At 42.2% G+C, this 70,487-nt stretch overlaps 1 protein-coding gene across 1 annotated transcript; it reads left to right on the top strand.

Moving 5' to 3' along the window:
* Positions 1-13,947: 13,947 nt before the first annotated feature.
* Positions 13,948-51,765, top strand: fam189a2 (family with sequence similarity 189 member A2). The gene is made up of 11 exons (XM_069683106.1): positions 13,948-14,375; positions 16,240-16,296; positions 29,308-29,418; positions 32,495-32,614; positions 35,228-35,335; positions 37,364-37,497; positions 44,574-44,709; positions 47,710-47,779; positions 48,557-48,736; positions 49,290-49,624; positions 50,572-51,765. The coding sequence occupies exons 1-11, from the start codon at positions 14,097-14,099 to the stop codon at positions 50,872-50,874; spliced, it is 1,833 nt and encodes a 610-aa protein (XP_069539207.1). The 5' UTR covers positions 13,948-14,096; the 3' UTR covers positions 50,875-51,765.
* Positions 51,766-70,487: the final 18,722 nt, after the last annotated feature.

Raw genomic sequence — 70,487 nt, 5'->3', positions numbered from 1 at the left:
TGACATAAGCCCCGCCCCCAAACAAGCCCCGCCGATGCGACAGGCACAGGCCACGTCCCCGTTAAGGCATAGGCCAGGCCCTGGTTAGGGGCATAGGCCACGCCCCCGTCACAGGCATAAGCCCCGCCCCAAAATGCCCCAAAACAAGCCCCACCCCCGGGGCGGCTGTGGCTCAGTGGTAGAGTCGGTCGTCTTTCAATCGAAAGGTCGGAGGCTCGATCCCCAGCTCCCTCAGGCTACATGTCGAAGTGTCCTTGGGCAAGACACTGAACCCCAAATTGCTCCCGGTGGCATAGCCAACGAGTATGAATGTGATATCTGATTGACAGTTGGACACTTTACGTAGCAGCCTCTGCCATCAGTGTATGAATGTGTGTGTGTAACATGTAGTGTAAAAGCAGCTTTGAGTGGTCGCAAAGACTAGAAAAGCACTACATAAGTACAGTCTATTTACCCATGTGACACATACAGGTAACGCCCCCGTCACATGCATAGGCCAAGCCCCCAAAACAAGCCCCACCCCCGTGACAGGTAAATGCCATGCCCCTAAAGCATGCCCCGCCCCCGTGACAGGTATAAGGCCAATATATTAATGATAAATATGCAAGTTATAGAATTAAGAACATTTGAATATGCATTGTGTAGTTATGGCCTTGGCCGCAATCTCAGCTTTCCCTGTGTTTTCCTGTGTTTCCTCATCCCCTTTGTGTCTGTCTGTTCCTCCCTGTCTGTCTGTGTTTGTCAGTGTGGCAGGCGTGGCTCATCACTCCAGTCCTGCCTCCTTGTTACCTGGTCAAGCCTCTCAACCTCCTCCTCCTTGCTGCACGCCTGCTTCCCATGCACAATCAAGCCTGCAGTGTTTCAAAACTCTGGCCTTTCTTCCACTCTTTGCCAGATCCTCTGCTCACCCACAGTGGTAGTTAGTGTCGGCCGCTTTGATTGTGAATTCAAGTTTTTGCTTGTTGTATTTTTTAGAGTTTCTTTAGTCTAATACTTTGTCTCGTTTTGCCCTAGTATTTTTGCCTGCCAGCCTGCAGTTGAGGGATTTCTTGTAGGGTTTTTCCCAAAACTGAAAATTATGAGAGGATGTTAAAGACAAAATACATCAGTTTGGAGTCAACATATTCATCAATGAGCAAGCTATTGATATCATGGAAATATGCATATTTAATACAACAAGTCACTAATAATGGAGTGAAGGGATTTTCTATGGGATTTTACCAGAAATGTATGACTGTGAATGTTGTGAGAGGATACCATTGACACAATACAAGCAGTTTTGAGTCAACATATTCATTAATGAGCAAGCTATTGAAATCACCACATGGAAATGCATACGACAGGTCACTAATATGTATCATATACACTGATACTGTAGTGAAGGGATTTTCTATGAGTGATATTCTGATATTTTCTGAGTGACCCACTGGGGTGTTGTACTATCACTCTGAAGTGAAATGTGTCTGTGTTAACAGGAACTTTCATTTTAATCCTAATCTGAAATCAGAGGAAAATTATGTTATGTAAGCCATTTTAGAGGGCTTTCATTTTGAAATTCCACATCAGAATGCCCCGATATTTTCTGAGTGACACCCTGGGGTCTTGTACTATCACTCTGAAGTGAAATTAGTGTGTGATAACAGGTAGTTTCCTTTTAATCCTTATCTGAAATCAGGGGAAAAGGTGTTCATTTTTGCCATTTTAGAGGGCTTAAATCCTCATCTGAAATCAGGGGAAAATTTGTTCATGTAAGCCATTTTAGAGGGCTTTAATTTTGAAATTCCACATCAGAATGACCTGATATCTTCTGAGTGACACCCTGGGGTGTTGTACTATCACTCTGGAGTGAAATTAGTGTGTGATAACAGAAGGTTTTCTTTTAATCCTTATCTGAACTCAGCGGCAAGTTATCTCATGTATGATATTTTAGAGGGCTTTAATTTTGAAATTCCACATCAGAATCAAGTCAGATTCATTCCAATATATATTTAATTCAATGTAATAATCTCGAAGATTTTCATGTAAATAAATGTCTGTTAAGTCACTATCTATCACTGACTGAGGTAACAGTCTATGGCCCACTGATGAAAGCCTTTGCATTTGCAGTATATAGTGTTATTATGGACTGAATGTCTGTGGCGATATTTGCATAAAAAAAAAATAATAACAAGCTGCGCCCAGTTAGTGACGCGTTTTCCATCAGCCATCAGTGGTTGGTCTGCCAGAGAGGGTAGGCGATCTTTTCTCGCTGCCTTCATAGACAGTGTATTGTTCCGTGCAGTTTTGAAAGATCATCGACAACCCTCAGTGTCTTTTGACAAGTATAGAATAGTACACGCTATATGACATGAATCCACTATTAAGCACATCCAAATAACATTTAAACTTCATTATTATGAAAGTTGGCGTGGTTTCATTTGGTACTTTGCTACATCTTAACCAAAGAGTGACAAATGCTTTTTTCAACTCCTCTAGACGAGAGAACTGCATTTTTACCACTTGTTGTAGGTTAAGGTGCCATGTCCTCCTCCATGCTATAAAAATGTTTTGCTTCTTCAGAATTACTAAAAGAGATGATTAAGAAGAGAAAACTGTCTCATTTGTCTTAAAGGCACTCATTGAAGGTTAAAGGTTCCTGGGGATCGTTGCTGCAGACCACCTGCTGCTGTGGACCTGCTCGACTGCAACAACTACTAACATCAGCCTTCCCCATAGTATCATTATTGTTGCTGCTAATGCTAATAGTAGACCTGTTGACTTCAACTGTTACAATTACGATTACCTCAGCCTTTATCATTACTCTGCTTCTCTCGCTAATTTATTTATTTATTTATTTTGCTAATCTTCACCCTAGTCTACCACTATTATTGGCATTGTAACCATAAGTATGTGTCTGTTGTTGTTCATGTAACAAGGACATATGTTGTTGTTGTAACAAGAACATATGTTGTCAGAACAGCTGATCAGAGTTAGTTCAATCAACTCTGAGTAGGTTCAGCCAGAGTTAAGTGCGTGCACGCTGACTATAAAAAGCCAGCATTAATGGAGCCCCGATACCACGATTCACCATGGCAACGGTACACAAAAAGAGGTCCTCCTACGTCACACCAGTGGAGCTCGAAATCCTCATGCGGACGTTCAGCGAATACGAGCATGTTCTAAGAAAAATAAAGTAACTCGGCTGCAGCTGCAAAAGAGAGAGAAGCGGCGTGGGAAGAAACTGCTGCTCGAAATAAATTTGCAAGTTTAAACTGGTCTATTTATTTAATACTTAATCACGACCGGAAGCTAAAATTTATATTAATTTAGGAGCAATCCAGTGGGAGAAAAACGTACATGGAAGCACTTCTAATCATATTTTAAATATTAAACTAATGAAACATCATTCAGTGGCTGTTTTAATTACCATTAGCTTTATCCCTAACATGATGCTGACTTCACATACATGTGTGTTATCAAATCAAATCAAATCTACAAATAAAACCTATTGCGAGCCTAATACTTGCCTTTATACTTGCATGTTCATGACCCTTCATGCTTTAGAGTAGAGAAAAGAGAAAAATCTAACAAATAATTTGTTATTTGCTGTCAGACAGTGAAAACCAGTTTAAGAAGACAACATTTAATTAGAGTACTACCTTGATATCTTACACAAACGAAACATAGACAACTGAATAAATACCAAACTAACTCTCCATACTGACCAAATATAATAAGACCAATCAATGTATACTTACATGCAGTACTAATTTATATATACTATTTGTCAAAAGTCAATCTTAACTGTATGAAGAATATATAAATATATCAATCAATCAATCAATCAATCAATCAAATTTTATTTGTATAGCGCCAAATCATAACCAGGGTTATCTCGAGACACTTTACAGAAAGAGCAGGTCTAGACCGACTCTTTGTTAAGTTATTTAAAGAGAGGCCCAACATCAATCCACCATGAGTAGCACTTAGCAATTCGGCACATTGGCAAGGAAAAACTTCCTTTTAACAGGCAGAAACCTCGAGCAGAACCAGACTCATGTTGAACAGCCATCTGCCTCGACTGGATGGGCCGAAAATGGGATAGAAGGAGATGCAGGATAGAGACAGGCAAAGAGAGCAACAACAACATATGTTCTTGTTACAACAACAACATATGTCCTTGTTACATGAACAACAACAGACACATACTTATGGTTACAATGCCAATAATAGTGGTAGACTAGGGTGAAGATTGGCTAAATAAATAAATAAATTAGCGAGAGAAGCAGAGTAATGATAAAGGCTGAGGTAATCGTAATTGTAACAGTTGAAGTCAACAGGTCTACTATTAGCATTAGCAGCAACAATAATGATACTATGGGGAAGGCTGATGTTAGTAGTTGTTGCAGTCGAGCAGGTCCACAGCAGCAGGTGGTCTGCAGCAACGATCCTCAGGAACCTTCAAGACAAGGGAGCAAAAGAACTCCCGGGAAGATATGTGGTTAGTAATGTTAATGGGACCAGAAGATACAGAGTTAATGAGCTGCATTAATATGAGAGAGAGAGAGAGAGAGAGAGAGAGAGAGAGAAAGAGAGAGGGAGAGAGAGAGTCAGAGAGTCAGAGAGAGAGAGAGAGAGAGAAGCTTGGCGTGTCAGATCCCCCCAGCAGTCTAAACCTATAGCAGCATAACTATGGGCTGTCCAAGCCTGAGCCAGCCCTGTAGCACAGCAACATTCTTACACATGACAGGACAGATCTTGACACTGCTTCTTTTAAATGTGTTAATACAAATCACTCTTCCATCACCTTCAGGGTTTCAGTACTAAGTGGGAATCGAACCTACAATCTTTGCATCCAAATCAATGTTCCCTAATCCAGCTGAAACTGTAAAATTGTGGAAATTGGATTAAAATTTTACTAGGTAGCGTCTTTGTAACAGTAAAACAAGCATCGTTTTTCTACCTCTCTGTTATTTTTCTCCTTTTCTTTCCTTTTTCCTCTTTTTATCCTCCCTTTCTCTCTTTCTTCTTCTTCCCCCCTTCTCCCTTTTTCCTGTGGTGTGGACGCTTGACTGCAGTGTAAGCAAGGGCGTCGACGTCTGGTACCGGTGGAGACCAAGCATCCCTCACTTGCTGCTGAACCAGTTAATTTTTCCGGCCAAAAGGAGCAAGAGTTACAAGGCCAAAAAGCCCTTAAGAAACAACCAATCATAATGAGATGGCATATTTAAGTGCAGAGGAAAAAAAGCTACACAGTCAAGGAAATAGTAATCAAACCTGCTGCGAGCAATAAGTCGGGCTATGCATCGGGATAAACTGGCCCGTGAATGAGAATCAGTGCAGAAGAAAGGGAAATATGCTTTACAGCAGATAGACCTCCACTCCCGCTGTATCAGACTCTGTCCAGCTGCTTGTATTCGTCAGACACAGTTTTGACGGAATTCTTAATGCTGTTTTCTGAATCCTGAAACACAAGTATTTTCCAGAGGAAAACCGCTCCAAAACAATACAACTGAATAATATCACCATTCACTGTTACGAGGGAAAATCATCTGACATCAGACCCGGAGGACACATTAGTTGAACTGTCAAGTGGCCGAACGTTACATACAGCTTCGGCAAACATCCTTAATGTTATTTAAAGCAAAAAATAATGAAGGTATAAAAAATTACATTTGTACTCAGTAGTTCAATATCAAACTGTAACTTTCTTCAACCATGTCAAAACATGTTATCACCCAAATATGCAGATTTATTACAAATCACTAAATGGTATAAGTGAACATGAAAGTAATAACCAATAATAATACTTATATGGACATATAGGCATGTGAGTCAAGTGCTCTGAAGTGCAAATAGTGAACTCTAGCAAACCCAAGCATTAAGAAATTTACCTTACTCAGAGGCACAATCTATCTTTACCAACAAAATTACTAAAACAACTGATGCAAGAGCTGATGGCCCCAAAGTATTGCGTCAGGTGAGCGTATTGCGCCATTTCCTGTTTTCTCGCTGCTACTGTGTTGTTCTGTGCTGTTTGTAGCTGCTGCTAGAGCTCGAGCTAAATCGATTAATCTGCTGTAATTATCATCACTGTGGTTATTCAGCTGCTGTGTACTTAAACAGACACTAGTTTTCATCAAGCACTCTCGTTGTTGCATTAGTGTCATATCTGCTAAACCCTTAACTTTATACTCACTTTATAAGCTGTTAGCTTAGCAGCTAGCTTAATCAATTGAAATGTCTTCTCCTTCTCCCTCCTGCTCTCCTGATCTGCCCTGTTCGGTGTGTCAGATGTTTAGCTCTACCTCGACCTCCTTTACGGATAAGGGTACTTGTATGAAATATAGTATTTTTGGAGCTATGGAGGCGAGGATCACGGAATTAGAGACGCGGCTCTGCACCTTGGAAAACCAAGCATCGCTAGCTGCTGTAGTCAGCAGCAAGCCCCCAGGGCCAGTAGCCGGTGCGGGCTGACCTAGCGTAGCTTCTCCCCCGGCAACTCCCGAGCAGCCGGGATGCAGTGGCTGGGTTACTCTCAGAGGGAAGCATAGCCGCAAGACGAAGCACACGGTTCACCACCAACCACTTCACGTTTCGAACAAGTTTTCCCCACTCAGCGACACACCCGCTGAGAAACCAACTCTGGTTATTGGCAGCTCCATAGTCAGAAACGTGAAGTTAGCGAAGCCAGCGGCCATAGTGAAATGTATTCCTGGGGCCAGAGCGGGCGACATCGAGTCCAATTTAAAACTGCTGACAAAGGATAATCGTAAATTTGATAAGATTGTAATTCATGTCGGCGTTAATGACTCCCGGTTACGTCAATCGGAAGTCACTAAAATTAATGTTGAGTCGGTGTGTGCATTTGCAAAGACGACGTCGGACTCTGTAGTTTTCTCTGGACCCCTGCCCAATCTGACGAGTGATAACATGTATAGCCGCATGTCATCATTCAACCGCTGGCTGTCGAGGTGGTGCCCAGCAAACGATGTGGGCTTCATAGATAACTGGCAGACATTCTGGGGAAAGCCTGGTCTTATCGGAAGAGACGGCATTCATCCCACTTTGGATGGTGCAGCTCTTTTGTCTCGTAATATGGCTAAGTTTGTTAGTCGTAAAACCTGACAAACCAGAGTTGAGACCAGGAGGCAGAGCTGTAGTCCTACACACTCCTCTGAGCTTCCCCGTGAGCAGTTTCCCAGCCACAATGTTAATGTTATAGAGACTGTGTCTGCCCCCCAACCCAGGCCTTTTATTACAGTTAATTCAAACTCAAATAAAAAAGGAGTAAATCAAAAAAAAATTATAAAAATTAAAACAACAACCGAAGTTATGCCAAAAAATATGAGAATTAAATGTGGTCTGTTAAATATCAGATCCCTGTCATCTAAAGCTCTATTAGTGAACGATCTGATATCAGATTATCATATTGATTTACTCTCTTTAACTGAGACTTGGCTGTGTCAGGAAGAATTAGCTTAAATGAATCCACTCCTCCCAGTCATCTGAATACTCACATTCCTCGAGACACTGGTCGAGGTGGTGGAGTGGCAGCTATCTTCAGTTCTGGTCTTCTAATCAACCCTAGACCAAAACTTAGTTTCTCCTCTTTTGAAAGCCTTGTTCTGAGTTTTTCACACCCAGCTTGGAAAACTTTTCAGCCTGTTTTATTTTTGATAGTATGCCGCCCTCCTGGCGCATACTCTGATTTTCTAACTGAATTCTCAGAGTTTTTAGCAGATTTAGTCTTGAGTTCAGATAAAATAATGATTGTACATGACTTCAATATTCATGTAGATGTTGATAATGATAGTCTTAGCATGGCATTTATGTCCCTTTTGGACTCTATTGGTTTCACTCAAAGTGTAAACCAGCCTACTCACCGCTTTAACCACACCCTCCACCTTGTTCTAGCTGAAACTGAAAACTGAATTGTCTTTCCACAAAATCCTCTTTTATCAGATCACTATTTAGTAACATTCGGTGTCCTATCACTACTTACCAGTTAACAAAAATGTACTCACAAGATGTTTGTCTGATAGGGCTGTAGGTAAATTTAAGGAAGTAATTCTAGCTGCATTTAATTCTTTACCACATCTGTTTACTACAGAAAGCTCTTATGCTAATGTTAGTCCCTCTCAGCTTGATCAGTTTGTTGATAGTACTGCAGGTTTGCTGAGAAGTACTCTAGATTTGATTGCCCCCATAAAAAAGAAGATTATTAAATGACAGAGCTCCATGTCGCGTAAATTTGAAAGAATGTGGCACTCCACCAAAACAGAAGAGTCTCGTTTACTCTGGCAAAATAGTCTTAATAAATACAGGAAGGCCCTATGGCAAGCTCGAGGTGTCTACTACTGTGACAATCTACCAGTCAGACCAGGCAGACATCCTCTCTTCTTTTAAGAGTAGACTTAAAACCTTCCTCTTTGATAAAGCTTGTAGTTAGGGCTGACTCAGGCTGGGACCAGCCCATAGTTATGCTGCTATAGGTTTAGACTGTCGGGGGGATCTGACACACCAAGCTCCTCTCTCTCTCTGTGTGTGTGTCTCTCTCTCTCCCTCTGTCTGTCTGTCCCCCCCCTCTCGCTCTCTCTTATATTAATGCAGCTCATTAACTCTGTATCTTCTGGTCCCATTAACATTACTAACCATATATCTTCCCGGAAGTTCTTGTGCTCCCTTGTCTTGTAGGTTCCTGGGGATCGTTGCTGCAGACCACCTGCTGCTGTGGACCTGCTCGACTATTCTTCCCCATAGTATCATTATTGTTGCTGCTAATGCTAATAGTAGACCTGTTGACTTCAACTGTTACAATTACGATTACTACAGCCTTTATCATTACTCTGCTTCTCTCGCTAATTTATTTTTTGCTAATTTTCACACTAGTATACCACTATTATTGGACCATAAGTATGTATTACTGATTGCTGATCAAGACATGTGCTCAGTCCTTGTACTCCTGGACTTGAGTGCAGCCTTTGACACCATTGATCTTGGCATCTTACTGGACAGACTGAGGCACTGGGTAGGGGTCTCTGGTATAGCCCTAGAGTGGTTCAAATCATATTTGACGAATAGAAGGTTCTATGTGTCTGTAAATGATTATGTCTCTGCTCTTTCTTATGTAAAGTGTAAAGTATGGTGTGCCTCAGGGGTCAGTTTTGGGCCTAGTGTTATTTTCTTTATACATGCTCCCCCTGGGACACATCATCAACAAACATGGTGTGTCTTTCCATTTTTATGCAGATGATACGCAGTTGTACCTGCCTGTTAAATCCACATACCCGGGCATGCTGAGTTCTGTAAACACATGCCTGTCGGAGATTAAGAGCTGGATGGCAAGAAACTTTTTGCAGCTGAACTCAAACAAAACTGAAATACTTTTAATTGGACACAGCAAATACTGCCATCTGCTGGTCCCCTACTGGATCACATCAAACCAGTCGCCAACAATCTCGGCGTCTGGTTTGACAGTAATTTTAGCTTTGAGCAGCACACAACAAAGCTTGTACAATCATGTTTTTATCAGCTAAGAAATATTTCCAAAATTTGTTCTATTTTAACTTTTAAAGACACAGAGACGATTTTACATGCTTTTATATCATCACGCCTCGATTACTGTAACAGCCTTTTTACCTGCCTGAGTCAAAGATCCATTGATCGACTTCAAACTGTACAGAACTCCAGTACCAGAACCAAAAAAGACGACCACATCACTCTTGTTTTAGCACTTTTACACAGGCTCCCAGTATGTTTTAGAATTGATTTAAAGATTTTACTGATTACTTTTAAGTCTCTCTATGGCCTTTCTCCCAGCTATATCTCAGACCTTTTAGTACTGTACGAGCCGACACGTACGCTGAGATCCTCGGGCAGAGGTCTTCTGTGTGTACCAAATGCCAGACTGAAAGCTAAGGGGGACAGAGCGTTTGCTGCTCTGAAGCTTTGGAACGACCTGCCTGAGGAGGTCAAGTCAGCTGAATCAGTGATCTCTTTTAAGTCCCTTCTTAAGACGTACTTTTATCAGTGAGCCTTTCCGGATTTTACTTGAATTTTAATTAAATTTTAATACTTTTTAAAAAAAAATTTTAATTGAAAATTTTTTTTGCATTTATTTAAAGGAATTTGATGTCATTAGAGTTCTTTTAAATGAATGTTATATATTTGTTAAATGAATTGTTATTCTAATATCTGCCTTTGATTTTATGACCTGTCTGTTTTACTTCATGACCTGTTTGTTTTGCTTTGCTGCCGCTGTAAAGCACTTTGTTACTTCGATTTTGAAAAGTGCTCTATAAATAAAGGTTATTATTATTATTTTATTATTACCTGTTGTTGTTGATGTAACAAGGACATATGTAGTTGTTGCTCTCTTTGCCTGTCTCTATCCTGCATCTCCTTCTATCCAATTTTTCGGCCCATCCAGTCTCTTCAGATCTTCAACACGAGTCTGGTTCTGCTCGAGGTTTCTGCCTGTTAAAAGGAAGCTTTTCTGCCAATGTCCGGAATGTTGCTAAGTGCTACTCATGGTGATTCATGTTGGGCCTCTCTTTAAATAACATAACACAGAGTTGGTCTAGACCTGGGGTCCATTTCAGAAAGCGGGTTAAGTGAAAACCCCGGGTTTGTTAACCCTGAAATGAGGGGAAACTCGGGTTTGCCGTTTCAGAAAGAGAGGTAACTTTAACTCTGAGTTGGTTACTATGGTAACTGTGTCTGTGAACCTAACCTGATCGGGAGCAGGTTTTCTTCAGCAAACTCAGAGTTTCGCTCTGTCTCCTCTCTCTAGAATATAAAACCCTCATTCGACTTCCTCATTCATTCAGCCCGTCTCACGCGTGTGTTTGAGCAGTTACCGAATTAAAAAATAAACGTTGCGTCCATAATAGAATAGAATAGAATAGAATATCTTTATTGTCATTGTACAAGTACAACGAAATTGAGTGCAAACCTTATTTGTGCAGACAAGAACACATAAAACAGTGAAAATAAGACAGTATATATAAAAATAAAAATATATATATATCACATAAAAACACACACACACACACACAGGGCATGTTCCAGTTCTAATAAAGTGGTAATAAATAAATAATAAAGTGCATTAATGCAGTTAAGTGCCGTTATTTATTGCAGTTAAGTGCCGTTATTGCTTTTGGATAAAAACTGTTTTTTAACCTGTTTGTCCTTTTTTTAATTGTCCTGTATCTTCTGCCCGAAGGCAGCAGTTCAAACAGGTGGTGACCCGGGTGTGAGGGGTCTCTGAGGATGTTGTGGGCTTTGTGGTGGTTGCGAGAGCTGTACAGCTCATCCAGGGAGGGAAGAGGGCAGCCGATGATATTCTGGGCCATGTTGACGACCCTCTGGAGCGCTTTCCTGTCAGCTGCTGTGCAGCTGGAGAACCACACACACGCAGTATGTCATTACCGTCTCTATGGAGCAGCGGTAGAAGGACACCAGCAGTTTCTGTTTGATGTGGCTCTTCTTGAGGAGTCTCAAGAAGTAGAGTCTCTGCTGGGCCTTCTTTATCATCGCTGCGGTGTTTGTGCTCCAGGTCAGGTCCTCCTCAATCTGGACGCCCAGAAACCTGAAGACTGCGACCCTCTCCACCTCCTCCCCGCTGACGTTCAATGGCTGAATATCTGTTTTATTAAGTAAGTAGACCAGTTCAAACTTGTGAATTTACTCGAGCAGCAGTTTCTTCCTGCGCCGCTTCTCTCTCTTTTGCAGCTACAGCCGTATTACTTTATTTTTCTAAAAACATGCTTGTCTTCACTGAACATCCGCATGAGGATTTCGAGCTCCACTGGTGTGACGTAGGAGGACCTCTTTTTGTGTACCGTTGCTATTGTGAATCGTGGTATCAGGGCTCCATTAATGCTGGCTTTTTATAGTCAGCGTGCACGCACTTAACTCTGGCTGAACCTACTCAGAGTTGATTGAACTAACTCTGATCAGCTGTTCTGAAACCCAAAAGCCAGCGAATTTTAACTCAGAGTAGGTCAAACCACAGTCCAGAGTTAGACTGAGGGTTTGTTGAACCTCCTTTCTGAAACGGACCCCTGCTCTTTTTGTAAAGTGTCTCGAGATAACTCTGGTTATGATTTGGCACTATTCAAATAAATTTGATTAATCGATTGATTGGCTAGCCACAATTCTTTTTCCTTCACCTTGTCACAGCCTGTACGTCCTACAGTCAGCGCAGCTACATTATTCTCTTTGTTGGATCATTATCAGCCAATCTCGACCCGAACATTTGGTCTTTTCTTTTTCTTTGTCTCTTTGTCATTTTCTGTTTCATCAAGTTTTCTCTTCTGTGTTGTCTCCTCCCCGGACTTTCTTACACTGATGTGCAGCCACATTATGATTCTTCACAGGGGCTTCATGTGTTGTCACTGGCGAGCAACCACAAGGCAATACTGTGTGCAGGTAGTGCTCATGTCCCGTTCCGTATGCAATTGAACACGGAGCCTCATTCACCTTAATAAGACTTGAAAAAACATAATATAATACAAAAACCTGTGATGCAGACTCACAGCACAGAGAGGGGGAGAGCTGCTGCGCAGGCGCACAGAGGGAGGGAGTGGGTGAGTACGGACTGAAGTGATGACGTGAAACTTTGTTTGATGATGAAGCCTGACACCTGTGTTCATCAGTGAAAAATATGAAGTAAACAGCGTATGGACACATGACAGCATGTGGAGAGTTTATACTTTATAGTAGCCTACCTGTGCACGGAAATACGGACAGATCGCGACATTATTGAGCCAGGTAGAAAAACAGATCTGTGTCATATGTCCTCCTCCCTGCGCCGCATGATAACTAATAAACTATGTGTGGATCACCTCCGGTTCATTTCATTCACAGCCTGCGGACGTAGCTGCTTTATAAAGATGATTGTTCATGGAAATACGGGGACAGGTCGCGACCCTGTTTAGACAGGGGCTGAGCATGAGAACCACACTCAGATTGGTGTCATCACTGCACTGCATGATGATAAACTGCTCACTGCTGGATCACATGATTAGAAACTCTGATAAACTGATAATAGATCACACTCTTGATCATCTCTCTCTCTCTGTGTCTCTCCCTCTCGTCAGGTCTGGATTGTCCCGTATTAAAAACTTTAAAGCAGTTTCCTTACTGAAGAAAAATAAAATGCCACCCGCCAGAGTGGCTTATGAGAGTGAGTGAGTCACCCGCCGCTGTCCAATTCTACCTGCATTGGCGGGTTGGCGGGTGTTAATGTCAAGCCCTGGTAACATCCTCTTGTTTTGCGGAAAAACCGTCCCGAGTGCTTTACATAAAAATCAGCCCACAGGTTGTTAGGGGCAATGGAGGAAGTTGGGGAAGGTCTCAATTTATCACTTCCTCTACTATCCCTTCACACATTGGCAATAAAAAATGATATTTTCTTGTCATGCCCAACAAATATTAACCAATCATTTAATGTACATAAACACAACAAATTAATTTAATACATATTTCTACTTTACTAATTAAACAAATGCCCTAGTTGATTTTTTGTAGGACCAACCTCTCAATTTACAGATATACTTTTTCATTTAGAACATGGACTCAGAAATACAATTATAAATAAATGTGGAAATGTGGAAATCAATAAATAATTATAGAATTTTTGCATTTATTTGTTGTAATTGTTTGTCCTTTGTATTATGATCAGTTTATATTATATATGTATGGGCTTGTATGGGCTTGTGTGTGTGTGTGTGTGTGTGTGTGTGTGTGTGTGGGTGTCTTCCTACCCTGCCCCCTCACATGTTGGTGTGCAGGCCCAGGAACATGAAGCCTCTCCCTGTTAAAAAAAGTAAATGTATGTGTGTGAAAGTGTGTGAGCAGTGTACATGTGACCCAGATCGGTATATTTTCAGGAGGAGTCTGTTTACATGATACACATGGTGTGCCCCCCCTCCCGCCTTTCTCAGGCCGCTGCCAAATATGTGAAAGTGGATCCCAGCCCTGCATGTTGTTTAACCCGGACTCCATCATGGAGGGGGCACTGAGCACAGAGCTGGTCGAGGATCTGTAATAATCCGTGAAAACAGGCTTTCTCTGCCGGAACTTGCTGTTTGTTTTCAGTCAATCCTCAGATGTCTCTCCCGGTGGTCCTGCCCGGGTCCTGCTGTCCGGTTACCGGGGCCTCGCAGCTCGCGGAGCCGTGCTTCAGAAACCGACCCCGCGGCTTCTCCGCCTCTTCTCGGCTCGCCAGCGGTGGTTCTCGGCTGCTGCTGCCCGGGCGGCCGCTGCTGTCGCTGGGCTTGTTGCAGCTGTTGCTCGGCGGCTCCATGGTGGCTCTGTCCTTCGGAGCTCTGTCCCTTAGCAGCTCCTCGCCCGTCCGAAACTCGTGTCCCTTCTGGGCCGGATCTTCGGTGAGTTATCGCGGGGGGGGGGGGGGGGGCGATTCATATGGAAACTGTGTTTTATTGGTTTTTAATCCGAAAACAACCTTGTGACGTAGATCTATTTTATATCAATGTTTACCTTTTCAAAAACGGAAATAAAGACAGAAACAGCTGCTTATCACAAAAACAGATGAGCTGCAGTCACTATGTCTGGTTTCCATTAACTCTATTAATACTGCGTGTGTGTGTGTGTGTGTGTGCGTGTGTGTGTGAGAGAGAGAGGCTACTGTATGTTCCTCTGCAGAAATTAATTCATGTATTTTTACTGCAATATACAAGTTCAAACTACAGAAACACATTAAACTGAACTCAACTGGTGTTATCTTTTCCCCATTTATTGGCACAATGAGTCCAGAAACATAATAATAATAATAATAATAATAATAATAATAATTATGATAATATTGTATATATTTTTATTCTAATGCTAGCTTCATCTGTATGTTAGGTTACTATGGAGCGCCGATTGTGAAGTGTTGCACGCTGAAATTTACTGCAACTTTTCGCCACATTTAGCTCCAAACACCATTTAAAAAAGTGGTGTGCTTTTTTTCAAGTCAACATTTACCAGATTTACAGCAATATTTGTGAACTTTGTCATATTTATTTTTCTCCTAAAAACATATATATATGAGTGAAATTAATGTCAAATTTAAGTATTAAATATACATCTAAATATTAAATATAAATGTGAAATGTTACATTTAAATATTCTATCTAAATGTTATATATAAATTTAAATGTTAAATCTAAATATTGTATCTAAATCTAAATGTTAAATGTTATATTACGGAGTATCAGGGCCACATTAAAGAAAAAAAATTAAGATTTCGAAAAAAAAGTCGTAATTTTACAAGAATAAAGTTGTAATTTTAGGCCATGGTTAGCCTGTATCTTATTATGAAGGGTCATATCAGAAGAGCAGCCAGTCGCCTGCACTGAAATTATTAAAATCACGAGTCATATTCAAATAAAATCACTTTTCAGAGTCCTGATAGTTCTGACAATATGCTGCTGATGTTCCGAAAAATTAAGTATTTCGTATTTGTGAAACCTATACTAATGTTTTGATATATAGCTGTTTAGTGTGCTTGTGCATTACTAGGCAGGAGATCTCGCATGTTCTCGCGAGGTACATGAATGCTATGCTTCCATGCTACCGTGTGTGTTCAATAAAGAATACATAAATTCAATAAATACAGCTCCGGCTCAAGTTGTGTTAAGCCTCCTGTACAATCATTTATAAGCATAACTTCACAAGATGTTCACTGTGAAGTTATACTTCACACGTTCCTCATTTTAGTGCAGGCGACTGGCTACTCTTCTGATATTTATAAGATTTAGGCTAACAACAGTCTAAAAGTACGACTAATAAGTAACGACTTTCTTCTCGTATTTACAACTTTATCTCGTAATATTACGTCTTTATTCTCAAAATCTTTTTTTTTTTTTTTGCTAACATTGGATAGCATGTTAGAAAATGTGCAAGTTTCTGAGTTCTGTCTGTGGTGGATGCTGTTGCATTGATAGCATATTTAAATTTAACATTTAACGCTCATATTTATTTATTTTTAGGAGAAAAATAAATATGACAAAGTTCACAAATATTGCTGTAAGTCTGATAAATGTTGACTTGAAAAAAACTCACACCACTTTTTTAAACGGTGATTGGAGCTAAATGTGGCGAAATGTTGCTGTAAATTTCGGTGTGCAACACTTCACAATCGGTGCCCCCTAGTGTTAGAAATGTTTAATCTGTATGTTGCGTAGTTTGATAAATTTTATTATCTGTGCTGTTTTTGATCCATATTAACATTCTCTCTGTTTACAGGTGATTCTGTCAGGTGTGGTTGGACTCACCACATGGAGGAAGCCCATGCTGCTGCTGGTGAGACACAGAAGTTATTTATTGATCACAGTGATTCTGTCAGACTGAAGTCAACACACCTGATCAGGTGTGTACAGCCCTGTTTAATAGAGAGCTGACAGTTTGGAGCTTTCAGCTAATGATGACTTGTTCAGGTAAAAAATCCCCTGGATACTCACCTGAGGGCTGAACTACAAAGACAGTTGAACATACCCAGGCCTCCTCAGAGTTAGCTGGATCAATAAAAGTCAGTCAGAGATAACATGAAGCTGGTTTTGACCTTCTCTGGTAACCAGGTTTTCAGGCTCTGAGCTGGTCACAAAAAGGTCATGTGACTTCTTCTGCACAAAAAAGAAACAACCACAGGCCGTCTTGCATCAGTCAGACTGTTTTAATGAACAACGACGAGGAATGAAAAAACAACAACAATACTGCCAATAAGACAAGAGAGGAATGCTTCAGGAAATTATGTTAAATCACAGATTGCTGTATTTATTAAAACACCCTGCGCACGCTAACACGACAGCTGTAGAGCTCTTACAGTTTAAACTTGATTCACATGGATTCAACAGGACAGTCAGAACTGCAGACACTGTCCTGTCATTAGGAGTACTTGGAAACACCTTTAGTATTTAGCCAAAAAAAGTTAAATTATTTACCGATTAAATATAATTGAAGACAGATATTATGAAGTTCACAGTCTGCGTTATGAATGCAAAACCATAAGCATGACATCAGAACCAAAAAAACATGATCCACAGTGTCTATAGCTGCTGCACCCTGTCAAAATGTGAATGAGCTCCATTCTGTCAGAGTGTGAACGAGCTCCATTCTGTCAGCGTGTGAACGAGCTCCATTCTGTCAGCGTGTGAACAAGCTCCATTCTGTCAGCCTGTGAACGAGCTACATTCTGTCAGCGTGTGAACAAGCTCCATTCTGTCAGCGTGTGAACGAGCTACATTCTGTCAGTGTGTGAACGACCTCAATTCTGTCAGCGTGTGAACGAACACCATTCTGTCAGCGTGTGAACGAGCTCCATTCTGTCAGCGTGTGAACGAGCTACATTCTGTCAGCATCTGAATGAGCTACATCCGGTCAGCGTGTGAATGAGCTACATTCTGTCAGGGTGTGAACGAGATACATCTGGTCAGCGTGTGAATGAGCTACATTCTGTCAGCGTGTGAATGAGCTACATCCTGTCAGCGTGTGAAGGAGAACCATTCTGTCAGTGTGTGAACAAGCTACATTCTGTCAGTGTGTGAAGGAGATCCATTCCGTCAGTGTGTGAACGAGCTCCATTCTGTCAGTGTGTGAAGGAGATCCATTCCGTCAGTGTGTGAACGAGCTCCATTCTGTCAGTGTGTGAAGGAGATCCATTCCGTCAGTGTGTGAACGAGCTACATTCTGTCAGTGTGTGAAGGAGATCCATTCCGTCAGTGTGTGAACGAGCTACATTCTGTCAGTGTGTGAAGGAGATCCATTCTGTCAGTGTGTGAACGAGCTACATTCTGTCAGCGTGTGAACGAGCTACATTCTGTCAGCATCTGAATGAGCTACATCCGGTCAGCGTGTGAATGAGCTACATTCTGTCAGTGTGTGAACGAGCTACATCCCGTCAGCGTGTGAAGGAGAACCATTCCGTCAGTGTGTGAACAAGCTACATTCTGTCAGTGTGTGATGGAGAACCATTCCGTCAGTGTGTGAACAAGCTACATTCTGTCAGTGTGTGAAGGAGATCCATTCCGTCAGTGTGTGAACGAGCTACATTCTGTCAGTGTGTGAAGGAGATCCATTCCGTCAGTGTGTGAACGAGCTACATTCTGTCAGTGTGTGAAGGAGATCCATTCCGTCAGTGTGTGAAAGAGCTACATTCTGTCAGTGTGTGAAGGAGATCCATTCTGTCAGTGTGTGAACGAGCTACATTCTGTCAGTGCATGAATGATCTTTATTCTGTCCCATTGGCTATCGTATGACGAGGTTTTAGCTTTTTATTCATCTCTATAAAAAGACATTCAAATTCAGCAGTCAGTCAGAAATGTAATCTCTACAATGCTGCTGCAAAGCGCATAGAAGAGGAAGTCCAGGGGTCCTTTTAGAAAGCGGGTTTAGTGAAAACCCCGGGTTAACCCTGAAATGAGGGAAACCTCGGGTTTGCCGTTTCAGAAAGATAGGTAACTTTAACTCTGAGTTGGTTACTATGGTAAATGTGAACCTAACCTGGTCGGGAGCAGGTTTTCTTCAGGAAACTCAGAGTTTGGCTCTGTCTCCTCCCTCTAGGCTATAAAGCCCTCATTCGACTTCCTCATTCATTCTGCCCGTCTCGCGCGTGTGTTTGAGCCAATGACTGTATATATAGATGGACAACGCGTCTCCATCTGCTACCATTGTACGAAAGTGATACCAAAATAGCCCCTGTGATATGCGCTGCCATCTTGCAATGGAGTCGTCATATGGAGCCAGAGACTGCGCAGTAGAGATCAGCGAGTGAAGCGGCCGTAGCCATTTCCGCTAACCCAAACACTTCAAATCACTTAACTTACTGAAAAAACAGCAAGGATCCCACACACACCGGCGTGTTTAACAGCAGAATAGCTTCTCTATGTTGGTCTGAGGTTAACGTTCACAGGTATGGAAACTTCAATGACTGTAGTGATTGTTTTAGTTACGTTTCCACTCACAGATCGTCCTCCGCTCTGCTCACCAGGAACTGATTGGCTGCAGGAGCTGAATTTGTCAACAGAGCTGTCAATCATCATTTTGACAGCATCAAATAACTCATTAAAAATAAACTTGTCAGAAAAATGAACACTTGGACGTAAATCAGCATGATAATAACTAGCTATAATGACAGAAACCATGTTTGAGAAACATTTATTGGGCATGTATTTTGATTTTATAGTATATGACCCATGTCCTGTTAACATGGAGAAGGCGGGCTTTATGACCTATACTGCAGCCAGTCAGCAGGGGGCGCCCGAAATGTTTTGGCTTCACTTTTAGGGAGCTGTCATGTCGTCCATCTTTTTATACAGTCTATGGTTTGAGCGGTTACAAATAAAAATAAAAATACCTTGTGTCTCTGTGCTGCTCTGACCCCTTTGCAAAAGTCTTTTTTAATTATGATAAAAAAAATCAATCAATCAATCAAATTAAATCAAATTTTATTTGTATAGCGCCAAATCATAACCAGGGTTATCTCGAGAAACTTTACAGAAAGAGCAGGTCTAGACCGACTCTTTGTTAAGTTATTTAAAGAGAGGCCCAACATGAATCCACCATGAGTAGCACTTAGCAATTCGGCACATTGGCAAGGAAAAACTTCCTTTTAACAGGCAGAAACCTCGAGCAGAACCAGACTCATGTTGAACAGCCATCTGCCTCGACTGGATGGGCCGAAAATGGGATAGAAGGAGATGCAGGATAGAGACAGGCAAAGAGAGCAACAACAACATATGTTCTTGTTACCACAACAACATATGTCCTTGTTACATGAACAACAACAGACAAAAATCAAAAGACAAATCTGTTTCAAAGTCATCATTTGTAGATTTTCCATCACCACTGCCGAGAGCACTCAAATAAGACGCTGTAAGTTATTGGATTTTTTTTTTTTTTTTTAAACTAACACAATTCAGTATAATCAACATGAATTATAATGTATGTGAAGTCAGCATCATGTTAGGGATAAAGCTAATGCACATTAAAACAGCCACTGAATGATATTTAATCTGTTTAATATTTAAAATATGATTGAAGTGAGGTTCCGCCATGAGCCTGTTCTGCCTGAGCCACACCTTTGAATGATGTTCTGGTATTTTATTTTTAACTGCTTCCATGTATGTTTTTGTCCCGCTGGATTGCTCCTAAATTAATATAAATTTTAGCTTCCGGTCGTGATTAAATATTAAATAAATAGACCAGTTCAAACTTGCGCGTTTAAGTCGAACAGCAGTTTCTTCCCACGCCGCTTCTCTCTCTTTTGCAGCTGCAGCAGTGTTACTTTATTTTTCTAAAAACATGCTCGTAATCGCTGAACGTCTGCATGAGGATTTCGAGCTCCACTGGTGTGATGTAGGAGGACCTCCTTTTGTTTACCGTTGCCATGGTAAATCGTGGTATCGGGGCTCCATTAATGCTGGCTTTTTATAGTCAGCGTGCACGCACTTAACTCCGGCTGAACCTACTCAGTTGATTGAACTAACTCTGATCAGTCCGGGGTTAGACTGGGGGTTTGTTGAACCTCCTTTCTGAAACGGAACCCAGGCCTGAAATAACATCTGGCTAACACAGGACTCAATGCTCCTAGAGGTTAAACCGTCATGCCGTCAGACAAAAGCTGAAGGGTTCTGAGATTGGTGCTACATTAACTTTAACAGATATATACACATACACATATACACATGAGAATCACTGAGAATATCATCAGGAGAGGAATCATGAATAACAAATAACAAATAACAATAACTTTAGTGATCCCCAAAGGGAAATTCATTGAATTGAATTCATTGAATGTACAGCTCTTTTAATTTAACCTGAAACTCTGAACATTTCCTACTGCAGACCAGGGGCCTCATGTACAAAGACTTGCGTAGATTTCCTACTGAAACATGGCATATGCTCAAATCCAGAAAACATCGTACGCACAAAAATATCCAGATGTATGAATCTGTGCGCACGCATGAATCCAAGCTGTAATTTCCTTTGTACATCCCAATCAACGTGGAAATGAGCGCACATGTTGGAATACCCGACCCCTCCCTGTTCACGCCCCCATTTAAATACGCAAATCATATTTAAATGAGCCCTGCACCTGAGATTCCCCTCTCTGCACAAATCAGAAAATTTAAAAAGAATGAGTAAGACGGGGAAAAAAAAGAATTTCACGGAAAGCGAATTGGAGGCGCTCAAAAATGTGCTCTTTGGCAAGCTGTCTTCCGGCATAAGCAACAAACGCAAGAGGAGTGAGTGGGAGAGTGTGTGTGAGGCTGTCAATGCTGTGGGGTCAGAGAAGCGCGCAGAAGTGAAAAAGAAGTGGTCCGACATCAAGGTGGATGTGAAGCGGAGGATGGCTGCCCACTGCCAAAGTGTGGCCAAAACAGGCGGGGGGACAGGAGAAGAGGGGCCCACCCCGTTTGAACAGAGAGTCGCCGCAATTGTGAGCACATGTGGGTGACTCTGATTACCCCCAAGGTAAATACCTATGTATTTGTGTAACTCACAACAAATGTGTTCATACAGTAGCCTGCTCACAGCCCTATAAGATAGAGGTTCATGCGGAAAATGCAGAAAAGGTGAGGCTGATTAAGACATTGCACACTTTACGCACAGGGTTATTAACGTGAGTACTTTGCACACAGAGACAATCAGGGGCTTGTTAGAAAGATCTTAAGCTGTAGTTTAACCATCGCGCACAGTGCCAGCTTGTAGTCTGTTCCCAACCATGCTGTTACTCAGAATGTATTAATCGTGCGTTGAACCAGGCCACCTCGCCACAATGTTGCTTAATTGCATTAGCGCATCACATATGATCATATGTGATATATATATATATATATATATATATATATGTACATTGATCGAATGAAAATGTTTCCTGTTGACATATACAAATTCATCATGTGATGGCGCTTCTATAGCAATGTGTGTGCAGTCGATAGCTCCGATTACTTTAGGAAAACCGGCTCTCGCTGCAAATTGCGCTTTAATGTTGACCTGTTCAGCTGCATTGTATGGGAATTAGATATACCTGGCTGACATGCGGATAATTCCGTCCCACACGGCTGGCATGGCTCGGCTCAGGGTCGACTGGCACAGTCCCGATCGGTCGGCCAGCTCCCTCTGGAATGTCCAGGTTGCTAGGAACCCAGTGTGGTCAGCACCTGTATGGGCACAGGCAGCGCACGGCTCCTCGCTGTGTTGCGCTCCAAGGCCGGCCGCAGCTCTGCGCACAGTTCCAGGAGGATTGCCCTCGGGAAGCTAAAGCAGCTGATGAGCCAGTTGTCATCATGTGCCAGTAAATCCTCTCTGTCTCTGAACACACTCTCTCTTCGTATTGCACCATTTACAATGTCTTCTAATACTGCTAAAGCAGCCATTGTTTTTAATGGTATATTTAGCACCACTTTGCGCATGCTTTTATATCCACTCATGTAATTGCAGACACGTGGGTGTGTTAATTGTTCATCAGTGTTAATTGTTCATGTGTCTCTGATGTGCACATCCCTCAGTCTGAGGACTAATTGTTTTCACATTTCCCAGCATCACCTCTAAGTGTCGCCAAAGGATCAACAGCTGTAGAAACGTGCGTACGCCAGCCATGAAGTTGGCGTGAGGCACCGCACATTTCCACGATCATTTCACTCTTGATACATCTGAACTTTGCCGTGAAAAAGAGCGTACGCCACGTCTTTGTGCGTACGGACCCTTTGTACATGAGGCCCCAGGTCTGGAGTGCAGAGTGAGTTACCATGGCAATGAAGCCAGGTCAACAGATCATAACTTCGATTTTTTGTAAATGGTAAATGGACTGTACTTATATAGCGCTTTTCTAGTCTTTGCTTTTACACTACATGTCACATTCACCCATTCACACACTGATGGCAGAGGCTGCTACGTAAAGTGCCCAACTGTCAATTAATACCCGTTGACTATGCAACCGGGAGCAATTTGGGGTTCAGTGTCTTGCCCAAGGACACCTCAACATGTAGCCTGAGAGAGCTGGGGATCGAACCTCCGGCCTTCCAGTTGAAAGACAACTGACTCTACCACTGAGCCACAGGCCGCCCCACACTTTATATCTGTGTGGCTCATTATAAAGCACTGGATAAATGATCCTAAGGAGTCAACAGAGAAAACGTGTAACTTTTACAATCAGAAAGGCCCCCTAAGTCTGAACCGAGATTCAAACCAGGAACCTTCTAGCTGTGAGGCAACTCAGCTCACCTCCCCCAAAGCACTTTTCAAACAAATATAGAAAAAGTGTAGTGTTCAATGTTTCCTTTGCATTAGGACATTATGGGGTGGTAATGATTGTATCAGGTATTTGTCAGACCCTCAGGCGTTACCAGGGAAACAGAGTTATAGCTTGTTACAGCTTTAGAAACATTATATTTTAATTAAAAAATGCACTAAAAACATTAATGTCTTTCTTTCTCTTTTATAAGTGTCCGAGGTTTTAGTGTGAAATGTTTAATGGACTCCTGGTTGTCTCCTGATAATAACCTGATAATGGCCACTTTATTGGGAATTATACCATCGTGAATAAACAGATGAGAGCATGAGCATGCAAGATGTAAGATGAAAAAAATAAAAACATGGATGCAGGCCAACTTCCTCCAACTCAACTGTGAAAAATCTGACATAATAATCATCAGCCCCAAATCCCTCACGAAAACCACAGACTTCTGCCTGACCATTGACAATGCCACTCTGTCCCCATCACCACACATCCACAACCTTGGAGTCATTTTCGACAGCAACCCAAGCTTTGAACAACAGGCCAATTAAATCACCAGGACTGCTTTCTTTCACCTCAAAAACATCGCACGTCTCTGTTCATCACTCTCTTTCTTTGCTGCTGAAACTCCGATCCATGCTTTCACCACATCCACATCCTCCAGAACCTCCACTGGCTCCCTGTTCCACAACGCATCCAGTTCAAAGTCCTCCTTCTCACCCACAAAGACCTCCATAACTAGGCCCCTTCATACCTTACAGACCTGCTCCATCGTCACGCTCCCTCCCGCAGCCTCCGCTCCTCTGATGCAAACCTCCTCTCTCCAACACTCAGGACCAAGCACCGAACCTGGGGTGACAGAGCTTTCTCCATAGCTGCCCCCTCCCTCTGGAACTCTCTACCCCAACACATCCAAGACTGTATCGACCTGACCTCCTTCAAATCTCTGATCAAGACCTTTTTAGGACTGCTTTAACCTCTGATGCTGATTTTTGTCATTTTGTTACTTGTTTGTTTTCTTCTTATTGTGTTTCTTCTGTTCTTATTTTGTATTTTAAAAATGTAAAGTGCCTTTGAGTATTATGAAAAGCGCTATATAAATAAAATGTATAATTATTATTGTTATTATTATTATTATTATGTCCCCCATCGTCCTTTTTTTGTGGCTAATAATAACTGAATAATTATTGGTGATTTAGAGAACATGAAACCACCTTGCAGCAGGATTATATGTAAATAAAATCCATTTTATACTTTATAAACATAAAATCTATTTACCCCTATTTTAAGGAGAATATATATACATAAGATAGAAATGCAAGGTCATCTCTGGAGGCATCTGTTAGAGCCCCGCCTTTTTCATGCTCATGTTCCTGTGTTCGTGCTTATTCAGGGAGTAGATTGGTTAACTTCATTCTAACAGATAAATAAACATGGTCCAATTCTATCCAAAATGAAGAAAGAACAATCCCATGTAGTTAACCTACAGGAAACTCATTTAAATGATAATGAACACGCAAAACAACTCACTCGTTTTTCTCCTAAGATGAGTCAAGAGGACACAGGAGAGGAGTTATTATTCTTCTATCTATCTAAGTGAGCTTCATTTTGAAAAGACATTTGAAATGAAAGACAAGGAGGGCAGATACATTTTAGTAAGGGGTAATATAGAATTCAGTCACTCTCTTGAATATAAATGCACCCCCAGGAAGTGATGTCCCTTTCAAATATCATGATTATAGACACAGAAGGTCTCCTTCTACAACCAAAGCTAGACTCTTCTTGCAGAAAAAGTCATAAACTAACCAACAAGAAAATCTGGACACTTTTTTAAAGATGTTTGAGGCTTAACTGACATATGGAGAGACTTATTTCCAAGTAGAAGGGAATATACTCATTATTCTGCCCCACATTCCCTATACACAATAATTGACTATTTCATACCTTTTGGAAAGATAAAGGAAAAATAAATACCTGTGGAATTGGGACACGAGATATAAGCAACCATGTACCATCTGTTGCTTTTGATCTGCAACCAAAGAATACTACATGGAAACTAAAGTCAAGTTTGCTCAGTGATCCCAAATTTAAGGCACAGATTAAAAAAGAAACAGTTTTTTATTTAGAACTCAATAATAATAGAGAGGTATCACCTCCAGTTGTGTGGGAAGAGGGAAAATCATCGCAATACCGACACTCAAGAAAGAAATAAGGAACTGCAAGTCAAGCTAAAGGAACTAGGAAAATCATGGATCGAGTTTAGCTCAAGATATGTTAGAGGAAAGGAAGAAATTAGAAACAAAATCAATAAAAAAAAACAAGAAACAAAGAAATCAAAAACAACCCTATCGTTTTCGCAGCAGAGATGTTATGAAAGTAGAAAATTCTAGCTGGAAACTGAAAAAAAGAATAGCAGAACAAACAACTGACAGGATCAGAGACCCAAGAACAAAAGGAACAAAACAGAAACTAAGTGAAATTCAGGAAGCGTTTGAGGCTTCTTATGGAGCTTTGTATTCTACATTTCCAGGAGGAAGTAAGTGGGAAGAAGCGGCCCAAACGAGACCCACTTAAACTCCTACAGTTACCAACTTTAACTGAAGAAGAAAACAAAAAGTTGACTGCTGACACAACAGAAGGGGAACTAACAAATGCAATCGGTAGGCTTAAATCAAACAAGTCACCAGGATCAGATGGTTATATAGCCGAGTGGTTTAAGGAATTAAAGAACAAATGAACACTGGTTATACTCCCACAATGAACCAAAGACACAAAGACCACCCAGCTGGAAGGAGGAGATATTCTCAGCCATGCAGAAAGAAGGATAAAATTTAGTGTGGGTCATTTAGACCGATATTTGTCTTAATGTAGATTACAGATTATTTACCTCATCAGGGCTAAACGATAAGAGGAGTTCCTACCAACGCTGATGGATAATGATCAGACAGGCTTCATACAAAAACCACACACACAAGATAATGTACGAAGGACACTACACATTACGATAAGTGATAAGTGGGATTTTCTTTACAGATTCGGTTTACTCAACACTATTAATCAAACTATACAGGCCCTATATAACAATCCCACTGTGACTATTAAGATCAATGGATATTTAAACAGCTTCACCCGAGAAAGGCCTCAAGACAGGGTTGTGCTGCTGTTTGCATTATATTTGGAGCTACTTGCTCAATATATTAGACGAAACAAAGATATTAGAGGAATTAACATTAAAGGGGCTGAAAACAAACTGGCCTGTTTCGCAGATGACATTCTGAGTTATTTAGGGCAACCAACACACTCATTACCTAAAGTGATACAAGCATTGACCAACCTGCACTCCACCAGGAGAAAGAAAATACTCTGTGGGATTGTAGATAGATTATTTTAAATATCTGGGGATCAACGTCCCTAAAGATTTGACAAAATGATCAGACTGCAATTATTTTCCTTTACAGGAAAACATGAAGGAAGATATAGCACGATGGGATGTGACTCCTTTCTTTAGTCTTAGCTCAAGGATTGGATCCATTATAATGAAATGATTACCCAGATTGTAATATTTGTTTCAGACCTTACCTACAGAAGTCGATCAAAACCAGTTTAATGAATGGGATGACATATTGTCGAGGTGTTTATGGCAGTACAAGACCAAGGGTTCGTCTCAACACTTTAAAGTTAGCCGAAGAACAGGGGGGCTACGGCCTACCCCTCTCGGGGATTATTATTTTGCAGCACAGATGACAGCTATGATTTGCTGGTGCGACCCATCACATTTTCCATTCCCATACAAGCAATCCTAGCTGAACAATTTACAAACTCACATAAATACTATTAATAACCCATGGGTGAGACAGACTCAGAAAATATTAACAACTATCAACTTCAAACTTGAGAGAGATATTTTAGTGCTTAACTGGTGTGCATATGACTCAGACTTTACACCAAGTAAATTGGATATATTGGATTTAAAGACTGGACGACTAGAGGAAAGACAGTTCTATGTCGCATTGTGAAAGAAGGAACACTGCTCAGCTTTGAAAGGCTGAAAGAAAATTGGCACCTCCAGATGCCAAATTATGTTCATATGAAGATATGAAGGTGAAGTCGCTAAAAGTGACACCTCTGCTCCATGAACGGTGCATTCATGTGGCCACAGCGTTGAATAGCACCGGGACGAGGTTCAGAACCAGAATCAGAACCAGGTTTATTGCCAAGTAGATTCACACATACAAGGAATTTGTTTTGGTGATTTTGGTGCAGAACAATTAACACAGAACTAGAATAAAAATAAGTAAAAGACTGAAATAGAATAAGATAAAAAAAATAGGCGATAAGAAAAAAAATATAAAAAGCAATACTTATAATACAAAATATAATACAGGGGTGACTCAAAACCGCTAACAACAGGAACACAGTCCCTGAAAAGCTGACTCGCGTAACTGCGCGTCTGACTGAATCATCCTCACTGACCTGGTGTGCGGCTGTCTGTCCCATCATGCCTGTCGGCAGTCACTCACTGTGTGACAGGATCATGATGATTTTGACTTGATTACCCCTCAACACGAGCCACAGCTGCATATAAGAGTTTCACTGAACACTCAAGGGGGCTTGGCTGGCTACAAATAACATAGATAATATAAAGATAGGTAATTTAATTTTCCCCGAATATATTGAGGCTGAACTTGCCGCTTGGGGGCCCCCTAGTGGCTTCAGGGCCCTATGCATCCGCATAGTCCGCATATAGCAAAAAACGGCTTTAAACGGCATTAAACGCATGGATGGAAATATCAATGGAGATTTATGAAAAGGAGAGGATAACAGCATTTGTTTACCATACAATGGAACAATTCACTTCATTTTTGGGAGAAATGGATTCACTAGCTATCTCCTGTAGGATTGTTGTAGAGAAGATCCCTCCCTGTTTTGTATGTCAACACCTCTGGAAGGCGGCTTACAGCAAACATATATGTTAGAAGTGTAAAGTGACTGACATACACTCTGCTCAGATGTTATACAAATTATAAACAGCAAAGCTAGAAATGAACTTGTTTCGAGAGTGACTCAAACTGTGAGGCTGACTAACTTTTCATCAGAGTGTCGATCTGTGGACACAAACTCTTCTTCTGTCAGCCTGTTTGGGTGAAGCTGCTCTGTAGCGCCTCCCACACTGTTCACACATCACTACTCCTCCCTGTGCTGCAGGCGAGCTCTTAAGAGGAAACACTCAGCAACGCACCAGATGCTGTTTGTATATCTGCATCCATTCAAAAAGATCCCAGAAAAGGTTGGAGGAGACAGAAGTCCTCAAACTTTTTGTTAAAGCTTCACTGAAACACCGAGATGGCCTTTAAACACGTCCCTGCGCTCTGGAGGCTTTTTTGGAAATGCTGTGTTTCATCTTGACAGAACAAAGAGAGACGAAGCTGAGAGAAAGAGACATGGTTATAAACTGAACATCGTCAAATCTTGTGCTGAACCTCGGGCCTGATGAATGAGCTGCTGAACAAACAGCTGTTAAAAGCTAGCTAACCTGCTAACTACACAGGCTAAAAGCCTAAATACATCGTAGACAGGTAATTCAGAAGACACCAGCAGAGAAAGAGATTACCAACCAAAGCTCAGAGTGCACACAGGTGGGAAGGAGACAGCTACACAGATGGACAGGCAGGTAGGCCATTCAGTCATTTCATTTGCTCTGAATTCTTTTTTTTCAGAGAATTTGATATATTGATGGCTGTAGTAAGGTAAAAAAACAACAACAAATACATAGCATCGCTTAATATTGTCAGCTGCCTCACATAAAGAAACTTTGGACAATTTAAGGTGTTTTTTGAGTTCCTCAGGTGTACCTTAGTCTTTCCTCTGCTGGGAAACTTCAAACATGAGACAATAGAAATATAAAGAAACAAAGTTAATCTGATTCCACCTCATATCTCTGTGATATAAATGTTCTGTCTCTGTGTCTCACCGTTTACATCATGTTTATCTGTGTGACACTAAATGTCCTCATCGTTAGACACCAGTGTTTGACACCAGTCATTAATTCATCCTTCTTCTTTCACCCTTCCATCCAGGTGAATGTGTTTGTCCTGCTGTCTGTGGTGTGTGTGCTCCTTAATCTGGCTGGATTCATCCTGTGCTGCCAGGGAGCCCAGCTGGTTTCCAGTATGACCAGCTGCCAACTGGTGAGGCCCCCCCATGCATGAATAACATGCCAACAGAAAAACAAACATACTATAAAACAATCAGTGATATAACTAAACAACAATTCTGATAAAGGAAAATGAAGAGTTTTGGTTTGTTCTCATACACCTGTACCTGTAGTATCACCGGCCTTTATCTGGGTAATGAATTATAACACCACGGCCTTAACCAAACCTTTTTTGTTGAGTAATACTTAGTCTGTACAATAATAACATAACCATGTGATTAGTTGGTGTGAGGACTGCATTTTTCTGCATTTTGGCCGCCATGTTGGTTTTCTGGAGCCAGAAGTGACCATATTTGTGCGAGAGGATGATGCTAGAAAAAATATCCAAACGGCTCCAACAGCACAAACACGACCCAGAGGTTACGTTCAGTGACTGAATTAGCTGAGGGGACTATTACTCTTACTACTTCACTATTAGACTGAATAAAAAGACGGCCGACATGACAGCTCCCTATGGGTGACACTTAAGGCTATTCTCATTTCTCAGTTTGTACCTCCTTGAGTCCTTTCCTGTTTTAAATGGTAAATGGACTGTACTTATATAGCGCTTTTCTAGTCTTTGCGACCACTCAAAGCTGCTTTTATTCTACATGTCACATTCACCGTTTCACACACACATTCACACACTGATGGCAGAGGCTGCTACGTAAAGTGCCCAACTGTCAATCAGATACCACATTCATATGATGAATGCTATGCCACCGGGAGCAATTTGGGGTTCAGTGTCTTGCCCAAGGACACTTCCACATGTATGGAGCTGGGGATCGAACCTCCGACCGTCTGATTGAAAGACGGCCGACTCTACCACTGAGCCACAGCCGCCCATAACTACGTGGCACCAACAATCATGCCCATAGATATTAACTGTCCAGTGTCCGTTTTATGCACGCAGGTGAGCATACAGCCGTGTGATCCAGCAGCAACAATAAGGAAATAAACATTTACAGCCGGCCTTTCTTTGATGGTCAGCACACAGAACTTTAATAAACATGAGATCCTGTCCGGCCCTGACGGCGTGTCTGCAGATTAAAATAATTAATGAGTTACCTGCTGTGCCTCTTACGTAGATGTTTTGTTTCTGCTTAAAAACAGTCAATACGTTAGCAACAGGCTGTGGAAACTTAAAATAAGTCCAGGCCTACACCAGTCCTTATTTTGTAGGAGAAAGTTTGTCTTCTGGTTTTGATGAAGAAAGAGCAACATGTGGACATGCTGTGGGTCAGTCTGGTGCGCACTCTGTTAAATGTGAGACACGCCGCGGAAAATACCTGCTCAGACGGAACAGGTGTCCCAGGAGCAGAGATATGCAAAAAAGGCTCCCGGCATGGTTTGTATATTCCAGCTGTGTTTCACGCCTCTTTTTACGCCACAGGTGCTGAAAAGACTTCCGCAAAGGATACACTGGTGTATCCTCGCTCATAGCTCCTTCAGCAAGCCTCCTCGATCCTCGATCCTCTCTCCTCGAGATGCATTTTATAAATTGAGACGTCCTTCAAGATGGCGTGCTGAGATCGATATCCGGGTCACAGGCAGGACGACCAAGGAGCGAGGAGACAAGGAGGCACAAAATAGAGAAATGAGAAAGGCCTCTAGCAGACAGCTAGCAGCTCCCACCTGTCACTCAAAGAGGCCACACCCCTAATGATGCATCACTGAGATTTAAAATAATGTAAACATGATGAGATCTATCCTGTCTACTCTCTGGATTGATGGGCTCCAGGTTTCAATTGTACCCCGAATGAAAACCTTCTCTAGCCATTCCTTTTTTTAAAGGTTATTGTTTGCCTTTCTTAGAGAGGATGGTGAAGAGAGACAGGGGAGAGTGTGGAATGACATGCACCAAAGGGCCGTGAGTTGAATCTACAGCTGATGTGTTGAAGAAAAACAAAAGACCAGAGTTATTAACTTAGATTTGCGTCAGGAGCCAAGTAATGCAGATCAAGGAAACAGGAGTTTTTTTAAATTATTATTAATTAAAACCATAAAAACTATTTCACTTTAAAAACATCTAATAACTCGGCCTCTAAAAGAGGTCAATTAAAGATAACTCTCCCAAATAGCAAAATAACAAGGTGTTATGTGAACAAACACACCTAACACAATGAGACATAAGGGAGCATATATGGTGGTTTAGCCAGAGTAAATAATACAAAAGAGGTAAACAAAATGACATTGGAACCCGTGACGATTTAGCTAAACGTAATAGGTCCCAAAAAAGCGAAGAACGAAAAACTCAGACCGAGGGAAAGGGTTAAAGGACTTATTTACACTATGGTGGATCAGGGGAAAAGCAGTCTCTGTGTAGAAGAAAGTTTCTCCAGATGGCAATCTGTTGAATGGGGAATGTCGGCTTAAATAATGGGAGACGTGAGGCTGGCGGAGTTCAGGAGTGCTGGGATAGCAGAGGAAGACACTGGAAGAAAAATAGAAAAAGACGTGGTAAGAAACACAGTAGAATACAACACTCAAGAGCCAAACGATCTTCAGGTGTGTGAAGACATTTCCCAGCGCTCCAAAGTAACCTGGAAGCAAAGAGAACAAAAACTAAATAAACAAAAGTTTAAAACTAAACACACACAAAAATATGAAAATATAACACTAAAAACAAAACAGAAAAATAACCACAAACAATAAACATGGAGTCCAGACCAGGATAGGAGCCCTTGGAATTGCCCAATTAGCCTTAAGCTAAACCTCTTTCCTGACCAGCAAGTGACCTGACAGCCATGGTAATTTAGGATAAAAGAATCAAATGATTAACATAACAGAAATGTGTGTGAAACCCTTCAGTTTGATGTGTGTGCTCCATTTAAACAGCTTCATCTTTTAAGCAGAAATAAACAAATTCTGTATCAAACTAAGTTTTTTAATTGTGTTTAACATGTGGGTAGGAACCTACTTGATCTCACCTTACCTGCAGAGCCATGAAGTAGTAAATGTTGGAATAACTAAATCCACCCTCTGTCTTTCTTTGTGTGCGTGTGTTTGTGTGTGTGTGCGTGTGTGTGTGCGTGTGTGTGTGTCTGTGTGTGTCTGGTGTGGTGTTTCAGAGTGAGGCTGGAGATGTGTGTTATTGCTGCTCTATCTCCCCGACCTCAGAGTGTCCAGAGGAGAAGCTGCTGGAGCTTCACCCTGCTCACTCCTGCAGCACCATGAGGATCCTGTTAAAGGTAAACCTGCCCAGTATGACCAGGTAACACGCCTGGAAATCACATTTAATATGTTTGCACAGATTCAGAAATTCACACAGATACAATGAGAGAAATGATCAACAGTTAAAAGACAGCAGCAGGATTTTGTCAGAGACTGCTTCACACACCTGCACAGGATCAGCAAACAGATAAGATGTACCACTTTGTCCACAGGGGGCGCCAAAATCATCACAAGCTGAATGTTCCTCACAGTTGCATTGAACACATAGGGCCCTATCGTCCACCCGGCGCAAAGCACCTCAGCACACAGCGCAAGTGTCATTGCTATCTTCTACCCGGCGCAGTCCATTTTCACGCCCAGCACCCATGTTGTGTAAATACCAAGTGATCTTGCGCCACGGTTAGCGACCATGGGCGTGTTGGTTTTGATTAGAGGTGTGGTCAAACGGGTGGCACGTTGCTATCTTGAGGATGCAGAAAGCGACTGCGCCTTAGACCACAGAAACCTGGCCTACAGTCTAACGCCGGGAACACACCGGACACCGAAGCGCAGCGAATAGCCGCGAAGCCAGTTTCCTTTCGGTGCCCATGTTAACCGATTGTGTCGCCTGGTCTATTTTTTGCGCGAGTGATCGCGTCAATCCTGGCAGGAAGTCACGCATGAACGTGTCAAAACACACACGCAAACAGAGAGAGAGAGCAAGAGAGAGAGAGCATGATGAAAAAACAGCTCCAAATGTGAGTAAACGACAGCTGAGGAGCAGAGGCGCTTGTCGACCGGCGCAGAGAAATGCGCGTCTGGTGTGAACGGAGGTGCTCCGGCTCGCGCGCGATTTTCGTTGCGTGGTGCTTCGCAGCGCTTCGGCATCCGGTGTGTCCCCGGCGTAAAGCCTGTGGTGCAGTCTGCTCTGCTCTTTAGAGGGCGCATTATGGACAGACATCAGGGACATCAACTCTGGGAGCTGTCTTGCCATGCACCATGAGGCTGAGGGCCCTATTTACACGGTGGAAGGCGCACAGTCTAAAGCGCATGGCACTAAGTGATTCAGGGCGTCTGACTCACTTTTGCTTGTTACACGGCGCACAATCTGGGCGCAAACTGAGGCACAAAGAGGTCGGCTTCAGTCCCTGGATTATTCATAGGCGTGTTTTTAGCATAACATGAATCAAACCAATCAGAGTGTCAGCTCTCATTCCCTTTAACAACCCGGTGCGCCTGCAGGCCGGCGTGTTGCTATATACACACAGCGGATTCCAGTCATTCTTCTTATATGAACCGGACTCAGGCCGGCATATTTAACTTGTTTCTGTGCACTGTGCTCCTGCACACGCAGAACACACACAGGTTCCAGTACGAGACATGTCGAAGCACGGATTGATGTTAAAGCCACTGAAGCGATCCCACTGCAGCAGGAACAAGAGAGACGCTGTGAACGTTTACGGGGCACAGCAGACTGACATTAATGATTTCAGTCTCCAGACGGACACGATCTGATGTTTGTTAAAGTTCTGTGGGTCTTCCCCCACTCTCTACTCCCAACATTTCCTGTCTCTCGTCAGCTGTCCTAAACAATAAAGGCAAAATGCCAAAAAAATCATCTTTAAAAAAACAAAAGAGAAAGTGTGCGTCTGAATGAGCGTGCAGTATGATGAACTTGGTGTCAGTCTCGATAGTTTTTGGCCCGTGTGTGGCCGGAGCAGGAATCTCCCTGAGGTGAAGCAGGTGTGTGTGGAGGCAGCGGTGAGCTTGTCCACGTCTTCTCAGCAGAAGAGGTAACAAACCGAAAGCAGCATCATGATTTAAGGAGATGAGGGAAAGCCTGCCAGCTCACAGTCCCATAAATGTGATCACACTGTATCTGCAAACACACTGCTTTTCCTTATGAGTAGAAGCACTGCTGTGTGTCCCCGTGTGAGTGGGTTAGGGTTAGCGCCAATTTATGTCCATAATGCGCCCTCAAAATAGAAAACACAGATTGCGCCGTAGACTTTAGACTGTAGACCAGGTTTTTGTTGGTCTAAGGTGCAGTCGCTTTCTGTGTCCTCAACAGTTTTGCCTGACCACACCTCATATCAAAACCAACACGCCCATGGGCGCTAACGGTGGTGCAAGATCACTTGCTATTTACACAACGTGGGCGCTGGTCGTGAAAATGACGACTGCGCCAGGTGGAAGATAAGATTATCCTTTATTGATCCCCAGGGGGGAAATTTGGGATAGCAATGACACTTGCGCTGCACATCCCAGACCACATTAGACCAGGTCCAGATTTAAAACCTAATGAAGTGAAAATGGCCCTTTTTTCAGTTTTCACAAAAAGAATAAAGGTTTCACAAATCTAAAATTGTGTTTTAATGAATCTCTGGAGTCTCCTTGTCATTCTAGTCCAGATTTGACAAGTCTAACTATCATGGTTTTTAATTTGGACCTGGTCTAATGTGGTCTAGGATTTAAAAAGCAGTGAATTGGCCCTTTTTTTCACAGATAAAATAAAGGTTTTGATGTTAATATGAAATTGCCAGAATTAAAATGATCAAAATTCAGGATTGTTTCAGATAATGACCATTTCTATTTATTCTCAATTCATCTTCCCTCCCTAAAACAGAACTGATCTGTCTTTTTCTCTGCAGAAAGTGCTGTTTGCCCTGTGTGCTCTGAACGCTCTCACCACCGCTGTGTGCCTGATGGCTGCTGCTCTCAGATACCTGCAGATCTTCACCACAAGGACTCCCTGCATGGTACGTTCACACCTCAGGCTTCAACAGGTTCATGTCGGCTATGGTACGATCACACCTCAGGTCTGCTTTGATGATGGTTATTGCTAACAGACACAGTGACGATATCCTGTTAACTAGTGGTGTAAAGTAACAAAGTAATCATACTTTGTTACAGTACGTAAGTGTTTTCTGGGTGTGTCTGTACTTTACTTGAGTTTTTACATTTCTGACAACTTCCACTTTTGATCCATTACATTTCCCCAAATAATCTTTGTTACTCGTTACTTCATCAATTGGGAGACATTTTCTGGTTAAAGAGTGATGGTGGCAGTAAAGCAACATCGTGGATGCCACCTGGCGTAAAAACCTCGAAGAAGAAGAAGGAAAATAAGATTGTTAGCTTCCTGCCCCTTTTCCTCTGCTCCGCTCGAGGCAGCGCCACGTTGTCAATCTCTTTCTGTTGCTTAACCTCAACTCTCTACGTACCCCCATGTGTGAGAGAGAGAGAGAGAGAGAGAGAGAGAGAGAGAGACCAGAAGCAGCAGATGATGAGAGGTAAACAGCAGACACTACACCTCGTTAACTGTTTCTAAAAATGTGTGTGATTGTTGGAAAACCTATTCTCCAACTCTAATCATTAAATGTTTAATAATAGCAACTGTGCATCAAATGTGAGGTACACACCTAAAATTATGTTACATTATAGAGACGTGTTCTGAATGTAGATAAGGGGTGCAGAGTGCATCAATAGCATCAAAATAGAGGTAGATTATCCAAAAAATGGGATCTTCAGTGAATCCATTTTTGAAGGTTTACAGTAAAGAAATAAAGTTAAATAACCCTCAAAATTCTGGCCACTTTGACTGGAAGGTTAAATTAAGATTCTTAAGTACCCCACTGACAGCTTGTGTTTTTTCAAAGTAGCTCTACCGACAAATGCTGGAGACAGTGTGGTATGGTGGGCGACCATAGTCATATATTTTGTGACTGCCCGAAAATGTATTCATTTTGGTAAAAAGTGTCAAGAAAGAGTTGGAGAAAATTCTGCAAACAGACATCCCCCTGGATCCACTTTTGTTCATATTGGAAGCGTCATCTGAATACTGCATATTTTGTTGATCATCAATTGGATGAAGCCTAATCCCCCCACGACTGCTCAATGGTTACAAAAAGTCAAACAATTTTATATGATGGAACACATGACTGCCCAGTTACAATTAAAACTGCCCATTTTTAAAAGGAAATGGGCTTCAGTTATTTAGTACCTTGGCTAGGATTCTTGTATCCTATTGCTTTGATGTATAAGTTTTGGTAGGTAGTTATATGTATGTAGTATGTGTGCACAATGTGCATGTATGTATGAATGTGTATGAGTCACTGTACTTGTATATACAATATGTTCTGGATAGAGGTGTTTTTGCTTTGTCACTGTACAGTGCTTTATTTTTGTGACGTGCAAGTATGTCCAGTTAAGCCCAATCTCAAGGTGATTTTATTCTGTGATGTTAATTGCCTGTTGAAATTTGTCAATGGCAATAAAGTAAAAAAAAAAATTCTGACCACTTTCTTTCTTAATAACATACTTGTACTTTTACTTTCAATACTTAAGTACAATTAATATGAGAAAAATACTTTTGATACTTACAAAAAAGATCAGATATTTTAAGAATTTTACTCAACTGATATTACCACATCTGCTAACAGACGCAGTGACGACATCCTGCTAACAGACGCGGTGACGATCCTTACAGTTTGATTTAATTAATCCAGAAATACAACCTTCAGCCTCTGACGTGTGATAACTGTAACTCCAGAAGTATTTGATGTTGTCAGTTGCACAGCCCTGAATCTGTAAGGGGTAACAAGAGTGGGGGTCACTGTAGCCAGTGTGTTAAATATGAATCCTGAGTCAGCTGTAAATATGTGGTTAGCCTCGCTTAGCATAAAGCCTTGAACAGAGGGAAACATCTCACCTTCTCTGCTCACCACTTGTCCAATATTATATGATTAACATGATGTGTGATGCCATGTGTTTTTGCCCTGTGATAGGATGAGCCCAGGGCCACAGTAGAAGAAAGGGAAGAGGCTGCTCAGGCCCCGGACCCTGATGAGTTTGTGGCCCCGGCCCCTCCTCCTTCATACTTCTCTACTTTCTATTCATACACACCACGCCTTGCTCGCAGGTATAAGTGTGTTCTGCTTACTGTAACTGACATGCATGACATCATGTTCATTGTTTAAACGTGTTGAATGATTTTACATCTATAGTATTAAAACTAAGCATGGATAATTTTTGCATATTTGAAGTGATGTTTAAATATGAACTGTCCCTGAAAAAAAAACGGAATTATATAGATTTTTATCAAATTATTTTTGTCATATACATGTCATATTCGTGATGATAATAGGTGGAAAATTATTTGGCAATTTAATGTATTAACTGGCAAAGCCGTTAGTGGCCGTTTAAAAGAAAGGTTTAAAAGAAAAATAACTCGTTACGTTCCTGTGTTACCTCCTGAGAAAAGTTTGTGTTTGAAACATGTTTGATTACTTTTGTGTTTCCAAAAATGTTAAATTACCCCTTTCCGACTTCACAAGTGTGTTATATTGTCAGGACGGCGTCATTGCATTGTCTACCTTCATTGCATTGCCTCGTATACGGCCCATAATCTGTAACTCTGCAGCCTAATAACAGGAATGACAGACGCAGGCATAACCATTACAGCTCTTTATTATTCTAACAGTCTGACAGTGAGCTGGGCAGAGGCATACAGTATTAGGCACAGCTGTTTCCATGACAACAACACAACACAGGCTCTTAGTCCCACCAGAGTTGTGGAGCTGTGTATAGTTGCAGATGCTTCTTCACATTTGAAGTCGAGCTCTTCACAGCTGAGGAGCACTTATCCTCCAGACACATCTTACATTTCACCGTCATGTTGTTCTCGTCCCTTTTACCCAAACATTCAGAATAATGTGAATATTTCCACAAAGTAAAAGCTGTCCTCTCTGACAGCTCGCTAGCTGAGTTAGCTAGCTACACATGCGCACTGACACAGCTGTGTTTACCTCCTGCTGGTACGCAGCTACCTGCCAAGAAGGAGGAGAGAAACAGAAACAGAGCTTCCGGGACTTTCTGTTTTTGTGGGGACAAAAGGAAAATAGAAATACTGAGATTTATTTTACAGTCACAGATTACTGTTTATGAAAAAGTAAATAAATAACAGACTACTTACTACAACAAAAAAGTCTGTAGTGTTAATGTTAGCTTGTTTGTAGTGTTGATGTTAGCTTGTTTGTAGTGTTAGTGATAGCTTCTTCGTAGTGTTTATGTTAGCTTGTTTGTAGTGTTAATGATAGCTTGTTTGTAGTGGTGATGATAGCTTGTTCGTAGTGTTTATGTTAGCTTGTTTGTGGTGTTAATGATAGCTTTTTCGTAGTGTTTATGTTAGCTTGTTTGTAGTGTTAATGTTAGCTTGTTTGTAGTGTTAATGATAGCTTGTTCGTAGTGTTGATGTTAGCTTGTTTGTAGTGTTGATGTTAGCTTGTTTGTATTGTTGATGTTAGCTTGTTTGTAGTGTTGATGTGAGCTTGTTTGTAGTGTTGATGTTAGCCTGTTTGTATTGTTGATGTCTTTGCTTTAGCACGGATGTTTTGGTGTCAGCTAGTTCCTTAGTGTTGATGTTAGCATGTAACATTGTTAGCTTGTTTGTAGTATTCAGTCAATCAATCAAATTTTATTTTTATCTTTACAAATAGAGCAGAGGGCTGTTCCACAAAGTGCGCTAAGAAAAGTGAGGATTAAAGTCCAACACCTGACTTGAATAAACCTAACAAAGCAGTCAGGGCTAACGCGGTTGCATAAAGGTCAATTCACTTTCACGCAATCAGACTAATTCAAGACAGGTTGAGGTAGTCAAGCTAATCGCGAGTGCACTCTGTTCTTAAGCAGAACATGAGGTCGAGCATGGATCAAATCGATCCCCAGTGACAAACAGCAAGGAGAGAGCGACGATGTTTACAGCAGCAGAGCAGTGTTACTGTTGGATTGAACATTTCTCTGCTGTGTCTCTTCAAACTCTTCTTTATTTTTATTATTCAAGTCACTCAAAGCATGTGTAAACTTAGTTAATGCATTAGAGCAGAGTGTGCACGGAGAACCGGCCACTGAGACGGCGCGGGTCACAGGTATGATCCATGAGCAGTTTATGACAGATTAAAAATCAAGTGATCCACCTGAAGTTAATCAGTTTTTAATCATGCAGCACTGTGAGGAGGACACAGACCTGTGTGTGTTTCATGTTCTGCTCCTGTCTTTAAGCAGTCGTGATCTGTCCCATTTTTTTGTGCACAGTTACCATAAAGCATAAACTGTCTCTCCACAGAGACACGAGCGGGGATGTAACCCGCAAGTGAGCAGATAGGACAAAGACGTTAAATAACGTGGATCTGTGTGTTAATCGCACAGATCTGTCTGTCTGTCACTGTTAACAGAGACTCCAGTCTGCTGTGTATCATGCATTTGATAAACACGCCATCACCCGCTCCCTCCCTCCCTCTTTGCTCGTGCGCAGCAGCTCTCCCCCCTCTGTGCTGCGAGTTTGCATCCCACTTTCTTTCATGATATGATGTTTATATTATATTTTAGGGCTGTCAAAGTTAACGCACATTCCCTTTAACGCGCGATTAACGCACGCTCTATTATTATGACCCACCCCGTAGTTTGAAAAATCAGGAAGCGATGCAGCTGCACTGTTGTGGATAGCATGCAGAAACAAACCTCTGTGAGCAGAAATAGAGAAAGAAATTACTTGCACAGAAATCTGAAGCAGCGGCAGCGTGGCAAAATGTAAACGACTCCGCTCCAAATGAACAGTCGTTCGCCCGCTCTCCCTGTTGAGGAAGAGCACTGAAACAGTGACAGGAGTCACTGGACATCAGGACGCTCTCTGTCTGCACACAATCATATGCAGTTCTGTAACGCAATGTAAACATTCCTACATGTCCATCCATCCATCCATTATCTATACCGCTTATCCTGTTCAGGGTCGCGGGGAGCTGGAGCCTATCCTAGCTGTCATTGGGCAGAAGGGCAGGGTACATCCTGGACTGGTAGCCAGTCAATCACAGGGCTGACACATAGAAACAGACAACCTTTCGCACTCACACCCACACCTACGGGCAATTTTTAGAGTCACCAATTAACCTTACAAGCATGTCTTTAGACAGAGACCCCGGAGGGAACCCACGCATGCACGAGGAGAACGTACAGAAAGGCCCACCTTGCCCAAACTGGGGTTTTTGAACCGGTGACCTTCTAGCTGTGAGGCAACAGTGCTAACCACTGCACCACCGTGCAGCCATGTGTCTCTGTATGTCCCTATTATAAATGCATTGATTGTCGTTGTTTATAAAGCTTATAAAAGGTGCAGATGTCATTCGGTAACGATCGACCGTTTTGATCGCTACGTCATTAATTAATGTTTTGAGCATGCAGTACCTTCGAGATTATTCTGTAGAAAATATTTTGGACAGCATTTGTCATTGTTTTGGAAAGTTACAGTAATAATAAACATACATTTGCATAAAGAAAGCATATTTGTCCAATCCCATGTTGATAAGAGGACAACCATGTGATTGATCGCGATTAAATATTTTAATCGATTGATGGCACTAATATTTATGTTTTATTATATGCTAACTCTAATGAAGGAGACTGAGCCTCTGAGTTTATGAATATTATATATATATATATATATGTACAGACATGGATTTAAATACTACATTTCTGCTCAATATATATTTTTTGCTTTTGTACTGTTAACTATTTGTGTAGCTATTATTCTATCGGTAATTCTATTCTGTTTAGTAATTTAGATTGAGACCCTTTTTATGTAGCATAAGCCTAAATGTTTGATATCATAAACCATATAATTAAACACGTAGGTGGGTCTATATCTTATCATTTATTATTGTATAATTTATTTAATGTAATATTTATTGAAGTAGATTTTCTATAAACTAACATTTTTTGACTGATAGTGGTTCATAAAGTCCAATAATATTGCAGCTGTAGCGGTAACTACCTTTTTGGATTAGAAATTTACTCTCGTTGAAAGGGGCACCACCTCCGATTAGGAGGAAATTAAACAGATAGGATTACAGGAAAAGTTATCAGTCTCATTATCTTTTTAGTAAGATCTGAACACATTGACCATAGTTCTGTAATGACAAATATAGACAGACAACGACTTTGATCAGTAAATGAAGACCTTTTATTTATAATAAAATGATGATTAATAAGTGAATAAGTGAGCATACAATGAATATAAACACTTAAAGAAAATTGTTACCTGGTTATGAACTAAAGTACTAACTTGGCGATAGTGATAAAGAAGATGATTTGATTTAGTTTATGGCTGATAAACGGACGTGTCGGATATCACGAAGATCTCTAAATTTGGAATGGTGAAATTTCAAAATATTATACACTACATCAACTTTTGATCACAGCAGTGTCAGGTGTTTTATGCCTACTTGTTGCAGCGTTGTCAGAGGGCTTCTCCGGTGGGGTCCAGCTGTAGTTCGCTCCAGTCGGCGGCGTCAAGGGCTCCGCAACGGGTCTCCACCCGGTGAAAGGCCGTCACTGCCGGTCGACGAATGCAAGGATCAATGTTATTTTAGCTGGCCCGAGCATCCACCACGGTGGATCGGTAGAAGTCTCTGGTTAACTGCCTGGGCAAAACACGCTGGTCCCGCGTTCAGTGCTGGTAGTAAAAAAGCCGAAGGCGGACAAAACTTCTTAATTAACTCGTTTAAATAACTTCAAAGTGATTTCGCCAGCCGGACGATAATACCTTCAAACTATAAAAGCAGGCTTTACTGATGTAGAAAAGAAAGAAAATCAAGCTTGCTGAGCTGGATACAATTATGCGTTACTTTGACGGTCGAGAAGTTAAGGAAAGTACGAAACAAAAGAAAGTCCGGAGAAAATAATTAAGGTTAAGAGGAGTATATATGGCTCTTTGGTGGACTGTGAATCCCAAAGGGAAAAAGAAAAAGAAGCGCGGACAAAAGAAAGTTTGTGGTTTTATCAATGTTGTGACTTGTCACTTTGTGGGCGGTCTCGAGCTCTCATCTTACCGCCGCAAACTTTCTTAGTTTAAAATAAAGGAAATTTCCTATATAATCACGTAGTTACTCGTTTACTTAATTTTCGCACAAAGTAACATATTCTTTATCACTTGTCAATAGATGTTAAGCAGTTGTTTTTAAAACACACATTAAATGAAAATAGGAACATAATCATGAACACAAGATAACTACGGCAACATACTTTATGAGCATTATAGATTATTAAACGGCGCATGCAATTCCTAATCAATTCGTTGCCAGATCTCACTTTAGCGTTACTACATTAAAAGAAATAGGGGTTAAATGACTCGTTTCAATAAAGATCGCCGGATTATCAATAATTCACAGACGTATTTCAACATGTCCACTGGATGGCAGTATGGCCACACGGTAGAAGTTACAGTATAATTGTAATTTCATATCTCAGTAAAAATATAACGTACAGAAGCGGGAATTGAACGATTTTGCAGGGAAACACAAATTGAGTAACATGAACTTGTTTCCTGAATGATTGGACCACAAGTTTACCTTAATTCAGAACTGATCAAAAAGTACTTCAGAACACACACAAGAATGCTCTTAAATTTATGACTGGCGTCTGTTTTCACAGTGAGAGGAGGAGAGAGGAGGAGGTGTTGGGTGTGTTCATGTTGAGATGAGAGAGAGAGGAGAGACAGATAAAACATAGGAAAGGCAACCATTGTTATTCAGTGTCCTTATCAACCAATTCTTGTTGATTCGCCTTTTGGTCCTGTCAGAGGGTACATGTTTACGTGTTAATTCCTTTGATTGTGAACAAAGACAATTCTACCCAGGTACGACCAAAGAGGTCTGAGGGTCGTTGTTGATTCACTCCTTTATCTCCTAAAGGGTGGTTTCTTGAAGTGTCCGAGGACTTGATGGTCCACTGGGAAATGTTACTTTTGTCACCTTTATGACTTTGAGTGTAAAACCACTGAGAAGGTTCCAGGATGTCTGGTAAACATCCTACCTGGTGTTAATCCAAAGGTCCATTAGTTGGAAAGGAATGCATTTAGAGTTAACACTCACCAATAAATGACTATCAGTATTGCCACACTAGGTAGGTCCACCTCTGTCCTCGCTACACAGCACACCAGATAGTCAGTGATAAAATCATCGCCTATTGGTCGGGTCAGTGTTAGAGGAACTCTGGCTTAGCCTGACAGTTAGCCTGCCCAGGACCAGTTTCCCAGCATAAGTTGCCATAGTAACTGAGCTTGAACTATGTTGAAACTGCTTTATGGAACCGAACCAACTGAAAATGAGTCAGTCTAACTGAAGTAAGCCTGGCTTATTTGGTAAGCTCGCTTTGTGGAATGGGCCTCAGGTCTAGACCGTACTCTTTGTTATGTTATTTTGACAGAGACCAACATGAATCACCATGAGCAGTTCTTGGCACAGTGGCAGAAAAACTTTAACAGGCAGAAACCTTGAGCAGAACCAGACTCACATTGAACATCTGAAGAGACTGGATGGGCCGAGAGAGGGAGAGAGAGAGGAGCAGGATAGAGACAGGCACACAGAGCAACGACAACAAAAACAACAGATAATGGTTACAAAGCCAATAATAATGACCCAAGTTTATGTGTATTATTAACAAAAACAGCACAGTAATGATGAAAGGCTGATAATAATAATTGTAGCAGTTTGTCGGCAACAGGTCTACTATTAGCATTAGCAACTATAATAGTGATAATATAAGTAAGACTGATATCAATAGTTGTTGCAGTCTGAGTCGAGCATGTCCACAGCAGCAGGTGGTCTGCAACAACGATCCCCAGGAACCTACGAGACAAGGGAGCTCAAAGAGGAAAATATATGGTTAGTAACGTTAACGGGACAAGAAGATACTGAGTTAATAGAGTTGATGTCGTCGATTTAGCACTGATGTTTTGATGTAAGCTAGTTTGTTATGTTGTTGTTAGCATGTTGGTAGAGTTAATGTTAGCTTGTTTGTAGTGTTGATGTCTTTGTTTTAGCACTGATGTTGATGTTAGCTGGTTCTGTAGTGTTGATGTTAGCCTGTTGGTAGCATTGATGTGCATGTTTGTAGCATTCAAACAAGCTATCTCACTCATTACTTTGTTTGTTTTGTGTGTTTGAGGATGCTCGGGGACAGTGTCATTCCACTTCCTCATATTTATGGGGCTCGGATTAAAGGTGTGGAGGTCTTCTGTCCGTTGGACCCCCCACCTCCATACGAGGCTGTTGCTGGAAGCTCCACCCATGCAGTCACACAGGTACAGTCAATTAGCATCTTTTACAATGCAACCCAACTAATGCTAGAATTTTAAGGGGGGGGATTTTAAGTAGAGTGGAAATCGCCTATACTGATCCCACCTTTTAACCTGCTAAAGACCCATGCTACAGGCCAAACAGCCGACTGCTCGTCTAGCAGGCAACTTAAAAAAATTAATATTATAAAAAAATAATAAATACAACTGTTTTGATGAATAAGTTGTGATTCACTATGCATAAATTTGTCCTCTGTTTCAAAACAATGGGCCTCATTCACTAATATCTGCGCAGAAATGTTCTTACTCTCCGCAAAAAAATAAGTACCGGCCAATTTTGTTCTCACCACCGTGCGTATGTTAGTAAATCAGAACCATTCTAAATTGACAGGCGCCTGTCCGCGATCTGCAATCAGCATACTGTTTGGTGCCGCGTGAAGAGAGCGGTGTTACGGAGAAGCTGAAAGAACGTGAAAGATGGCCTCAAAAGGTAAAAAGAAAAATTTCACATGAGCAGAAATTGAAACAATTGTGGCAGAGGTGGAGGCCAGAAAAGGCATACTGTTCCAGAGCATGTCCACGGGAGTTATGATGCACACAAAAAATGAAGCCTGGGCCGCAATAACAGAGGCAGTGAATTCTGTGTCCCCTGAGGCACAGACGGTGGCACAGGTAAAGAAGAAAAGGTTCGACATAATGCCAAAAAAAAAATTGTAGCCCAGAAAACAAACAAGGAAACAGGAGGAGGACAAGGGGCACCAGACCTGACAGCCCAGGATGAGAGGCTGGCTGCAATTATGGGCCAGTCATCATTAACTGGAGTTTGTTCCAGGCATGAGGGAGAAAGTGATCACATCTCTCAAGAACCAGAGGTAACTTATTTCATGACAAAGATGTTTGCCATTTCTTGTGTCTTGTAACTAACGAGTGCAATTCAGTCAGAACAAAAACTTTATTTAAATGAATGGCATTGCTGCTTGCAACTGTTAATTTGACAAATTATCTTGTAGGCCCCGATGATGGAGGATCTGAGGATGAAGCGGAGTCGACCTCCCCCTCCCAACTGCCAGAGCCAGCAACGCCATCCACTTCCCAGTCCTCTTTCCCAGAGTCTCGTCGGCCTGCCTGCGTCCTTACCGATGAGGTTGTTCGCAATCAGCTGGCTCTCCTGAATGCAGTGAAGGAAATTGCGACAGGAATCGCAAACATAAACAAAATGCTAAAACAGTTGCTAGATGTTGCTAGATGTCTTTACAAATAAATATGTACATGTCTGAATGTGTGTGTCACTTGCTTCAGAAAAATTAAGAAACCCTTGAATTAAATGTATTCGGAATACAACTTGAAACAAGGCATTTAACTTACCATCATTAAAGACGCTGCATTAAGGTGTGTCGAGCCAGCCCTGCAGCCCTGCCAGGAGGCCCCACATTTGGCTGTGCGTCTTCCTCTGGTTGAGGTTCTGCTACGGCTCGTATGGGGATGCCATGTGCTATGGCTACGTTGTGCAGGACACAGCATGTCATAATAATTTTGCACACCTTTTTGGGTGCATAAAGTAGTTTGCCGCCAGCTGTGTCCAAGCACATCCAGCGACCCTTGAGCTGTCCAAATGTGCGCTCTATTACGGCGCGCGTGTGTGCATGAATGGTGTTGTAGCGCACCTCTTGAGGGGTTTGAGGGTTGGCAAAGGGAGTCATCAGCCAGGTTTTCAGACCATATCCCCGGGCACATAAATAATAGAACACATTGTAGCATAAACAGAATAAAGGATTTACACTTAAGATATATATTCTTTTAAAGAGCTACTCACCAACAAGCCAACCGTCCCTTACAGCCCCTGCCTACAAACGCATTCCCACTGTGCTGTTGTGTAAAATAAAGGAGTCGTTGGTGCCTCCAGGCCAGCGGGCAACAACGTTGAGGATGTGGCAGTCAGCGTCACAGAATAACTGCACGTTGATTGAGTGGTAGTTCTTTCTATTCATAAACTGCATAGAGTTTGTTAGGTTGTAGCCAGGAAACCAAGGGTGGACAGGACTTGAACCTGAGTACAGGGTGAGAGCGGTGTGTCGGGTGATGAAGATGCGGCTCCAGGGAATTGCACAGCTCCAGCAAAACATGCCTTGGCAGTCGGAAACGGCTCATAAGCCATTCTTCACTTTCGTCAAACATGTTTTGACGGTCCCTGAAGATGCGCTCTCTCCTGAATGCACGGGCAGCAATATCTTCAACCAAGGCTAGATCTGCCATCTCTCCACTTGGTTGGAGGTAAATTGGACTCCTTTTTATATCTTCCATACCAATTAATCAATTAAATCAACTACAGATGCGCACAGTCATGGCACTACAAATTTTTGGGAATCACCTATCAATTATAGGCCAATAAACAATTTAATAAAGGCCAAAAGTTTTACATTTCAATATGAACATTTTCATGTGGTCTACTCTATTGTAAACTTAATAAACTAACTCAACTGCTATAATTGAAGATTTTAATTATATGACAATAAATTATGAGGATGACATGGCATTTATGTTTGGTCCATACATTAGTAAATTAAATTATTGTTGTCTATTAAAGCCTTTTTTTCAATAAATGAAGTTTTAATATAGTATGCATTTAGTTAAAAGGGTATTAACATTTCCTAGGACATTTCTTTCATCATTTGTGCGTACGCATGGTCTGAGGGAGTTCTAAATTTGTACAAAGAAATTTAGTTAAGAACAAAATGATTGAAAACGTGCGTACGCACAGTTCAAGCACAGATTCGTGCGTACTCACTGTTTGTAAATGAGGCCCAATGTGAGCATGACATAATAGTGATGTACTGATTCTGTCCAGAATGTGTGTTTAAAATGATTAACTAACTACAGACTGTGGTTTGTGTTGCTCCATCACTTCCTCTGACAAATGGCCAAAAACAGAATCATCAGAATAATCATAAATAATGTGAACATAAGAGATGTGCTGATGAAACTGTTCCTGTTCGCGGTTTGTTTCAGGAGACTCAGATTTCTCTGACAGAGCTGACCACGAACCCGACCCCCGCTCTCCCAGCAGCCTCTGTTCAAGGTAAGACTCATGACCACACCTCATCAGGACAGGTTCTATATGGTCCCTGTGGGGGCGTGTACTGATCTTTGTACCGTCCTCTGATTGGCTGATCAAAACCTGACAGTGATGGGCCTGTCCATTTGCAGAAACTCTGTATTGTTCTTGTTTCAAACTCTGAAGCTGTTTGTTCGTGTATTTTGGTGCTACAGAGCAGAATATTACTGTTTATTTGATGCCCGATTTTTTCTTATTTTTTCTTATTTTTATTAAAGTCTTCCTCCGGTACGTCCCTTCTGTAAATGCACTGACTGAGGTGAACCCTCTTTTTTAATGCAGACCTTCTTATCCTGCTGTTTTAAAAGCTTCTAAGTGGCAGTGGTAGTTTGACCCCCAGCTCCTGCAGTGCACATCACAAAGTGTCCTTGGGCAAAGCACTGAACCCCAGACTGCTCCTAAAGGCATCAGTGTGAGAATGTGTGTGTGAAAGGGTGAATGTGAGCTGTAGTGTAAAACTGCTTTGAGTGGTCTGAGGACTAGAGAAGAACTAAGTGCAGTCCATTTAGCTTTTAAGTGGTTCCAGAGAGCATTGGTGTGTGTGTGTGTGTGTGTGTGTGTGTGTGTGCGTGCGTGCGTGTGTGTGTGTGTGAGTGCGTGCGTGCGTGCGTGCGTGTGAGTGTTTGCATGCATGTGTGTGGGGAAAAAAACACGGACCTGGTCCTATCCTCAGTATCTCTTTGGATTTTGAATTAATCAACTGACTTTTTTTTAACAGCAGGTGTGTCCGACTGTGTTCAGTTTCAGAAATGCCTCTTCAGTCAGGATCTTCATTACGAGGTGTTCCTCCTCTGGCCAAGCCCCCACTGCAGCCCCCTTCTCCTCCTCCTACACAGCGTACACCGGTTCCTATTCCCCGCAGTAGAACGAGGATCCATCGTTCCAGCAGTGACCCAGTGCTCATTGACCTGACTGCTAAAGGTCTGCTCTGTTTGTTCATGTGGGACTGATGAAGAGGGTGGGCGTTAAATATTGTGTCACTCTGCTGTGCTCTGCAGAGTCAAAATGTTCCTGTATTAAACTCTGCAGCACTTCACACAGATTTATCAGCTATGTTTTATGTATTGATCATTAATGAACAGTGTAAGAATGTGTGACTGGATACTAATCTGGTCAGTAGACTTCTGTATATTTCTTCCTGATTTAACCACAATAGAATAATGCAAAGCTTTTATTCTGAAAGATCTACCACATGACATCACAGCTATCTCCCTGCTCATTTTTACCTCTGAATCTGTGTTTGACGTTTGTTTTTAGCTCATTACAGACTCTGGCTGCTTCTCAAGTCTCTTTAATCGCGTCCATGAATCCCTTGCTTGCATCTTTCACTTGCGTCTTAGTCCCTCCTGCTGATCACTGCTGGATCAGCTGTCAGTCTGCTTTAACAGCTTTTGACTGCACACAAGTGTACTGTAGGCCTATTCATTCCAATAAAACACACAGTAACAGTGTTCTTCTCTGGTTTCTGCTGTAGTTCAGAGCAGCACCGACAGCCCCCTCGCCCCTCCTCCTCAGACCACAGACTCCTCTACACAGACCTCACAGCCCACGCTGGCCCCGACCACACAGGCCCAGGTCACCCTGAGACGGGCCAACAGCCGGACCCCCCGCCGGCCCAGACCCTCATCCATGGTGGACTACCAGAGCTACCGACACACCCAGCAGCTGGTCCGCAGGATCCTGGATCAGCCGGCAGCTCAAGGTCTGACTCCCGAGCTCCAAGAGCTGGTGGATAGCATCCGGACTGTCCTGCAGTCCGACCAGAAACACATGGAGGAGGCGGTCCGCTGCGCCAGCTATATAGAACAGGTCACACACACAAACACGCACACACACACACACACACACACACACACAGACACACACACATATTAATCTCTTGGATACATTATCTCCCTGATAGATTATCACTGATAGATTATCACTGATAGATTATCACTAATAGATTATCACTCTGATAGATTATCACATTGATAGATTATCTCTGATAGTTTATCACTCTGATAGATTATCACTCTGATAGATTATCACATTGATAGATTATCTCTGATAGATTATCACTCTGATAGATTATCACTGATAGATTATCATTCTGATACATTGTTATTGATAGATTATCTCTGATAGATTATCTCTGATGGATTATCATTCTGATACATTATCACACATGGTAGATTATCATTCTGATACATTATCACTCATGATAGATTATCTCTCTGATACAGTGATCATTGAGTAAATTAAAGACAAGTGAATCACTTTTCTTTTCAATTATTTGATAGATCGATAGATCTAATATATGGATTGATGGACGGACAGAGGGACGGAGGGTACTGATCCCAAACTGGGAAATGGTGGCGTTACAGCAGCATGTTATCAAAGTGATTACAGCACAGGAGAAAGTAAATACACAGTAAAAACATAACCCCACAATTAGAAGAAAGGATATACACATCCAGAATCCAGAATCCAGAAGCAATAATAAATAATAACCCCAACTATAGTAAATCTAAAATATAAATTTATCTGAAAAGTAGACCTACTCAAGTAAATGTAAAATATAAAACTAACAAATATCTAATTAATTATTAAATTATTAAAATAATTAATTTAAATGTTCTTAAAGGAGGATTCACTGTCTGATCTGTTTCACTTTTACCTCCATGGACCTGATGGACCTGAACTGATAAAACTATAATAATTAATCAGTACTGATTCCTTTAAATTATGAACATGAGTTTCATGTTTGTCTTCAGGTGTTCACTGACTCAGAGGTGGGTCAAGGTCGGTCTGACCCCCTTCGGCAGCAGGAACCAGCAGGTGTTTCCTTCCAGACTTTCCCCCGCCCCCCCAGGAGGAGACCTGGTCTGTTGCACCTGCAGAGCTGTGGAGACCTCAGCTCCTTCACCTGTGCTGCACTCGAGTCTGTGGAGCATCGAGGAACCAGGAGGGTGGGGTCGAGGGCAGGATTGAGGGCAGGATCGAGGACAGGATCTCATATGGATCATCCTGAACGCCCCCACAGTCTGATTGGAGTCTTCAGAGAGACGGTGCTTTAAAGGAAACCAAAACCCAGTGTTAAAATAGGTGTGTGCGTGTGTGTGTGTGTGACTGTTTTTATCACAGTTTATTTGTGAGAAATGAAAAGTCAGAGACTTTGTATAGAAACAGTTTAAAGTGTTTTCCAACATTAATGAGATTTGAACGTTAGAATTTGTTCACTGTCACTCGCTCAGTTCAAACAGCAGTTTTTAAAAAAAATGTTTTTACGTTTATTTCTTTAATTGGTAATAATGAAAGAAAAATATGATCTGACATGTATTCAATTATTTTTGTAAACTTTGACTGTATGTCGAAATGTTGCTAGTTAACCTCCGACTGAAAAACAATTTCTTACTACAGTTATTTATTTGACTTAAAGCCAATATGAGGAAGGATTCACACAGAATTATCAGCAGATTAAACAGCTTCTTCTTCTGGAAACTGAATTTAAAAATGACATTGTCATTGTGATAAAGTGTCTCAGAGCAGCAGGAGAGCAGGCTGTCACATCTAGAGTCTGAAGTCTGTCTGCACACGGTGCCTCTTTAGTGCAGAGGCTGTTCTCTGACAGAATTATACATAAGTGGATGTTATACAGTTAATATAATATCTCGCTCTATTCAGGACTCTGCCTCTCACTGAAACATCTCAACTGTTTTCAGAGTCATATAAAGAGCGTGATGCCGACAGTTAACATGATATCTGCAGGCTACTGTGGACGCATGCAGGTTCATTTCTCCTCTGCAGCTCTCTGATGAAATAAACTGATTCAGGTCTTAAATAAAAAAATAAATATATTAGCTTTAAAAATTATCAGAAAATTTGATTTACTGGCATGAATACGGACTGATGTGAGCTGTTTGCTTCTTATTATGTAGCCATAAATGAAATTAAGGTCATTTATACAGTTTCCCTGTTGGTATTATGTGTTCACTGTTGACATGAACTGGTCATGACTTTACATTATCACAGTTAACAAACTGACATTTGTAATTAAAAATGATCTATGGATATCTGTCTGTTACTGATGTAACTGGCGTTCTCTGAATGACTGCAGTATTCCCTCAGGTTAACTCTGATGTAACTGATGATGCATACCAGAGGAACAGGACAGACTTTTACAACAGCTGATTCTCTCTGCAGTCAGACAAGCGGAACAAATCATGACTGACGAACACAATCAGCGATCAATATTTATGGATGAAGGCAAAGAATGACTCAGAGCAAATGTGAAACTTAATGTGATGTTAAACTTTGTAATCAGACTGTGATCTTTGAGGGACTTGTTCAGATGTAATTAATGACTCGTCTGCAGTCTTTTATTATGAATGATAGAAGATTATTGATTATACTGTTACAATGTTACAGTTTCATTTAGCAGACGCTTTTGTCCAAAGCGACGTACATCTGAGAGTTAATACAACACAAGCAACATCGAGACAGGAGGGAACGAATTCAGTACGAGTCAACAAACAGTGTGCCATCGGACAGAATGTTCAAGATGAATCGTGCAAAGTTTAGCAGTTAAGTGAATCATGTGCAAAGTTTAGCAGTTATGTGATTCATGTGCAAAGTTTAGCAGTTATGTGAATCGTGCAAAGTTTAGCAGTAAAACCAATTATGTGCAAAGTTTAGCAGTAAAACAAATCATGTGCAAAGTTTAGCAATAAAATGAATAATGCACAAGGTTTAGCAGTAAGATGAATAATGCACAAGGTTTAGCAGTAAAATGAATCATGTGCAAAGTTTAGCAGTAAAATGAATCGTGCAAAGTTTAGCAGTAAGATGAATCATGTGCAAAGTTTACTCCTGTCCATCACTTAAAGAACACCGCAGAGTCGTCAGAAAACTGTGGTCTGTCTGTCAGAAAATCAGTAATCCAGGAGGTGAGGCTGGATGGTGTTGAATGCACTGGAAAAATCGAAGAAGGTGACTGACACAGTGCAGGCGGTCCCCTCCAGATGTGGGTGAGTGTGCTGCAGCAGGTAGATGATGGCATCGTCCACCCCCAGGTGTGACTGGTAGAAAAACTGCACAGGGTCCAGAGAGCTGAGCTGAGACAAGGACAGCCTCTCCAGCACCTTCATCACATGTAATGTGAGAGCCACTGGTCGACAGTCTTTGAGGTAAGATGGGGTCGTCTTCTTCGGCAGCAGAACCAGATAAGCAAAGTGGTAAAACAGCAAGATTACCTCATGGATCTAATGGAAGAAGTCCATGAGCTGAGGGCCACAATCCAGACCAGAGGATCAAACCAAAGGATTGACGACTTGGAGCAGTACTACCATGCTGATGAACTTGTCATCACTCTGTTGGATACCAAACATCGCAGCTATGCCAGGGCTGCAGCCAGTCAAAAAAAGGTGAGGACGCACCACCTCAGGAGCTGCAAACTCTAGAGCAACATGGACAAGGACTGGCATGGAGTGACAAAGCATCCATCATAAATAAGAAATATACAAAACATTTAATTCTGCTTTGGGTAACGCTTTTTTATTAAGGTCCTTGTAATAAGCGTTAGTTAATAGGTAATAAGACCCTTATAAGATGCTTATTAACATTGAATATTTATTAACAAGACTACATATATAAGTGTTAATAATCGTATTATAACTATGTTTATTGTTGCATTATAAGACATTTATAAGCACTTATCAGAAACAATTTATAGACAGCTTTAGAGCGTTAATAAAAGCCTTGTAAGTTTCTTATCATTGTTTATAATAGCATTACAAACTCATTCATTGAGGTTGATAAAATGTTAATAAATCATTACATACAAATAAAATGTGGTGAAAACAAAAAACACACTTTCAGACAGATCCTCTATTGTTATATATATTTTTCATTTTTCAGCCGTCTGGACCGGACGGAATTCCCCCCCGCCGGACCAGGCTGAGGACTCTGCCTCCCTCTGCTCCCTCACTTACGTGAGGGAAAAGAGGAGAGGGGAGGGACAGTAGTGGGTAAAATCATCTCAGGGGTGGAGTTATTGGTTGATTGATTGGATGATTGGTTGGCTGATGTAAACCGGATTCATAAGAGGGTTCTGTACATCCTAGGCTCTGGCTACAACCACTGAGAAGCCCCCCGCCTTGTCCGACGACTCAGCAGTTGAAATGGGGAATCAGAGGAAAGGCACTGTCCGACGCACATCCGTCAGAGAGACTCGCTCTTACATCGCCCGCTTTTCTGTAACATTTTGTTTTTGGTGCCCATTACTCATCGGCTTTCGGTTATGTTTCACAGCTAAGTGTTTTGAGGTAAGTATGCATAAGACCTATTCTGGTTCTTATGTTTTTGTTGGTTACTCCTTACTTTCTTGTTTATGTTAATTGGTGTTTGTTGTTCTGGTTGTTCTGGTTTTGAGGTACTTCATTACTGGGTTATAAGGTGGTTTGGTATTGAAGATTTAGAGCTTGTTTTCTTGACAGGTTTCGAATATTCTTTGATCGTATTTGATCTTGGGTTGAGATCTGATATTAGGGTATGTTTTGCTATCCTAACCATAACCTAACCTTAGACAAGGTTTAATAGGATACAGTTCTCACTCTCTCTCTCCCCCCCTCTCTCACCTGCTATTTTTCCCCCTTTTTCTCCCCCCCTTTCTCTCTCTCTCTCTCTCTCTCTCTTTCTCTCCCCCCTCTCTTTCTCTCTCTCTGTCTTCTGGGTTAGGGTTAGGGTTAGGGTTAGGATAGGGGAAGCGAACCTGTCTCCCAGCCGGGAAGACAGGAGAGGCTCGGTCCATCCCCCTGTAATTCCCCCTTTCCACTCTCAGAATGACCCTGCAGGGTTTGGTGGTCGTTGGTTGTCGGTACAGTAATGGGGGCGACCATCCCTCCTCCCGTACCGTACCACTTTCCAGATGTCATCATTTTACTGTTTTTAACCCCTTTTATGCCAAACTTGGGATTAAATGTTTTTAATCCCATCATAAATTTAACTGTATTTTAAGTATAATTGATTGTAATTAATTGTTTTTTATAATATGTCTCATTTATTTTAAGTTATATATATATTTTTAAATTATGGGTGGTTTTAAATAATGAATATAAATTGTGACTATATGAATTTAAATATAATGAATTGTTTTTATGCTTAAGGGTTGTGGGGGTGTTTAGGGTTAGGTATAAGACAAAAAGGGGGGGTGGTTAGGGTTAGGTTAGGGGACAAAGGATCCTGCTTTCTAGAGCTGCCAGTTTTAACTGATTTGTGCTCCTAAAAAGACAGGGAATGCATTGGCCATCTGTGGATTCCCTGGTTCAAACCTCACTCTGATACTCGGCAGGTCGGGCTGAGAAAAGCATGTCAAATTTATTTAATGTTCAGTCCAGTGGGATATCTGGTGTCGAGTTGACGAATCCAGTATCGCCCTGTCTGCTGCTATTGTGCAGCTGTCCAATTAATGTTGTGCTCAAGGCCGCTCACTTCTAGTGATTGAAGGCCATGTTCTAGGAAATGTGTGACTAATTTAGTGTGCATTTCTTTTTGGTTCTTAATGTTATATCTGTGTTGTGCCAGTCTGATTCGGATGGAATTCCCTGTTTCTCCTATGTACTGGCTCCCGCATTTGTTGCATGTGATGATGTACACGCAATTTCCTGTGTCTAGATTTATTTTCTGGATGATGGGAAATACCTGTTTGGTTCCCCTGTTCCTCACAGATTTTCTCTCTTTAAAGAACTGTGGTTTGTTTTTGTGTGGTTGCCCCGGTTTGGGTTTTAGTTTACTTTTGACTAAGATGTCCTGTACGTTTTGGTGTTCCTATATGCTGATATGATCCTTAATTCCTGCATAACAGAATTGTTCCTTTGAGTGTTTTCAAAGTTCCTTTTGATTCTGTTGTTAATGTGGATACTTAGGCTCGAGTAAGTTGTAATCAGGGGGATGGGAGTTTTGATGTTTTTCTCCTTTGTTTCCAGAAACGACTTTCGGATTTTTCTCAGGAAGCTCCGGGCGTAGCCTCTCTTCCTTAACGACTCATATAGAGTCTGAGTGGCCTTTTCAAATTCTGTTTTGGGATGTGATTTGTATTTTCCTTGATGTACTTATTCATTGTATCCAGGTTCCTCTGTTGTTCCGGGGGTAGTGTGTCCGAGTAGTTGATCACTGGGAGGTAGATTTCTGCGTCCGGGAATGCGAGCTTGGATGCTCTTCGAGCCTTCTGGATCTGCTTTATTGTTGTTTCCTTCGGTTTGTTTTCCCTGTTATTGATCCCGAAAGAGAGCACTACTTTCTTCACTGTGGTGTTGTCCCTGTGTGCTTGTAGCAGCGGTTCCACGTGGGAGAATTTAGCACCCGGATAGCTGTCAATCTGGACATCCTCATTTGTGTGTGGTGGGATGTTAGCCAGATTCGAGTCACAAATGATGAGACATCTTTTCCGGGTTCTTCCTGCTGGTGTTTGGGTGGCGTGTTGGTCTGTGGGTTGTTTTGGGAGTCCTGGGAGGGGTGGGGAGGGGGGAGAGGAGGCTGGGGAAGCAGGTGCAGTGGATTGGTCAGGAAACGGGATGGAGAGAGAGGATGAAAGTTGGTTAGGGTTAGGGTCGGGGGAAAGGTTAGGAGACAAGGAAGCAGGAAACGGGATGGAGAGAGAGGATGAAAGTTGGTTAAGGTAAGGGTTAGGGTCGGGGGAAAGGTTAGGAGACAAGGCAGCAGGAAATAGGATGGAGAGAGAGGATGAAAGTTGGTTAAGGTTAGGGTCGGGGGAAAGGTTTAGAGACAAGGCAGAGGATGGTGTTGGACGGTTAGGGTTAGGGTGAGCATGCTGGGTGAGGTTAGGAGAGGTGATGCTCGGGGTAGAAGATGATGCAGGTGTCAGGGAATGGTTCAGGTTAGGCATGCAGGGGGGAGGGTTAGGGTTAGGGTTAGGCACAGGTGGGGGGGAGGTGTTGGTAGAGAGGAGAGAAGCAGAAAATGGAGAAGGAGGGTGAAAAGGGAGGAGAGATGTGTCAAAGTTAGATGCTGGGGAGATGAGGGAGGCAGGTGCCCAGGATGCAGAGGCAGTGGAGGGGCAGGGGGAGGCATGCAAGCGGGATCTTGGTTTTGGTGAGGGGGTGGTAGAGTAGGTAGAGAGCTGCAGGGAAGAAGGTGCAAGTGGTGAGTCCGTCAGCACGCTGTACCGGTTCTGAGTTGTGGTCAGTGGCTGTGAAGGTGTTGTTTTGGGGCTGTTTAGGCTGATGATAATGGCCCTGGTGTGATCCAGAGAGCTCCTGTGCAGTCTCTTGCCGAAGTTGTTCCAGGCCCAGCATTGAGCTACTTCCCATGGTTCTTTCCAGTTTCCTATGAGCACCTGGGAGAGATCTGCGGACAGTTTGTCAATCTGTTTAGTGTAGTGTGCATCCAGAATCACTCGAGTCGTGTAGCCCCAGTTTCAAGCATTGCCTTCCAGGAGGAGCATGGTTTCCCCTGTCGGGCAAGCTGGTTTGATGAGTTCCGCCAGTTCCTTCATTTTGCGTAGCAGGCTGGCAGGATCAGGTCTGGGCTTTTTGCTGTTGTCAACGCTGACAGTAATATTGCGCAGGTGGTATACCATATGGATCAAATTAAACATTATTCTCACTATAATTTGAAAAGAGCTCTGGCACTGTGTCATTTGTCTTTTCCTGTGGTGCTGTGTGTGTGCTGTGGTGCAGCCTCTCTGGTAGTGTGTGGTGTTGTCAGCCCAGGGCTGGCGTCTACATTTGTGGCTCATACTTCCATCCATCCATTATCTATACCGCTTATCCTGTTCAGGGTCGCGGGGGGCTGGAGCCTATCCCAGCTGTCATTGGGCGAAGGGCGGGGTACACCCTGGACTGGTCGCCAGTCAATCACAGGGCCGACACATAGAGACAGACAACCTTTCGCAATCACACCCACACCTATGGGCAATTTAGAGTCACCAAATAACCTTGCAAGCATGTCTTTGGGCTGTGGGAGGAAGCCGGAGACCCCGGAGGGAACCCACGCATGCACGATGAGAACATGCAAACTCCACACAGAAAGGCCCATCTTGCCCAAACCGGGGTTTGAACCGGTGACCTTCTAGCTGTGAGGCAACAGCGCCTTGGCTCAAAATTACCTAACAAATTTAACAAGGCTTTGTAGGCACAGTTAGGTGTCGACCTGTGTTAGATTTGTGTTTTTGTGCTGCAGGCTGAGTCCTCCGGAGCTGTGTTTCTGCTGGAGAGCTGCTGCAGCGTGTGGGGAGGTCCTTTGTGAAGGTCTCCTGAGTAAACTGAGTAGGCTTTTGTTGGTACCGTAAGGTATCCACCTAAGTCAGTTTTGCTCCTTGAGGGAGGGTTCGTCCTTCTGGTTCTTAATGGAGGTGGAAGCTTGTCCTTTCTCTCGGTGTGTAGGTCAAGACGTTTCGATCTGGTTAGATCTTCATCAGGCAGTGTGCAAAGGCATAAGACAAAAGGGGGGGGGGGGGGGGGGGTTAGGGTTAGGGTTAGGTATAAGGGTAAACGGGGTAATCATCAACGTATGATGGGTTAGGGTGTCTCGTCTCCCAACGACCTCCCCACGCTGTCCGCCGACTACGAAGTTATACAGAGGCTGAAGGCAATGCAAGGGCCGACGCATCTCACTCAGCGAACCTCCTAGCGGTATGCTCTTGGACCCGGTGGTAAATATGAGAAAAGTGGTGAACTCCTCTGACTGAAGGAGGGATAGGGGAGAGCAGGAGAGTGGTGAGGCTCCTCCATCTTGAAGGAGGGAGAGAGAGAAAAAAAGTGGTATAGAAACAGAGATAGAGAGAGGTACCTCGTCTAAGGTTAGCACCCTCCCCCGCTGGACTAGGCTTCTCTGCTGCCCTACTCACTAACTCCGCTCAGGGAGAAAGTGAGAGAGCGATAGAAGAAATAAAGGAGTGAGATGAAGAGATGAGAGGTTTGGATGTAGAGGAGGCCCTCTGGGTAAAATGAACACTTATTGGGCTTCTTGGCTGGTCAGCTGTGAAGTCTTCTGGAGAGTCATGGAGAGTGTGTTCCTTGAGCTTTGGAAGGAGTCCGTAGAGATGAAGATGGATGAGTTAGTTCTTCCAGTCGATTGGTTCGGGTTAGGCAAGGTTTAGTAGGTTTAGTAAAGCCCATCGGGATAGGCATTCAACTCACATTGTTAGGTTAAAGTGTTAGACCCGACTGGTTAAGGTTAGGCGTGAACCTCGAGTGGTTAAGGTTAGGAAAGCCCATTATGATAGGCATTCAATTCACATGGATAGGGTAAATGTTTGAAGCCACTGGTTAAGGTTAGGCATGAGGATTAGGGTTAGGTTGTGGAAAAAAAATTTGTTTTAATTTTATGTTGTCCCGACAGACATACAAAAAGGCACAGGCTCACAAGTTGTGGATTTCACGCCCTCCCATTTGCAAAAAACAAGATTAAACAGGATAAAATTAGGGGCCCAGGTTACCATTGGTGGTAGCCTGGGTCAACTCCACACGGTCATTTACAGCACAAAGTCAGAGCATTTCCGTCCTACAAAAGGATTAAAAAACAGGATCCCTGGGGGAGGTGTAAAATACCACACACAACCAAGCTCAAGTCAAATAAGTGCTTTAAAATAAGTGCTCAAAAACAATTTAATGCAAAAAATAAACACACAACAAAATAATATTAAACAGCATTGCTGTGTGTCGTCTATCCACCTTTTCCCAGGGCTTCTTATTTTTTTCTTTTTATCCCTTAAAGTATGTTTGATGTTTATTCAACTTCATTTATGCCGTGGGTACTCGAGTTTTAAATTCTTTAATCCAACATTTTTCTGCTGCTAATCTCTGAGCTGTTGACCAACCTGTTCCAGACTCGAGGCCTGCAATCGCCAAATTTTCTTGACCGTGTGTATGAAAATGCACGTACAGTTCTGTGGTTTTACTTTGTCGATCAATATGGTACAGGTGTTGTTTCAGTGGGAGTTGTAATTTGTTCTTTGTCTCTACAAAGATTACACTCTATCACATAGACCAGGTTTAACGACTCGAGTTGGAAAGTCTGGAGCCCCCGACTCTGTATATCTGTTGTTGATGTACGTTATTGATCGAAAGTGTGCGTTCTTTGGATTTTGTTGTTTTATTGTTTTCAAAGAGGCATGTACCAGTAAATCTCCCAGATTTTTGTTTCGTTTAAAAGCCGATATCACTCGGAATTCCATCTTAGGTTCTATAGCATCCTGTAAGCTTTTGAAGTGTGTTTTTGTGATTGAATTTAGTGTGACTGAGGCTGAGGAGAAGGTAGTTACCAGGGGGACAATGTTTTTATTTTTGTCCGGCCTGTTATCGTCCTCCCGCCTGTCAGAAAAACTGCGTTCCACTTCAGCTTTGATTGAACGAAGGAAAGTTCTGCTGTAACCTCTTCCTCTCAGGGCTCTGAAGAGTGTCCCAGTAGCCAACTGAACATCCTCACATTTGTGCATATCCTGTTAAACCTTATGAGTCGTGATTTAATGATCCCTCTGAAGGTATGTTTAGGATGGTAGCTATTTTTGTGCAACAAAGCGTGGGTGTCAGTCGGCTTGAAGTACAGTCTGGTTCCCAGTTTCCACTCGTCTTTGTTGTCTTTTATGATGAAAAAAATGTCCCAAAAAATCGATTTGTTCCCGTTGTAAATTGATAGTTATCGAATCATGGTATCCATTCAGGATGCTAATGAAATGTTTAAAATCTGACTCCAAGTGTGACAGGGATGGGAGCTTCGGGCATTTGGGAAAGACAGTTTGCTCCCAGTCAGCCATATAAAAATTGGCGTATGCTGGGGCAAACCTCTTGCCCATAGCCGTCCTGTGCACATGGAGAAAATATTTTGAATCAAATTCAAAATCGTTTTTTGTGAAGCTTAGCTCCAAGAGGGAGAGGAGGTCTGCATCCGGTCTGGTTGGGTCTGGGTGTTTATCAAAAATCTGTTTTACTGCTTTGAGACCTAAACGAGTATTTATGTTTGTGTAAAGAGAGTCTATATCGACAGAGAACAACATCGCTCCAGGCGGCATATGTATTGTTTTGATTTTGTTCAATCAAATTTATCAATCAATCAATCAAATCAAATTTTATTTGTATAGCGCCAAATCATAACCAGTTATCTCGAGACACTTTACAGAAAGAGCAGGTCTAGACCGACTCTTTGTTATGCAAACGATGTGGGCTTCATAGATAACTGGCAGACATTCTTGGGAAAGCCTGGTCTTATCGGAAGAGACGGCATTCATCCCACTTTGGATGGTGCAGCTGTTTTGTCTCGTAATATGGCTAAGTTTGTTAGTCATAAAACCTGACAAACCAGAGTTGAGACCAGGAAGCAGAGCTGTAGTCCTACACACTCCTCTGAGCTTCCCTGTGAGCAGTTTCCCAGCCACAATGTTAATGTTATAGAGACTATGTCTGCCCCCCAACCCAGGCCTTTTATTACAGTTAATTCAAACTCAAATAAAAAAGGAGTAAATCAAAAAATGTTTATAAAAATTAAAACAACAACCGAAGTTATGCCAAAAAATATGAGAATTAAATGTGGTCTGTTAAATATCAGATCCCTGTCATCTAAAGCTCTATTAGTGAACGATCTGATATCAGATTATCATATTGATTTACTCTCTTTAACTGAGACTTGGCTGTGTCAGGAAGAATATGTCAGCTTAAATGAATCCACTCCTCCCAGTCATCTTAATACTCATATTCCTCGAGACACTGGTCGAGGTGGTGGAGTGGCAGCTATTTTCAGTTCTAGTCTTTTAATCAACCCTAGACCAAAACTTAGTTTCAGCTCTTTTGAAAGCCTTGTTCTGAGTTTTTCGCACCCAGCTTGGAAAACTTTACAGCCTGTTTTATTTGTGATAGTATACCGCCCTCCTGGCGCATACTCTGATTTTCTAACTGAATTCTCAGAGTTTTTATCAGATTTAGTCCTGAGTTCAGATAAAATAATTATTGTAGGGGACTTCAATATTCATGTAGATGTTGATAATGATAGTATTAGCATGGCATTTATGTCCCTTTTGGACTCTATTGGTTTCACTCAAAGTGTAAACCAGCCTACTCACCGCTTTAACCACACCCTCCACCTTGTTCTAGCTTATGGCCTTGAAACCGAAAACTTAATTGTCTTCCCACAAAATCCTCTTTTATCAGATCACTATTTAGTAACATTCGATGTCCTATTAAACGACTACTCTCCAGTTAACAAAAATGTACTCACAAGATGTTTGTCTGATAGGACTATAGCTAAATTTAAGGAAACAATTCCAGCTGCTTTTAATTCTTTACCACATCTGTTTACTACAGAAAGCTCTGATGCTAATGTTAGTCCCTCTCAGCTTGATCAGTTTGTTGATAGTACTGCAGGTTTGCTGAGAAGTACTCTAGACTCGATTGCCCCCTTAAAAAAGAAGATTATCAAACGACAGAGGCTAGCTCCATGGTATGACTCAGAAACTCGTAACTTGAAGTAAATGTCGCGTAAATTTGAAAGAATGTGGCGATCCACCAAAACAGAAGAGTCTCGTTTATTCTGGCAAAATAGTCTTAATAAATACAGGAAGGCCCTACGGCATGCTCGAGGTGTCTACTACTCCTCCCTCATAGAAGAACATAAAAACAATCCCAGGTACCTTTTCAGCACTGTAGCCAGGCTGACAGAGAGTCACAGCTCCACTGAGCCAAGTATTCCTATAGGCCTCAGCAGTGATGATTTCATGAGCTTCTTTAATGACAAAATCCTAAAGATAAGAGACAAAATTTGTAACCTCCTGCCGTTAACTGGTGCAGATGTATCTTTGGAAACTGCTCAAAAACCTGATGTTTACCTTGACTGTTTTTCTCCAATTGACCTTCCTGAGCTAAATTCTCTGATATCTTCGTCTAAACCATCAACCTGTCTTTTAGACCCGATTCCAACCAAGCTGCTTAAGGAAGTCTTTCCCTCAATTAGCACTTCTTTACTAGATATGATCAATATGTCTTTATCGACGGGCTATGTACCCCAGTCTTTTAAACTAGCTGTAATTAAGCCACTTCTTAAAAAGCCTACCCTAGATTCAGGCACCTTAGCTAACTATAGACCTATATCTAACCTTCCTTTTATCTCAAAGATCCTTGAGAAAGCAGTCGCTAATCAATTATGTGACTTTCTTCATAACAACAGTTTATTTGAGGACTTTCAGTCAGGATTTAGAGTCCACCATAGCACTGAGACAGCCCTTGTGCGAGTTTCAAATGATCTACTTACTGCTTCAGACAGAGGACTTCTCTCTGTACTCGTCCTGTTAGATCTTAGTGCCGCTTTCGACACGATAGACCATCACATCCTGTTACAGAGACTAGAACATTTAATTGGCATTACAGGATCTGCACTAAGTTGGTTTAAATCTTATCTATCAGATCGATCTCAGTTTGTTAATGTTCATGATGTGTCCTCTATGCAAACCAAAGTTAGTCATGGAGTTCCACAAGGTTCTGTGCTCGGACCGATTCTTTTTACCTTATATATGCTTCCTCTTCGTAATATCATGAGGAAACACTCCATTAATTTTCATTGTTATGCAGATGATACTCAATTATACTTATCTATGAAGCCAGACGAAACCAATCAGCTATCTAAACTAGAAGCATGCCTTAAGGACATAAAGATCTGGATGACTAGAAACTTTCTGCTACTTAATTCAGACAAAACTGAAGTTATTGTGCTCGGCCCAAAACACCTCAGAGATTCTTTCTCTAATGATATAGCTGCCCTAGATGGCATCAGCCTGGCATCCAGCACTACTGTTAGGAATCTGGGAGTTCTATTTGATCAGGATATGTCCTTCATCTCCCACATAAAACAAATATCAAGGACAGCCTTCTTTCATCTTCGCAACATAGCAAAAATCAGACACATCTTGTCTCAAAACGATGCAGAAAAACTAGTCCATGCATTCGTTACTTCCAGGTTGGATTATTGTAACTCGTAACTATCAGGCTGCCCTAATAAGTCACTAAAATCTCTGCAGCTGGTACAAAATGCTGCAGCACGTGTGCTGACAAGAACTAGGAAGAGAGATCACATCTCTCCTGTATTAGCCTCTCTGCACTGGCTTCCTGTAAAATCTAGAATAGAATTTAAAATCCTTCTTCTTACTTACAAAGCTCTTAATGGTCAGGCACCATCATATCTTAAAGAGCTCATAGTGCCATATTACCCCTCTAGAACATTGCGCTCCCAGGATGCAGGCCTGCTTGTGGTACCTAATGTCTCTAAGAGTAGTGTTGGAGGTAGAGCCTTCAATTACCAGGCCCCCCTCCTCTGGAACAATCTACCAGTCAAGGTCCGGGAGGCAGACACCCTCTCTTCTTTTAAGAGTAGACTTAAAACTTTCCTCTTTGATAAAGCTTATAGTTAGGGCTGGCTCAGGCTTGGACTAGCCCATAGTTACGCTGCTATAGGTTTAGACTGCCGGGGGATCTGACACACCAAGCTTCTCTCTCTCTCTCTGTGTTTCTCTGTCTCTCTCCCTCTCTGTCTCTCTGTCTCCCACTCTCTCTCTCTCTCTCTCTCTCTCTGTGTGTTTCTATGTCTCTCTCCCTCTCTGTCTCTCTGTCTCCCTCTCTCTCTCTTTCTCTCTCTGTCATATTAATGCAGCTCATTAACTCTGTATCTTCTGGTCCCATTAACATTACTAACCACATATCTTCCCGGGAGTTCTTGCGCTCCCTTGTCTTGAAGGTTCCTGGTGATCGTTGCTGCAGACCACCTGCTGCTGTGGACCTGCTCGACTGCAACAACTACTAACATCAGCCTTCCCCATAGTATCATTATTGTTGCTGCTAATGCTAATAGTAGACCTGTTGACTTCAACTGTTACAATTACGATTACCTCAGCCTTTATCATTACTCTGCTTCTCTGGCTAATTTATTTATTTATTTATTTTGCTAATCTTCACCCTAGTCTACCACTATTATTGGCATTGTAACCATAAGTATGTGTCTGTTGTTGTTCATGTAACAAGGATGTATGTTGTTGTTGTAACAAGAACATATGTTGTTGTTTCTCTCTCTGCCTGTCTCTATCCTGCATCTCCTTCTATCCCATTTTCGGCCCATCCAGTCGAGGCAGATGGCTGTTCAACATGAGTCTGGTTCTGCTCGAGGTTTCTGCCTGTTAAAAGGAAGTTTTTCCTTGCCAATGTGCCGAATTGCTAAGTGCTACTCATTGTGGATTCATGTTGGGCCTCTCTTAAAATAACATAACAAAGAGTCGGTCTAGACCTGCTCTTTCTGTAAAGTGTCTCGAGATAACCCTGGTTATGATTTGGCGCTATACAAATAAAATTTGATTGATTGATTGATATGTTATTTAAAGAGAGACAGGCAAAGAGAGCAACAACAACATATGTTCTTGTTACAACAACAACATATGTCCTTGTTACATGAACAACAACCGACACATACTTATGGTTACAATGCCAATAACAGTGGTAGACTAGGGTGAAGATTAGCAAAATAAATAAATAAATAAATTAGCCAGACAAGCAGAGTAATGATAAAGGCTGAGGTAATCGTAATTGTAACAGTTGAAGTCAACAGGTCTACTATTTAGCATTAGCAGCAACAATAATGATACTATGGGGAAGGCTGATGTTAGTAGTTGTTGCAGTCGAGCAGGTCCACAGCAGCAGGTGGTCTGCAGCAACGATCCCCAGGAACCTTCAAGACAAGGGAGCACAAGAACTCCCGGGAAGATATATGGTTAGTAATGTTAATGGGACCAGAAGATACAGAGTTAATGAGCTGCATTAGTATGACAGAGAGAGAGAGAGAGAGAGAGAGAGAGAGAGAGACAGAGAAACAGAGAGAGAGAGAGAGAGAGAGAGAGAGAGAGAAGCTTGGTGTGTCAGATCCCCCGGCAGTCTAAACCTATAGCAGCATAACTATGGGCTAGTCCAAGCCTGAGCCAGCCCTAACTATAAGCTTTATCAAAGAGGAAAGTTTTAAGTCTACTGTTAAAAGAAGAGAGGGTGTCTGCCTCCCGGATCTTGACTGGTAGATTGTTCCAGAGGAGGGGGGCCTGGTAATTGAAGGCTCTACCTCCAACACTACTCTTAGAGACTTTAGGTAACACAAGCAGGCCTGCATCCTGGGAGCGCACACTTGCTGCAGCATTTTGTACCAGCTGCAGAGTTTTTAGTGACTTATTAGGGCAGCCTGATAGTTACGAGTTACAATAATCCAACCTGGAAGTAATGAATGCATGGACGAGTTTTTCTGCATCGTTTTGAGACAAGATGTGTCTGATTTTTGCTATGTTGCGAAGATGAAAGAAAGCTTTCCTTGATATTTGTTTTATGTGGGAGATGAAGGACATATCCTGATCAAATAAAACTCCTAGATTCCTAACAGTAGTGCTGGATGCCAGGCTGATGCCATCTAGGGCAGCTATATCATTAGAGAAAGGATCTCTGAGGTGTTTTGGGCCGAGCACAATAACTTCAGTTTTGTCTGAATTAAGTAGCAGAAAGTTTCTAGTCATCCAGATCTTTATGTCCTTAAGGCATGCTTCTAGTTTAGATAGCTGATTGGTTTCGTCTGGCTTCATAGATAAGTATAATTGAGTATCATCTGCATAACAATGAAAATTAATGGAGTGTTTCCTCATGATATTACGAAGAGGAAGCATATATAAGGTAAAAAGAATCGGTCCGAGCACAGAACCTTGTGGAACTCCATGACTAACTTTGGTGTGCATAGAGGACACATCATGAACATTAACAAACTGAGATCGATCTGATAGATAAGATTTAAACCAACTTTATGCAGATCCTGTAATGCCAATTAAATGTTCTAGTCTCTGTAATAGGATGTGATGGTCTATCATGTCGAAAGCGGCACTAAGATCTAACAGGACGAGTACAGAGAGAAATCCTCTGTCTGAAGCAGTAAGTAGATCATTTGAAACTCGCACAACTGCTGTCTCAGTGCTATGGTGGACTCTAAATCCTGACTGAAAGTCCTCAAATAAACTGTTGTTATGAAGAAAGTCACATAATTGATTAGCGACTGCTTTCTCAAGGACATAAAAGGAAGGTTAGATATAGGTCTATAGTTAGCTAAAGTGCCTGAATCAAGGGTAGGCTTTTTAAGAAGTGGCTTAATTACAGCTAGTTTAAAAGACTGGGGTACATAGCCAGTCGATAAAGACATATTGATCATATCTAGTAAAGAAGTGCTAATTGAGGGAAAGACTTCCTTGGTTGATGGTTTAGACGAAGATATCAGAGAATTTAGCTCAGGAAGGTCAATTGGAGAAGCAGTTAACGGCAGGAGGTTACAAATTTTGCCTCTAATCTTTAGGATTTTGTCATTAAAGAAGCTCATGAAATCATCACTGCTGAGGCCTATAGGAATGCTTGGCTCAGTGGAGCTGTGTCTCTCTCACAGCCTGGCTACAGTGCTGAATAGGTACCCGGGATTGTTTTTATTTTCTTCTATGAGGGAGGAGTAGTAGACACCTCAAGCATGCCGTAGGGCCTTCCTGTATTTATTAAGATCATTTTGCCAGAGTAAACGAGACTCTTCTGTTTTGGTGGATCGCCACATTCTTTCAAATTTACACGACATTTGCTTCAAGTTACGCGTTTCTGAGTCATATCATGGAGCTAGCCTCTGTCGTTTAATAATCTTCTTTTTTAAGGGGGGCAATCGAGTCTAGAGTACTTCTCAGCAAACCTGCAGTACTATCAGATGTGGTAAAGAATTAAAAGCAGCTGGAATTGTTTCCTTAAATTTAGCTACAGTCCTATCAGACAAACATCTTGTGAGTACATTTTTGTTAACTGGAGAGTAGTCGGTTAATAGGACATCGGATGTTACTAAATAGTGATCTGATAAAAGAGGATTTTGTGGGAAGACAATTAAGTTTTCGGTTTCAAGGCCATAAGCTAGAACAAGGTGGAGGGTGTGGTTAAAGCGGTGAGTAGGCTGGTTTACACTTTGAGTGAAACCAATAGAGTCCAAAAGGGACATAAATGCCATGCTAAGATTATCATTATCAACATCCACATGAATATTGAAGTCCCCTACAATAATTATTTATCTGAACTCAGGACTAAATCTGATAAAACTCTGAGAATTAATTTAGAAAATCAGAGTATGCGCCAGGAGGGCGGTATACTATCACAAATATAACAGGCTGTAAAGTTTTCCAAGCTGGGTGTGAAAAACTCAGAACAAGGCTTTCAAAAGAGGAGAAACTAAGTTTTGGTCTAGGGTTGATAAGAAGACCAGAACTGAAGATAGCTGCCACTCCACCACCTCGACCAGTGTCTCGAGGAGTATGAGTATTAAGATGACTGGGAGGAGTGGATTCATTTAAGTTGACATATTCTTCCTGACACAGCCAAGTCTCAGTTAAAGAGAGTAAATCAATTTGATAATCTGATATCAGATCGTTCACTAATAGAGCTTTAGATGACAGGGATCTCATATATAACAGACCACATTTAATTCTCATATTTTTTGGCATCCCCTCCATGAATCGCCACCTTAATGTGGTGGAGGGGTTTGTGTGTCCCTGTGAACCTGGGAGCTCACAATACTCACAAGCCCCCAGCTGAGCGCCGTTGTGTTGGGGTTTTCCCCGGTGAACGAGAGGGTCGCCTCTCTGCGACTGCAAGTTGCGAAGAGGAAGGCTCTGACTGTTGTTTGTGCCTATGCACCGAACAGCAGTTCGGAGTACGCGGCCTTCTTGGAGTCACTGGGTGGGGTCCTGGAAGGGATACCATCTGGGGACTCCATAGTTCTACTGGGGGACTTTAACGCTCATGTGGGCAATGATGGAGAAACCTGGAGGGGGGTGATTGGGAGGAACGGCCTGCCCGATCTGAACTCGAGTGGTGTTTTGTTATTGGACTTCTGAGCTCGTCATGGATTGGCCATAACAAACACCATGTTCGAACATAGGGTTGCTCATAAGTGTACCTGGTACCACAGCACCCTAGGCCGCAGATCAATGATCGACTTTGTGGTCGTTTCATCATATCCGCGGCCGCATATTTTGGACACTCGTGTGAAGAGAGGAGCAGAGCTGTCAACTGATCACCACCTGGTGGTGAGTTGGATCAGATGGCGGGGGAGGCTGCGCGGGCCGTGGTCAAAGCCTCCATTGTGGAAGTGGCTACTAGGAGTTGTGGCCAGAAGGCTGTCGGTGCCTGTCGTGGCGGCAACCTAAGAACCCAAGTGGCCAGAAGGGCTGCAGCTTCGGTGGTTGCGGAAGCAAAAACCCGGGTGTGGGAGGAGTTCGGGGAGGCTATGGAGAAGGACTTTCGGTTGGCCTCAAAGAAGTTCTGGCAACCCGTTAGACGACTCAGAAGGGGAAGCAGGGATTGGCTCAAGCTGTTTTTAGCAGGGGTGGAGAACTGCTGACCTGGACTGAGGATATTGTCGGACAGTGGAAGGAACACTTTGAGGAACTCCTGAACCCAGCCAAAACGTTCTCTGATGAGGAGGCAGAGTCTGAAGCTCCAGGGGAAGCCTTATCTATATCCATGGCAGAGGTTGCTGAGGTAGTCAAGAAGCTCCTCAGTGGCAAGGCGCCAGGTGTAGATGAGATTCGCCCTGACGGGGCGGCTGTGGCTCAGTGGTAGAGTCGGTCGTCTTTCAATCGGAAGGTCGGAGGTTCGATCCTCAGCTCCGTCAGGCTACATGTCGAAGTGTCCTTGGGCAAGACACTGAACCCCAAATTGCTCCCGGTGGCATAGCCAACGGGTATGAATGTGGTATCTGATTGACAGTTGGGCACTTTACGTAGCAGCCTCTGCCATCAGTGTGTGAATGGGTGAATGTGATATGTAGTGTAAAAGCAGCTTTGAGTGGTCGCAAAGACTAGAAAAGCGCTATATAAGTACAGTCCATTTACCATTTACATGCTAAAGGCTCTGGACATTGTTGGGCTGTTGTGGCTGGCACGTCTCTTCAATGTCGCGTGGAGATCTGGGACAATACCTGTGGAATGGCAGACTGGGGTGGTGGTTCCCATTTTTAAAAAGGGGGACCGGAGGGTGTGTCTCAACTATCGGGGTATAACACTACTCAGCCTCCCGGGTAAAGTATATTCCAGGGTGCTGGAAAGGAGGCTCCGGTCGATTGTCGAACCTCGGATACAGGAGGAACAATGCGGATTCCAACCTGGCCGTGGAACAGTGGACCAGCTCTTTACCCTGGCAGGGCTGCTTAGGGGGGCATGGGAGTTTGCTCATCCAGTCTACATGTGATTTGTGGACTTGGAGAAGGCTTATGATCGTGTCCCCCGGGTGGTCCTGTGGGGGGTACTGCAGGAGTATGGGGTACCGGGGCCGTTGATACGAGCCATCCGGTCGCTGTATAACCAAAGTGAGAGCTGTGTCCGCATCCTCGGCACAAAGTCAAACACGTTCCCAGTGCGTGTTGGCCTCCGCCAGGGCTGTCCCTTGTCACCGATGCTGTTTGTGATATTCATGGACAGGATCTCAAGGCGCAGCCAGGGGGAGGAGGGTTTCCAGTTTGGGGACCTCAGGATTTCATCTCTGCTTTTTGCAGATGATGTTGTCCTGTTGGCTTCATCAGGCTGGGACCTCCAGCAGGCATTGGGGCGGTTTGCAGCCGAGTGTGACACGGTTGGGATGAGAGTCAGCACCTCCAAGTCTGAGGC

The sequence above is a fragment of the Semicossyphus pulcher genome, unplaced genomic scaffold (assembly GCF_022749685.1).
Source record: "Semicossyphus pulcher isolate SPU_LCO1_2020_fin unplaced genomic scaffold, fSemPul1.0.p SCAF_6, whole genome shotgun sequence".
NCBI lineage: Eukaryota > Metazoa > Chordata > Actinopteri > Labriformes > Labridae > Semicossyphus > Semicossyphus pulcher.
Note: the sequence above shows the minus strand (reverse complement) of the source record. Positions and strands in the feature narration are given on the sequence as shown.

Coding starts and splice junctions, on each gene's coding strand:
- fam189a2 (XM_069683106.1), top strand. CDS start 14,097: ATGTCTCTCCCGGTGGTCCTGCCCGGGTCCTGCTGTCCGGTTACCGGG. Junction 16,297..29,307: donor GGAAGCCCATGCTGCTGCTG/GTGAGACACAGA, acceptor CCTTCCATCCAG/GTGAATGTGTTTGTCCTGCT. Junction 29,419..32,494: donor GTATGACCAGCTGCCAACTG/GTGAGGCCCCCC, acceptor GTGGTGTTTCAG/AGTGAGGCTGGAGATGTGTG.